General features: G+C 38.2%; 2 long non-coding RNA genes across 3 annotated transcripts; both read left to right on the top strand.

Moving 5' to 3' along the window:
* Positions 1–53,431: 53,431 nt before the first annotated feature.
* Positions 53,432–56,844, top strand: LOC110925789. 2 transcript variants are annotated; one of them, XR_002584735.2, is made up of 4 exons: positions 53,432–53,571; positions 55,053–55,138; positions 55,693–55,785; positions 56,620–56,844. It is a non-coding gene; the product is annotated as an uncharacterized LOC110925789 (long non-coding RNA). The 2 variants fall into 2 exon arrangements; XR_002584734.2 differs by having other exon boundaries at positions 55,679–55,785.
* Positions 56,845–63,584: 6,740 nt separating this feature from the next.
* LOC118489308 lies at positions 63,585–65,728 on the top strand. The gene is made up of 2 exons (XR_004887195.1): positions 63,585–63,842; positions 65,324–65,728. It is a non-coding gene; the product is annotated as an uncharacterized LOC118489308 (long non-coding RNA).
* The last annotated feature ends 6,361 nt before the right edge of the window (positions 65,729–72,089 follow it).

The following is a 72,089-nucleotide window of genomic DNA, read 5'->3' as shown; positions in this document are numbered from 1 at the left end:
ATCGGACGTTATAGCGATCGAGTTATTACCCTGATTGCGGCAGTGTTTCGAGGTGTGTGTGTGTTTGGGTAGTGGAAGAAGTATAACTCGATGTCAATTGAGAATTTGAGCGTCGTTTTTGTGCACAGAAGCAAGTCCCAAAGCCTGCTATTTATACACAAATTTGGCACTGCTTACGGACCGTAAGCCTGGTCCCTTACGGTCCGTAAGGGACACCGAAAATTCTTTTGCTTGCTCCTCACGGGACAAGCCTTGATTGGTCAGAAATTTGGTCCAATTATATTTAGACAACGTTTTAAGTAGATAATCGTCAACTAAGGTTTACCCCCCCCCCCCCTTGAGTTTTAGGGGTCCTGATCCTGATTCTGATTGCTCTGAAATTTTCAGGGGTTGTGCAGAATTTCTTGGGTGTCTTAATTAGGGTTTTCTAGTGGTCTATTATTCTTTTTATTTCTAGAACGATGATTTTAAATTTATGGACATTACAACTATTACCCCCTTAAAAGAAATTTCGTCCTCGAAATTTTTCAAATAAGAATATAACCTATTGCATAAGTAACAGAAACGAAACTTTCATAGCAGAGTTACTAACTTATATAACCAGAATCTCCTAACCACACATGTGTATCTGAAATTCATAACGAAAGTCATGACTATACTTGTCAGTTACCTTATATATGTGCCCTAATGGTCCTTCTATAACGTATCTTAATAAAATATCTTACGGTACGAAAAGTTTTCAGATACTTAGAGTGGATATTAGTACTGATATTTTCTACATAGATATGCTTAGTCATAGCTAAAATATATTCACATAAGGTAAAGCATAAATGACCGTAAACATAAACAAATGAACATATATCAAAGAGCAAGATTTACCATTACTTGACTAAAATTCTATTGCGAGAATAGATTAGGGTATAGAGAACGAATTGATTCTTCTGATTCCCATGTTGCTTCGTGTTCAGAGTGATTTTTCCAAAGGACTTTAACAAACGGAATTACTTTCCTACGCAAAACCCTTTCTTGTCGATCTAAGATGGCTTCTGGTTCCTCTTCGTAGGACAAATCTTCGTGAATTGTAAGTAACGGATAACTAATGACATGGAGTGGATGATAATTATATCCTCTTAAAGAGGTTACATGAAAAACATTATGAACGTGAGAGAGTTGAGGCGGTAAAGCCAGTCGATATGACACTTCTCCAATTCTTTCAAGGATTTCAAATGGACCGATGAAACGGGGACTAAGTTTCCCTTTAATTCCAAATCTACGAACGCCACGCCAAGGTGATACCTTTAAGAATACGTGATCACCAATTTTAAATTCGAGGGGTCGTCTATCTTGATCTGCATAGCTCTTTTGTCTACTCTGAGCTTCTTTCAGTTTTTCTCGGGCCATAGTGACTTTTTCATTTGTAATCTGAACTAATTCTGGCCCTTCAATAATCTTTTCTCCGACTTCATCCCAGCATAATGGTGCGCGACATTTCCGACCGTACAAAAGTTCAAAAGGTGCCATGCCAATACTTGCTTGCCAACTATTGTTGTAAGCGAACTCAACAAGACATAGATATTCATCCCAGTTTCCAGACCATTCAAGTGCGCATGCTCGGAGCATGTCTTCCAAGGTCTGAATCGTACGTTCTGACTGCCCATCTGTTTGTGGATGGAAAGCCGTACTAAACTTTAGTCGTGTCCCCCAGGCTGCTTGAAAACCTTTCCAAAATCGTAAGGTGAAACGTGGGTCTCTATCGGAAACAATGGAAGATGGTGTGCCATGAAGTCGAATAATTTCTTGAAGAAATATTTCGGATAACTTATTAACCGAAAATCCTTGCTGAATTGGTAGAAAATGTGCTGACTTTGATAATCTATCGACAACAACCCATACAACATCATTCTTCTTGAATGTCTTAGGTAAACCAGTAACAAAATCCATTGTGATCTCATCCCACTTCCATATGGGAATATCCAATGGCTGCAACAGACCGCTTGCTCGTTTGTGTTCAATTTTCACTTGTTGGCAAGTGAGGCATTTACTTACGTATCGAGCAACGTCTTCCTTCATGCCATTCCACCAGAAGTTCTGTCTTAAATCTCTATACATCTTGGTAGATCCTGGGTGAATCGAAAATGGTGAGCTGTGAGCTTCGGCTAACAATGACTCACGAAGGGTGGAGTCATCGGGTACACAAAGTCTTTTGCCGCACCAAATCACCCCCCTGATGGTCTATACTAAATTCAGATTGCTTACCTACCTCGAGATTTTGCACAATTGCCCAAAGTTCTCCATCTTGCTTTTGTGCATCTTTGATCCGGGATATGAGATTGGGTTCAATCTGCATTCTAGCTAGATATCCATCAGATTTACTAACCTGAAGCCAAATGTTCATCCTTTCGAGATCCCTCCTAATACGAGGTTGAATTTGTAGGCAAGATATAGTCCCGGAATTCTTTCGGCTTAATGCGTCAGCTACAACATTGGCTTTGCCTGGATGGTATTGAATATTTGCGTCATAATCTTTTAAAAGTTCTAACCACCTTCTTTGCCTCATATTTAGCTCCTTCTGCGTAAATATATACTTGAGGCTCTTGTGGTCGGTAAAGATGTCACAACTTTCACCATACAGATAATGTCGCCAAATCTTAAGTGCAAAGACGACTGCGGCTAGTTCTAAATCATGTGTAGGATAGTTAACTTCATAAGGCTTCAACTGACGGGAGGCAAAGCGATAACCTTCCCATGTTGGATTAGCACACAACCTAATCCTTTCTTTGAGGCATCACTGTAGACTTGGTAACCTCCTGATCCAGAATGGAGAGCGAGTATCGGAGAGGATACGAGTCGTTTCTTTAATTCTTCAAAGCTTTTCTCTTGTTCCTCATTCCATGAATACTTCACCCCTTTCCTTAGGAGTTTTGTGAGTGGTAAAGCAATTACCGAGAATCTTTCAACAAATCTTCGGAAATAGCCAGCAAGACCCAAGAAACTTCGTATTTCGGTAACAGAAGTGGGTCTTGGCCATTTTGTAATAGCTTCAACCTTTGTTGGGTCTACCATAATTCCTTCTGGTGATATGACATGACCTAGAAATGACACTTGGCTAAGCCAAAAGTCACATTTGGAAAACTTCGCGTACAACTTTTCATGCCGCAAGGTTCCAAGTACTACATGTAGATGTGCTTCGTGCTCTTCGCGACTCTTAGAATATACCAGAATGTCATCGATAAAGACAATAACGAATTTGTCTAGGAATTGGTGAAATACGCGATTCATCAAATCCATGAAGACTGCGGGTGCATTAGTTAGCCCAAAGGGCATAACCAAAAATTCGTAATGACCATATCGAGTACGAAAAGCGGTCTTGGGAACATCATCATTCTTGACCTTTAGCTGATGGTACCCAGACCTCAGGCCGATTTTTGAGAAGAACTGAGCCCCCTGAAGTTGATCAAAGAGGTCATCAATGCGAGGCAGAGGATACTGATTACGAATAGTAATCTTGTTCAACTCTCGGTAGTCAATACATAAACGCATACTACCGTCTTTCTTCTTCACAAATAAGACCGGAGCACCCCAAGGTGAAACACTGGGTCTTATGAATCCTAGATCTAACAATTCTTGCAATTGTTCCTTCAATTCCTTCAGTTCCATCGGGGCCATACGGTATGGAGCTTTAGAAATAGGTTCGGCACCAGGGATTAAGTCGATGGTGAATTCTAACTGACGGTCGGGTGGTAATCCCGGGAGTTCATCCGGAAATACATCAGGATATTCACGAACAACGGAGTGGCTATCGATACTCTTAATACTAGTAGAAGTATCCTTAATCGATGCTAGGAATCCAGCACAGCCGTTTGATATGGATTTTCGAGCCTTAAGCGCAGAGATGATTTTAAGAGATTTATGAGCTTGAGTTCCCTGATATATAATATCAGGATGATGAAGATCACCGAAAATAACACGGCGAGAATGACAATCTATAGTTACGTGGTGTCGAGATAACCAATCTATTCCTAGAATAACATCAAAGTCACACATATGTATAGGAAATAGGTCTGCCTTACACACAATAGATTCAATACAGATCGGACAATCTTTATATACGTAAGTGATTACGGATGAAGTTCCTATGGGAGTGGAAATGGTTAAAGTATGATCTAAGAGAGTTGGTCTTATCGGAAGATACTTAGTAAACGAGTGGGATACTAAAGAATGGGTCGCTCCTGTATCGAATAACACATAGATACTACGTTCACTAATCTGAAGGGTTCCAGATACAGTACCTGGAACATTAGCAGCGTCAGTAGAAGAAAGTGCGAAAACTCTTCCTCCAACATTGGGTTGATTATTCTTCTTAGTATCTTTCTTAGGACATTCCTTGATCATGTGTCCAGTTTGGCTGCATCTAAAGCATGCTCCTATACTTCGGTGACATACGCCCTGATGTCTCTTACCACAAGTATTACATAGAGGATATGTAATCTGATTCGGGTTTACTTGTTGATTTAGTGGTTGAGCTCTAATAGGTTCTGCATACAACTGAATCTGGTTTTGAGCAGGCCTCGGGTTTTGAAGTCTAGGTTGCCATGGACATGCTTGATTTCCAGAGTTTTGATTTCCTTGCATTTTACGATCTTGATGCTGTGGTGTAGTGGATGATTGGCCGATTTCTTGCTTGAATTGGCCTTCCCTATTTCTCTTCTTATTATCCCCAGTTCGAGATAGGAATTCTTTCCTTTCGAATTCAAAAGTTTTGATTGCATCAGCAACTTCGGTGATGTCCTTAAATTTCATATACATGATCGATTTCCGAATTCGATCATTAACTGCCCACTTGCATTTTTCTGCCTGGACTTCTGCTGATCCTGCAACATCTCCTACAATACTAGCCAACCTTGAAAATCGAGTAATGAACTCAGAGGCTGGTTCATCACTCCCCTGTCGAATTATTGCATACTCCCTGATATAAGCTTCTTTATCAGCGGTCGAAAAATACTTATCGTAAAAGATATTACGAAAGTCGACCCATGAAAGATTAGCGTCAAAATCATCCCCTCCTTTGACTTGCTTATATCCTTCCCACCAAGTTTGTGCGTCATCTTCAAATTTGTAGGTAGCCAGTCTAACTTTGTATTGCTCCGGAACTCCAAGAACTCCGAAGATCTTTTCAACATGAGCTATCCAGTTTCTTGCTTCGACTGGATTAGTAGCGTGGCTAAAGGATTTCGGCTTTTGTTTTTGGAATTTACTAATCCATATGTCTATACTATAAGTAATATTGTTAGTGGTATTCTCAAGAGTTTCACCACCAGAGGTTGGATTAGTGTTAGTGCGTTCTGGATGACGAGTTTGTTGAATAACGGCCTCAGCTGTTTGGGCAACAAGGTTTGGAAGCAACCCAGCAACAGCCTGGTTGATAGCATTAATTATGTTTGGATCAACTGGAGTCTCATTCGAAGAAGTGTTGTTACGTTCATGGTTAGTACGAGTATTCCTACGTGGCGGACGACGAGGAGGCATCTATAAGAATAGACATAGGAGTTAAACCAAATAAGAGATCAAATTGAATCCTATCATAGATATCTACCCATTCCTCACAGGTCTTAATTACTATCTTCAAGTTTTCTACAGGAAAGAGCCTTTGCTCTGATACCATAGCTGTAACACCCCAACCCGGAAGGGCTGACGTGTCACAATAACGGTAACATAAACAAAAGTCATAATTCCATTTCTTTATTTGATAAGGATACAACCACACGACTATTAAAATTAAGATTAATATACAAGCGGAGACATTCATCTTAATTAACTAACATCTTCAGATTTATTCCTAGGCTTTATTCTTCTCTCTTTTCCCCTCCCAAAGTAACCTGTGGACCTGTATATACAAAAAAGTTTACGGAATGAGCCGAATGCTCAGTACGGACTTTTAGGCTCAAATAACAAATAATGCTTTATATGAAATCTTATCCGGATGGAACTTTATGCGAAAATGATACGATGCAAGAACAAAATTTCATCATCATATCTTACGGATGTACCCATGAGCAAACTTAAAGCGTGACAATACACAGGTAGCTACTCCTGCATAATTATCACATGAGATGGCGAATTGGCATACCCGTTATCCACCTCCTTATACTTAAATCCTAGGATCGATCCATACGCCTCCTAATAGCCTTATGTACCACACTTGTACTTAAGAGACGCCGTGAACTGATCTCTCCGTCACGGATGGAGCACATGATGTTGATGCCACAACAACATGCTCGTGAGACACTCCACGAGAAGCGATACTCAGGGTATCAGAGTACAAATGGTCTTATTCACATAACTTATAAAACTTATTTTCATAACAAAACGGAACATATATTGGAACATGCGATAATGAGTATAACATAATAATATCGCATGACATGAAAGCTAAATCAAATGATTAGGATAGGAATCGAACGGACTGTCAAATGAATCGATAATCAAAGACGTGAGGAGTTTTTTAACAGATATAGTAATTTAGTGGTTTTATAACAATTTGAATATGAAGCAATAAAGAGTGGGGTAAGGATCCGTACCTTAATAACTCCAAAGTGAAGCTACCTTGTGCTAATATTTTAGATTTATATGGGCAGAGTTTAGACTACTGATTAATCTTTTAACCTAATTTAAATAACATGCACACAAACTAGGTTAGTAACTTAATACAGCATTTATGTCAATTCACGAGATCAAACCCTCACAACTATTATCAAGTGCAATACTTAACAATTCAATCGGATTCACAACGAATAACAGAGCATAGTCCGAATTCGAACAGCACTCAAATATTCAAGTTGAAATCACGACGAATAATCAAAGTAGAAGCTCAATTTGAGCAGCACTCAGACAATCGTTGGATAGTTATAATCGATCGGACGTTATAGCGATCGAGTTATTACCTTGATTGCGGCAGCGTTTCGAGGTGTGTGTGTGTTTGGGTAGTGGAAGAAGTATAACTCGACGTCAATTGAGAATTTAAGCGTCGTTTTTGTGCACAGAAGCAAGTCCCAAAGCCTGCTATTTATACACAAATTTGGCACTGCTTACGGACCGTAAGCCTGGTCCCTTACGGTCCGTAAGGGACACCGAAAATTCTTTTGCTTGCTCCTCACGGGACAAGCCTTGATTAGTCAGAAATTTGGTCCAATTATATTTAGACAACGTTTTAAGTAGATAATCGTCAACTAAGGTTTACCCCCCCTTGAGTTTTAGGGGTCCTGATCCTGATTCTGATTGCTCTGAAATTTTCAGGGGTTGTGCAGAATTTCTTGGGTGTCTTAATTAGGGTTTTCTAGTGGTCTATTATTCTTTTTATTTCTAGAACAATGATTTTAAATTTATGGGCATTACAGGTTTAGTATCCCAGATGATGAAAATCTTTTTACTAAGGCTCCTCATTTTGTGTCTAATTATTTGAATTAGAACATGAGTATCTCAGTAGTTTAAAATCTGTTAGCAATCAATTTTTAGTCTGTAACAAGACAAACTTGAGATTGATATGACCTTGTTGTTGCGATGAAGAGGCACCATGGAGAAAATGAGAGACATGGGAGGAAACAAGAGAAATGAAAACAGAATAACAATGCATAAAATTGCGATAATTTGTTTGTTACCTAAGGCAAACAAATGAGACGGTGACTAATCAAAGTAAATGGGTTAATATAATGTATCGCGAAGACATGCTCGCCTATAAGTGGACACTCACCCCAAGAGTTCCCAGGTAAGAGTGACTGGTCCGATACTGCGGATTTGTATGAACACTCTAGCCTTAGACAGAAGACCCAGGGTACAGGCACCCACCCTTCCAGTTTGCACGTGTTCACATTATTTAGTCCAAACTTTGACGAGATTCTGAAAACTTTGAAGGTTCAAAACCTAGTAATCAATCATCCTAGAGCAGATGATTAGTTTTCAAAGAGGCTTCAAAATTTGTGCTCTTATTGTGGTTGTCACCTAAGGATAAGTGACGGTATTGTTTTAAAATCTAAACACAAGATAACTTGTGTTAGGGCCCTAGGAGGTTATAGTCTAGGTCAAAGCAATACTAATAACCTAATTCCCTATAACCATTGGCTATGATACCAACTTTTCTGTCACACCCCGACCACGTAAAACAACAAAACGTGGCAGAAACGTCGGGGAGTGTTGTAACAGAATCATTGTTTCACAACCATGGAATAAATAATTTTGTTTTATTGAATAAATGAACTCATTGTTTTAATACAATCAAATAAGTACAACTATTAGCTTTCAAGTTTTAAAATCGCTAAGGCACGAGTCCATCCTAAGTGTAGCATATATCATCAATCATCACAGAGCAGTATCTGAAACATGTGTAAAAATAGGTACGTCAGCATAAAAATGCCTGTGAGATACATAGGTTTTATTGATTTAGGATTCATGACTTATAAGTTTAAAGAAAAGGTTTTAATAAAAGTAGTCATGATCCTTGAAAAAGGTTTTCTTTTATAAATCATACTAAATTTTATAAGAAATCAGATGATACAAAATAATAATACATTGGTAATTAAATAATTAAGTAAAATGAGTTTGTATAAAATATATTGTTTGAAAAACAACATTTTGATAAAAAGATTTATAGTATATACAAAAATATACTTTGGTTTTAAGAAAGTTGAATAAGTAATATATTAAAATATATTTCAGTTCCAAAATCGTTAACCCAAGTGTACTAAATAACGCCACGGTATGTAATGTGATGAAAACACTTATATATAAGAAGTACCAGCGGCGTATCTACCATGTTTTCATCATATTACACCCGTCCCGTTATCTAAACACTAACCAAAACCCAATTGTAAAAGAATAGTATATTAAATAGACTTTAATTGTTAAAAATAATAATTTTCAGTAGTATATTAAAAGTATACTTTGGATTTATAAATAACATATTAAACTATGTTTTGTTTGAAAATAACATATTAAAACTATGCTTTGGATTATGAAACTAACATATCAAACTATGTTTTAATGATTAACAAAATATATGTTGGTTTTGTACAATATCCCATATGAGAGCATATCAAACTATACTTTTGGGAGTATAACTTAACATACAAATATAATGTGATTTAAGAATTCATTCAGACCTAGTGCATCAAAATACACCTTTGAGACTATAGAAATACCACAAAGGCAATCCCTATTTGGATGGAGCAACAAATTGGTTTCAGACATTCGATGACAACAGGAATGGGGTGTCAAGTCCTATAGCGCTATATCATACTACCAACCGGTCTGGCGAACAAAAATAAGTACTATTCCAAAAATTTATTTTATAATCTTTAAGAAAAATTTAGAGTTTAAACCATAAGAAATCATTCAGTTTGTAAAAAGATAAGTACTAGTATGTATAATCAATTATACTTTTGAAAACAAGAACATAACAAATAGGTACACATGTTTCACCCCAAAACAGTTGAAAACAGTAAAAGAGGGGACTATTACTCACTTGAGAGTGCTTAAGAGTCTTGAACAACTACCAATCAAAGCTAGAGGAGCACGGAATCAAACGACACCTAATATTGATAACTACATAAATAAACCGCACCTAAATCGGGAGATCGGATAGTATGAGGTCTCGTGAACCAAACGAGCGTGGGAACTCATTTGATATGGTCTAACAAGGCCTACATACTAAAATGAAACCTATCCTAAGTGCTTTCGACCCATTATGATCCATTAAGGTAGCTTACGCTACTTTAATGCGTCGCGCGCGCAATGCGCGTTCGAGACGTCTAACTAGCCCTATGACAAGTATTATATGCCAAAACATGTTGAAATATGTTACATAATCAGTTATGTGACAAAAATTTAGGTTACATATGCTTAATTACCAATTATGTATGAAAAGGGCATTTTGGTAATTTACCTAAGGCATATAAACTACTTATCATACAACTACTTAAACTAGGTGACCATAAGGTATAACCTCGGAAGGTTATTCCCTATGCAACTATGGTCACTAAACATTTTTGGTCGGATCCTAATGATCGATTAAACGGGTGGTGTTCGAAAGTCTAAGCGGGTGTTTAGTCCGCTTGACTTACGACTCTACACAAGCACTAAACTAAAAGTGACGAGCTAAACATGTCGAAACATGTTTAGCAAAGTTAGAAAACAGGGTTGGTATCAAAACAAACGGTTTTGATACCTATAAGTAGCTTGGTTACAAAATACACGAGAATACGCATTTTGACCGAAGCTACGACTCGTCACTGAGCCTAGATAACGTGGTAATCAGTAGGTATAGTCACTAGGGACTATGACCATCGTGATTACGCTCACGTTATGAAGTTCAAACGAACTTCGCGTTGACCATAAACTGGTCAAAGCAGAAAGTCAAACGCAGTTTGACTTTAACGATAAAAACGAATGTAAAGAACGAAAGAATACTTACAAAAGGTCCCCGCAAGCTCTTGATCCGATTTACTTTCAGGTATGAAGTATAAACTTCAACTTAGAAGGCCAAAATCAGATCAAGTGTGAGTTTGCAAGTGAAAGGGGTGGGCTATTTATAGATTTCCTTGCACCGTTAAGATCGTTTATCGAAAACCGAGCTTCTATCTCATCCGTACAAGTGGGCACATGGTATTTGGATACCATGGGCACTTGAAAACCATCAAATATAGCCCATAGATTGATCAAAAACCATTTGCAAGTGTGTGGAACAGCTGGATCAAGCTGGAAAACATTTCTGCTGATCTGGGACATGCTTACGGACCGTAAGACTATGCCCATACGGTCCGTAAGGACCTTGCAGGTCTGATACTTTCCAGAAATTGCAAAATGGTCCCTGCACTTGAGAAACATGCATTTCGGCCCATTTTTGACACGTTTAAGCCTCGTTAACCCCATTTTAAGGCTCTAAAATGAAGTTAAAGTATAGGGAACTTGAAATGTGCTAAAAAATATCCCTGATGTCGGCTCGTTTGGTCGTACGGTTGCGTTGTTCGGTTAATTACGACGGGAGTCGTAACGGACGTAAAAACGATCCAAATTAAGCGACGAATGGATTTTTATCATGCCAATCACTAAAACATAATATTTTAATGATTACATAAATTTTTGGATGTCCGGATGTATTCAGAACGTAAGTTATGAGCGAAAATGCAAACTTATGCACTTTTTGACGCTTTTAGTCCCTGAATGACCAAAAGTTTATTTTTGCGCACCAAACACCTCAAAGCCTATTTCTAAGCTATGTAAAGGATATTTAGGGCATATTTAACTTATGATCAAGTTCCGGAATGTTCGTTACTATACGAATCGGTATAGTTTCGCAGTTTGACACAATTAGTCCCTGCGATCGAACAAACTTGATTTCAACACACCAAACCCTCCAAAACTTGTTTCTAAGTTATGTGGAGGTTTTTAAGGTATGTTAACCCTATTTCACTATTCCGGAGTGTTTGTTGCATTAAACTGGTTATATTTACGCATCAGTGCGCGTATAACCTTCCAGAAAGCGATTTAGAGCTTGAAATCGGACAAGAATTGATGTGTGCAAACGATACACATATTTTTACAAATCCCAAGTATGAAATACAATATTTCATTGGTTTGGCATTTGTTTGATGGTTGAAGTGACACAGGTGTCACAGTCTCCCCTACTTCAGGAAATTTCATCCCGAAATTTAATTTTAGAGGAAACTTGTAAAGACAACAGTGACGGTTTTGCTTTCAAATAAATCCATTGAACCCTAAGTAAAACTCTGGGCCATGTTAGGATTCTTAGCAAAATTGTCAACCCTCAAAGTGAAGTCCTTGTAGTAACAAAACATGGGGTTTCGAACTACGGATGAAAGAACGTTTCTCATGAAGACTTATCATAGGAAACTTGTGTGTGCATGAAATCAGAATTGGGGAGTGTAAGATAAAATGACATCGGTCAAGGTCCAAGAGTTCTCTCGTATCATTACTCTTGTCACTATAGGTCTTAACACATGACAAAACTTCTTGTGGTTTCTGTGCACTGAATTCCATAATTATGTAGGCCTCCATAATTACGTAATTCCTTGCACAGTCCGCAAAGTTCATTTCATAATGCGTAGGGGAAAATCAATTTAATAAACATGAAGCGACTTGACTAGACCACCAAAGGATCTTTTTAACTAGATCAACAAACGATCTTTTTAACTAGATCAACACATGATCTTCTTAACTAGACCGTCGTACGATCTCCTTAAACAGACCACTTTAAGGGATCCTTTCAATTATATCATCACATGATATTCCTAACCAGATTTTCAAATCAATCTGTTTAACTAGACCACTCAAGGGGGGTCCAATTATAGAATAGTACTTTATAACCCATGGGACTTAACTACAACGTTGAAGTCCATTAAGGATTTAAGATAGTACCTTTAGATATCCTACTATGAATCCCTTATATGAGATATGGAAGATTCTATGAGGATTTGGATGGATCACATTAAAACACAAAACATATAAGAAAACACATAAGCACATAATCACATATTTGATTAACTTGATTATTAATTTGTTATCTTTGGACACAAATATTTAAAGCATACCAGGAATCTAATTCGTGGATTTCCTTTGGCACTTTAAACATAAGAATCTAACTGTGGAGATAGAAAGATCTTTAATAGGAATTCGGATTTATCCTTATTGAATCGTAATATACACATTAAGGCATACGAATAATTCAATTAAGGGCTCCGATTTGATTGATAATCATCCATAAAGATCTAATTGTGAAGATAAGAAGATCCTATATGGATTTTGGAATTTGTGTAACGAGAGGTGTTTCGACACCTTGCACTAGGCGTGCTTAAGTCGATACACAAGGTAGAAAGTTCATGAGGTTGAGGCGCTAGATATGTCAGGCGACATATGAAGCAAAGTTTGAAGGTTGAGCAGCAACAGGATTTGTAACAGCTTTACTTTGGATTGCAAAGCGGCACATGTTAACCAAATGTCCCCATCGTCCAACGTGGGTACATTTGAAACAAGGTATTTGATTCGGATGATGACGGTGGCATTGATTGCTCTAAGGAGCGGTTCCCTTGTATGGCTTCATCCCTGAGACGAGTCACGGTGATAGCTAAATCAACGGCCTTCTGGTAGTAGGACGCCTAATTGATGGACAATTGCAGCACCTAGTTCGGACATTGTTGTTGCAATGAAGAGGCACCATAGAGAAAATGAGAGACATGGGAGGAAACAAGGGAAATGAAAACAGAATAACAATGCATAAAATTGCGATAATTTGTTTGTTACCTAAGGCAAACAAATGAGACGGTGACTAATCAAAGTAAATGGGTCAATATAATGTATCGCGAAGACATGCTCGCCTATAAGTGGACACTCACCCCAAGAGTTCCCAGGTAAGAATGACTGGTCCGATACTGCGGATTTGTATGAACACTCTAGCCTTAGACAGAAGACCCAGGGTACAGGCACCCACCCTTCCAGTTTGCACGTGTTCACATTAATTAGACCAAACTTTGACGAGATTCTGAAAACTTTGAAGGTTCAAAACCTAGTAATCAATCATCCTAGAGCAGATGATTAGTATTCAAAGCGGATTCAAAATTTGTGCTCTTATTGTGGTTGTCACCTAAGGATAAGTGACGGTATTGTTTTAAAATCTAAACACAAGATAACTTGTGTTAGGGTCCTAGGAAGGTTATAGTCTAGGTCAAAGCAATACTAATAACCTAATTCCCTATAACCATTGGCTCTGATACCAACTTTACTGTCACACCCAGACCATGTAAAACAACAAAACGTTGCGGAAACGTCAGGGAGTGTTGTAACAGAATCATTGTTTCACAACCATGGAATAAATAATTTTGTTTTATTGAATAAATGAACTCATTGTTTTAATACAATCAAATAAGTACAACTATTATCTTTCAAGTTTTAAAGTCGCTAAGGCACGAGTCCATCCTAAGTGTAGCATATATCATCAATCATCACAGAGCAGTACCTGAAACATGTGTAAAAATAGGTACGCCAGCATAAAAATTCCTGTGAGATACATAGGTTTTATTGATTTAGGATTCATGACTTATAAGTTTAAAGAAAAGGTTTTAATAAAAGTAGTCATGATCCTTGAAAAAGGTTTTCTTTTATAAATCATACTAAATTTTATAAGAAATCAGATGATACAAAATAATAATACATAGGTAATTAAATAATTAAGTAAAATGAGTTTGTATAAAATATATTGTTTGAAAAACAACATTTTGATAAAAAGATTTATAGTATATACAAAAATATATTTTGGTTTTAAGAAAGTTGAATAAGTAATATATTAAAATATATTTCAGTTCCAAAATCGTTAACCCAAGTGTACTAAATAACGCCACGGTATGTAATGTGATTAAAAAACACTTATATATAAGAAGTACCAGCGGCGTATCTACCATGTTTTCATCATATTACACCCGTCCCGTTATCTAAACACTAACCAAAACCCAATTGTAAAACGAATAGTATATTAAATATACTTTAGTTGTTAAAAATAATAATTTTCGGTAGTATATTAAAAGTGTACTTTGGAATTATAAATAACATATTAAACTATGTTTTGTTTGAAAATAAAATATTAAAACTATGCTTTGGATTATGAAAATAACATATCAAACTATGTTTTAATGATTAACAAAATATATGTTGGTTTTGTACAATATCCCATCTAAGAGCATATCTAACTATACTTTTGGGAGTATAACTTAATATACAAAACTAATGTGATTTAAGAATTCATTCAGACCTAGTGCATCAAAATACACCTTTGAGACTATAGAAATACCACAAAGGCAATCCCTATTTGGATGGAGCAACAAATTGGTTTCAGACATTCGATGACAACAGGAATGGGGTGTCAAGTCCTATAGCGCTATATCATACTACCAACCGGTCTGGCGAACAAAAATAAGTACTATTCCAAAAATTTATTTTATAATCTTTAAGAAAAATTTAGAGTTTAAACCATAAGAAATCATTCAGTTTGTAAAAAGATAAATACTAGTATGTATAATCAATTATACTTTTGAAAACAAGAACATAACAAATAGGTACACATGTTTCACCCCAAAACAGTTAAAAACAGTAAAAGAGGGGACTATATACTCACTTGAGAGTGCTTATGAGTCTTGAACAACTACCAATCAAAGCTAGAGGAGCACGGAATCAAACGGCACCTAATATTTATAACTACATAAATAAACCGGACCTAAATCGGGAGATCGGATAGTATGAGGTCTCGTGAACCAAACGAGCATGGGAACTCATATGATATGGTCTAACAAGGCCTACATACTAAAATGAAACCTATCCTAAGTGCTTTCGACCCATTATGATCCATTAAGGTAGCTTACGCTACTTTAACGCGTCGCGCGCGCAATGCGCGTTCGAGACGTCTAACTAGCCCTATGACAAGTATTATATGCCAAAACATGTTGAAATATGTTACATAATCAGTTATGTGACAAAAATTTAGGTTACATATGCTTAATTACCAATTATGTATGAAAAGGGCATTTTGGTAATTTACCTAAGGCATATAAACTACTTATCATACAACTACTTAAACTAGGTGACCATAAGGTATAACCTCGGAAGGTTATTCCCTATGCAACTATGGTCACTAAACATTTTGGTCGGATCCTAATGATTGATCAAACGGGTGGTGTTCGAAAGTCTAAGCGGGTGTTTAGTCCGCTTGACTTACGACTCTACACAAGCACTAAACTAAAAGTGACGAGCTAAACATGTCGAAACATGTTTAACAAAGTTAGAAAACAGGTTTGGTATCAAAACAAACGGTTTTGATACCTATAAGTAGCTTGGTTACAAAATACGCGAGAATACGCATTTTGACCGAAGCTACGACTCGTCACTGAGCCTAGATAACGTGGTAATCAGTAGGTATAGTCACTAGGGACTATGACCATCGTGATTACGCTCACGTTATGAAGTTCAAACGAACTTCGCGTTGATCATAAACTGGTCAAAGCAGAAAGTCAAACGCAGATTGACTTTAACGATAAAAACGAATGAAAAGAACGAAAGAATACTTACAAAAGGTCCCCGCAAGCTCTTGATCCGATTTACCTTCAGGTATGAAGTATAAACTTCAACTTAGAAGGCCAAAATCAGATCAAGTGTGAGTTTGCAAGTGAAAGGGGTAGGCTATTTATAGATTTCCTTGCACCGTTAAGACCGTTTATAGAAAACCGAGCTTCTATCTCATCCGTACAAGTGGACACATGGTATTTGGATACCGTGGGCACTTGAAAACCATCAAATATAGCCCATAGATTGATCAAAAACCATTTGCAAGTGTGTGGAACAGCTGGATCAAGCTGGAAAACATTTCTGCTGATCTGGGACATGCTTACAGACCGTAAGACTATGCCCATATAGTCCGTAAGGACCTTGCAGGTCTGATACTTTCCAGAAATTGCAAAATGGTCCCTGTACTTGAGAAACATGCATTTCGGCCCATTTTTGACACGTTTAAGCCCCGTTAACCCTATTTTAAGGCTCTAAAATGAAGTTAAAGTATAGGGAACTTGAAATGTGCTAAAAAATATCCCGGATGTCGGCTCGTTTGGTCATACGGTTGCGTTGTTCGGTTAATTACGACGGGAGTCGTAACGGACGCAAAAACGATCCAAATTAAGCGACGAATGGATTTTTATCATGCCAATCACTAAAACATGATATTTTAATGATTACATAAATTTTTGGAAGTCCGGATGTATTCAGAACGTAAGTTATGCGCGAAAATGCAAACTTATGCACTTTTTGACGCTTTTAGTCCCTGAATGACCAAAAGTTTATTTTTGCGCCCCAAACACCTCAAAGCCTATTTCTAAGCTATGTAAAGGATATTTAGGGCATATTTAACTTATGATAAAGTTCCAGAATGTTCGTTACTATACGAAATGGTATAGTTTTGCAGTTTGACACAATTAGTCCCTGCGATCGAACAAACTTGATTTCAACACACCAAACCCTCCAAAACTTGTTTCTAAGTTATGTGGAGGTTATTTAAGGTATGTTAAGTCTATTTCACTATTCCGAAGTGTTTGTTGCATTAAACTAGTTATATTTATGCATCAGTGCGCGTATAACCTTCCAGAAAGCGATTTAGAGCTTGAAATCGGACAAGAATTGATGTGTGCAAACGATACACATATTTTTACAAATCCCAAGTATGAAATACAATATTTCATTGGTTTGGAATTTGTTTGATGGTTGAAGTGACACAGGTGTCACAGCATGCTTACAAAACTACGCTCCCCCTCAACCTGATACTCCAAGGTTGGTTGCACAAGATGAAAGGATTGAATTGAGGAGAAGGACTCACTCAAAACGATCAAATGTAACAGTACAGAGTACTGCTCCATTTATAGGCAATCCAAACGACTGAGGCATCTCGGCTGACATCACCATGAAAGTGACATCTAACAGACTAACAAACTCTATCTACTGTTCTACAACTACTGACCATACAGACACTGATTACATTCTAAATACTGATGTGTAAACACTGACTCTTCATTCCACTGATGTAGTCAACCACTGTTGTTTGAGCAACAGTGCTTTCTTCAAAGGATGATCAGGCCTTGAATGGGCAGTGCTTTATCTCTTCAGCAGTGCTTGGATTCCGTCAGTAGTTTGAGCTTCAGCCTTTAAACTTCATCAGTGCTTTGGCTAAACAGTAGTTTACAGGATCAGCAGTTGTTGATAAGGGCAGTACTTGGAGCATATCAGATGTTGGATTCACAGTCAAGGGGAAAGCTTAATGTAAGCAGCTGCTTATGATTAATCCACTATAGTGATCCGGTTTTGGCTTTCATTATCTGTTCCTCTGGTAGGGTTCAATCCCAACAAATCTTGATAGCTAGGTTTGCCATGTGGATTGTTCATTATCATTTTAGACTTATATGCTATAACACAAAACTTGTATACTCGCCAATACTTTTGTATTGAACTACGCTTTTAAAACATGTTGCAGGTTTAACGATGATGTTGATAATTCATGGAATCTAATAGGAAGCATAGATACTCATTTTAATTTTTGTATACTTGTAATGTAATTCTTTCACCTCAAGTTGTTGTAATTGTATTTTCCTTTCCATGTTGTAATCGACTTCTTATAGTAATAAAATGAAATTCATTATTTAATACTTGTCTCAAATTCTAGTGTTATGTGTAATAAGCAATCTATCTTTGTCTCACTCCGATGTTTCTGCCATCGGTTGGGGTGTGACAACCAGGAGCTCTCATGTTGCACTTGCCACGATGGGAGACACTTGTAATGATCTCTAAAAGGGTCCTTAACACCTGTAATGATCATGTCAATCCTCTCCAAGTATAAATAGGTGCTCATTTTCACATTTCAACTTGCACCTCTTCTTGAATTCACTTATATCTCCTCCTTGGAAGTTCCTAAGCTTATAGGAGCTTCCCATTGAGTTATTTTCAGTCTCTTGGACCACTTGTAATGTGACATTTGTGCTTGTAAATCATTGTATAAACTTTAAACAGTTCAATTATCAATAAAAAAATATGATTTGATCCCAATATTTGTTTATTTATGTTTGACATTTTGCATGTTTTGATTTTTGTTCGATTTTAAATCCTATATCGCTTTCTAGAAAGTTATACGGAAACTGATGCGTAAACGTAATCAGTTTAACGTGACAAACACTCCGGAACATCAACATATGTTTAACATACCTTAAATAACTGTTACGTAACTTAGAAATAGGTTTTAAAGGGTTTGGTATGGCAAAATCAAGTTTATTCGGTCGCAGGGACTATCTGTGACAAACTGCGAAAGTCTGCCGATTCGTATAGAAACGTACACTCCGGAACATGATCATAAGTTAAACATACCCTAAATATCCTTTACATAGCTTATAAATAGGCTTTGGGGGGGGGGGTGTTCGGTATGCTAAAATAAACTTATTTGGTCAATCAAGGACTAAAAGCGCCAAAAAGTGCATAAGTTTGCATTTACGCGCATATCTTACGTTCTGAACATATCCGGACATCCAAAAATTTTTGTAATCATTAAAATATCATATTTTAGTGTTTGGAATGCTAAAATTTCATTCGTCGTGTAATTTGGATCGTTTTTCACGTCCGTTCGTGTTTCGTCGTAACTAACCGAATAACATGATCGTACGACCAAACAAACCGACATCCTAGATGTTTTCAAGCATATTTCATGTTCCCTATACTTTGGCATCAGTGTAGAGCCTTGAAATGGATTAACGGGACTTAAATGTGTCAAAAAAGGGCTTTATAACATGCAGGGACCAATTCTGTAATTTTTCAAACTGTTTCTGTTCTGGAGCTCGCTCGCGGGGCGCGTAGACTCACCTTGAGTCTTACGCGGGGTGTGTATTACACCCATTTCATTACTTTTAAGTCTTAGATAAGTATAAACAATTATTTTAGAAAATTCGGCATGACCCGTTCGTATGATAAACATATCCCTGTTTTTACAACTCAATATCAAGTGGACGTTGGACACTTTCAAAAGACTAAACAAAACCATTGCATAGATTTTTAAATAACTACCAACATCTAGAAATTTTTAAAAGATCCAACAAGTTAACTTCGAAAGTTTAGCTACTAAACCAAAACTAGTCACAACAAAAACACTTTTTGACCATAAACATTGATACTATAAGTAGCGGAAGCGCATATAGGCAAGCTTCATATGTGTGTTCGCTCCACGTCGCCGAGCCGTCTAAGTTGAGGATTTACCTACATTAAACAAAAAAACTTAAGAAATTAGTCTCGTTAACTATTTTACTTTTAATCTAAAAATTTCTGGTTTCATTCCTTTATATGTTTTCCTTCCACTTTTGCATTCACCTACCCGTTAAACGGGTCAAGCATATACTCTCATAAATGAGATAAGTCATACCATTCATAATCCGTTAACATCGGGTTATTTACTTACAAAATACCACATACATTCAACCCGTATAACGGATTGAATATCATCCATTCAACATTCGTACTTTCATTCATAACCACCCATACATAACAGGTCGAATAATTCTTTTTCACTTGACTTGTTCAATACGAACCGGTCAATTTACATAACTTATCATAACCTTTATATACATAACCCAATCCACAAAAGATTGGTTATCTACTTATTAATCACCGTAAACAAAAGTAACTAAGATTTCTATTTTGGGAACATTAGAATATCAAAGTAAAATTTGTATGCACAATAGAACATACCTCGATCTTGTGCGCCTTCCGTTTTCCTAGTGTTTGTACCTTCTTCCTTCACGCCTACATTAACACATCCGTTCACTCATTTAGTCCAACCAATTCATTCTATCGTTTTCCATATTACAAATATTTTCATCTCTTAAGCATTTCATCGAACACTTGGTAGGCATCGTATTTAAAGCATAAGGTACAAGCATATAAAGCATATCTCTACTAGTCCATTTTCACACAACATTCACAATCAATCTATTTTGCATAATTGTTTCATCCTACATCAGTTTATTTACCATTTATGAATCACAACAATATTATACATCTAAAATTTACATATATGATTTTACTCAATTATCCTACTTATACTTGTAAGATTAAATATATTTATTTTATATTTAATCTAGTAGCCATTATAATCATTTACATTATATGGATCAAAATATATAACAATCCTATTAAATAATTAGTTGGTAATTGTTGATGGGCCTAATTACCCTTATTAACTAATTAGGGTTTCCTCATGGGTGCATATATAAGGAGAGTAATGTGGAGGTTAAAGGGTTAGACAATTTCACAAACCCTAATAGCACATAACATCAATCTCGCCTCCCTCTCCATAACCGATTCCCTTGTCGGTTTCTTATCATCACCATCATTAGATTGCACCCTAAGGAGGAACCAGACCAAGATGACAATCATGTCAAAACTTATTGCTGTGTCTCCATCTGGATTCTCTGTTGGCCTGTACTGCTGCAATCAGGTATGTTTTCATGTTTTCCTTTATGTCTAAACAGAACTGAACCAACATGTGGTATCAGAGCATATGTTGATTAATCAGTTCTGTTTTTCGTATCCATTAATTCTGGGATTGAAATCTAGAAAACGGAATTTTGAAAGCCTAATTAAATTCATAGCCGGTTTCGAGTCACATAACCCGAGTCCACTGTTTCGCGGAAAATGAATGTTTTTTAATGACTCGGAATCATAATGGTAAATCTTAACTGTCCGAAATCTGTATAAAACTCTTAAAAATTCAGGTTTCGGGTTCCAGAATTATTATTTTATTTATTAGGGTTCTTCATGTTCATGTTCTTAGTGAAATTCTGTTGGTGCACAATGTCTAAAGCCTGCGTCTTTGTAATGCTAGTTTCATGTATAGGGTCCAGTTAGGTCTTTTTGTGTAATTACAGGGGGTTAAAATGTAATTTTATGAAGTTCCAGTTGTAGGTCCGCTTTTGTGGCATGTGTCCACAAAAGCGAACCAGCTTAGTTGTCTGGTCCGCTCTTGTGGACATGTCGTATGAGCGGACCGTGTAGCCTATATATACCCCCTGTGCTGATTTCATTTGTAACCTTGTCTGAGATCCCACGTCGAACTGCTGTCCGTACGGCAAGCGTTATTCAAGTGAAGAAAAGTATTTTAAGTGTGAATTCTCTGTTTCTACTCCATTCTTTTGCTATTTTCTTTGTATCATGCTGAAAATGTGTTTCCGCCACATTTTCAGTAAACACTAGCTCTGATTGACTCATTCGAGAGGTCAAAACTGATCCTACAATTGGTATCAGAGCCAGTTGTGAGTTAGTTTGCTAGATACAAAGCTTTTTACCTGGACTTTTGAAGATTTGGACTGTTTGAACGGTGGAAATGGACTGAAAATTTGACAACAGGTGTAAAATACACTAATAACAAACCCTTGAAAGAATCAGAACAAAATTCGGCCTAAAAGTGATCAAAAACCCCTCGTGAAGTAGGTCCGCGTATTCGTCAAGTTCGTGGTTCGCTTTTCTGGTCCGCTCCTAAGTGCAAAGATTGCTGGTTCGCTCCTAAGTTTCTTGTCTGGTTCGCTCGAAATGTCTGGTTTTCTTGGTGGTTCGCTCGTCCGGTTCGCTTGAACGACAGTTTTTCAGGTCCGCTCATTGGGTAGTTTTAAGGTTCGCTCGAAAGGTATCATTTCTGGTCCGCTCGAAGTGTTACATTCTGGTTCGCTCAAGAATACAAATTCTGGTCCGCTCTTAGTGTCATTACTGGTTCGCTCCACAGTTCATTTGTGGGTTCGCTCATTGTTACTTGATTTGGTCCGCTCATAGGATCACTGTGGTTCGCTTATTCAGACTGTGTGGAAATTTCTTCGTCGTGACTGAAAATGGAGAGCCAAGATTTTTATAACATGTTTGCGGGTAGTGGTGGAGTTACTCAGAGTCCTGCTAGCATCATGCAGAATGTAAATCTGGAAAACGAGCTTGGAACGATGCAGAAGCCTCCTAAATTGATGAGTTTGGATGAATATTCAGGGTGGTCCGGGAAATTCAAAAACTGGGTGCAAGCCAACCATCTAGAATGCTGGATGATAATCGAACGCAAATATGTTCCTCCGATGGATGGATTGTATATGTTAAAAATTATTGCAAGTCTTACAGAAGCGGAGCAGATACAGTTTAAAGCAGAAAAGAAGATGGTTAGCATTCTGCAGCAAGCGATAAAGGAGGATATTCTAGTTCTGCTACAGCACGATGAAAGTGCACAGTAGATATGGCAAGCTTTGGAACAGAAATTCAAAGGCAGTGCGTCGATGATCAAGAGTAAGAAAGCACTGATAAAGAAAGAATTTGATATATTCACGGGAATTAAAGGTGAATCGACAAAGCAGCTTATCGAGAGGTATTGTCATCTGGTGGTAGAGATGAGAAGGTTGAATATCGAAAAGACGAATGAGGAGTGGATAGACAAGTTATGTGATGCGCTTCCCTATGAGGAATGGGGAACGTATTTGATGATGTTGAAAAATAGTTCAGATTTCGTGAACTATAGTTTGAGCGTGTTTATAGAGAAGATCGAGGCTCATGAGTTGGAATTGGTAAAGATCAAAAAGATGAACTCAGTGAATATGCCACAAGATGTGTCTTTGTATTATAAGAATAGTCCAGCAACATCGAATGTTCAGAGTCCGAAGATTCAAACCGGGTTTAGTGCAGACAACACATCTACTGCTGCTTCAAATGCCTATCAGTCAAATCAGTCGACTCCATTTGCCAAGTTCGAGCCAAATGTCAAAGTCTCAGAGTAGAATTCTCCTCAAAGTTCTACAGGTTCAAATCAACAGACGTTTGTGTCCGGTGTTCAATGCAATATAGCGGTCAACATCAAGAATGGGAATGAGATCACCGAGAATGCAGCCAAGCAGCACATTGCTTTACTGGCATCAGTTCTGGAAGCTTATGAAGGTTTGGTAGCTGGAAGGATCGGTAATCCCGATATGACTAAAGAGGATTATGATCAGATCGATCCGGAAGAACTTGAACTGATAGATATAAAGTGGTGCATGGCGAGTCTGGTATGAAGAGCTCAACGCTTTATGGAAATCACTGGTAGAAGTAGTTTGTCAGGCCCTAATCAGAAATTAGGGTTCCATAAGTCAAAGGTTACCCTTTTTAAGTGCAAAGAACGAGGTCACTTCAAGCGCGAATGTCCCAATCGTGAAGTGCAGAATCATCAGAATCCGTTTACAAACGATTATTACAGACAAGCTATATATCATCGACCAAATCAACAACCTGCTGTTCAGAGGCCTCAGATTGAGAACAAACCAGAGAAGGCACTTATCGTAAACCAAGATGATGAAAAAGTTGCGTCTGGGTTTAGTTGGGACAAGTATATTCTAGGAAGGGATGATCAAGCAATGATGGCTGAGGTAGTTGAGATTACCGAGACAGTTGCAGAGTCGAAGGTTATCGATGAGGTAGTTACTGAGAATGTTGGTGAAGTAGTTTCTGAGAGTGTTGTTGAGTCTGGTTCTGAAGTGGTTGAGGAAGTAGTTACTGAGATGGTAGATGAAGTTTCTGAAGTGGTGGTTGAAGAAGTTGTTGAGGTTGTTGATCAAGTGATTCCGGAGGTTGTTGAAAAGGTTTCTACAGATAGTTCTGCAAAAGCTGAGGAATCAGTGACTGAAGTTCTCAACTTTTAATCACGGCAGGAGGAATTTGTTTATACAATGAAATCTATTCTGCCTCCTAACGTTTTTGATTCTTTTGCAGATTATTTTGAAGAGCCAAGAACTGGTACGTGTCCGAGATTTGAAGCAGAAAAAGAAGAGGTCGAGGAGGTGATCGACGTTTCCAAAGAGATGAATGGAGAGGCTCTAAAGGAAATTGCAGACAAAGCGTTGATGAGCAAGTTGAAAGAGGTAGACACAAATTTCCAGGAGTCAGTTGATAAGATGTCAGTTCTAGGAGAGGAAATTGGAGTCCTAGAGGTCAAAGTTGTCAAATCGTCTGAGTCAGAGTAAAAACAAGTCGGTAAAGTTGTGTGTGAGGATAAAGATTGTTGTTGAAAATGTTTCAATTCCCGAAACACCATGTCAAAGTTGTTCACAACCTTGCATGGAGTGTCTTGAAAAAGACACTAAGTATCAGGAATTGAAACAACATACTGATTTGGTGAAGTTTGATCTAGAACAGGTAAAAGAGGCATATGACACGTTATCTAGGTCAATCAAAATGATTCAAAAAGAGAGTATTGAAAATGATAAAGCAGCAAAGTTGGCTCAATCCACATTATTTGATAAACAAAGAGAAGTTAATTTTCATCTTGACACGATCGCAACTTTAAGAAAAGAACTTGAGTTGGTTAAAATTGAGAATGACAGAATTGATCAAAAGTTGATGAGCTATGTGGCTTCATCGTATGTGTTAGAACAAATTGTATCTCAACAGCTACATACTTCACCTGTCTTTAATAGTGTTCCACCCCCAATGTGGAATCATTACACTCAGAAATATCCAGATGGGGTGGAAGCTGCGCTAAACCTTAAGTTGAAAACTATTGAAAGCGATTTACCTGATAACATTGATATCACTTTCACTGCATCTGACACTGATAACGAATCTCAGGTTATCAAAAACGTTATCGATCAGGTGTTGGATGATGAAAGTGAAAAATCTGAGAAAGCTAACTCGGTGGAGTCTGTCAGTGATTCTGAGGAGGATGGGAATTTCTTAGATCGTTATTTGTCGAAAATGGATAAAAGTGCGAATGATGATCCGATCATGGTGGTTTACACTATGGTTGGAACTGGCAAACTTTATTCCGACATTGAGTTTCCGCTTCAGAACGTCAAATTCGAGAATGTTGAGAAAGTTTTTAAGTTGGTTGAACTGAGTGTTAACGAAATCAAGAAAAATGATTTCTTTTCGAAACTGAAAAAATCAGTTGGTTCTTCACGTCCCACTAGTTCGGAAAAGATAGATGGGGTGGGTAAAAGCCAAAACAAGAAAAATCAGTTAAAGAAAAATGGTATTGGTTTTGAGAAAAAAATGGCTAAGCAGGTAGTCAAGCCGAAAGATAGGATTGATGATGTGTTTGTCGCTGGTCCTAGCACTGAAAATGAAAAAGAATATATCTTTAGTCAAAAAGCTGTTGACGATTTCAATGCAGCACAGAAGCTGAAAGTGGAAACTGTTACTACCACTTTTGTAGAGTATGATAAACGTGTGTGCTTTCGCTGCAATGAAATCGGACATATGGCTAAACAATGTCAGAAAGGTTTTAAGAAACCGGTTGTTGAAAAATCTGTTCAAAAACAAGGGGTTGAGAAACCAAAGGTTGAAAAACCTAAGGTTCAAAACAAGAGTATTTCAAAACAAATGGTTCACAAATCTCGACCAAAGTCACCGGTTGTTGAAAAGGGTAAACAAGAAATGATTTCCCCGATCCGTATTCTTAAAAGAGGTGAAACCTTGAAGTCGGAGGATAAGCCGAAGTCGATTTTCGAAATTGGCGAATCTTCTAAGTCTCACAAGACTTCAACGTTTTACCCCAAAGCAAAAGTTTTTGAAAATCAATCGTGGATCGTGAAATCGAAACCGCCAGTTGAAATCAAGAAAATGGAAAGTGTTTTAAAAAATGAGTCAAATCTTGTTAAAGATGATGTTGTTGAGTTTGAGTCTGAGCTTGATAAGTTTTTGTCAGAATTTCCCACATTGAACAACAAAGTAAAACAAGATGTGAAAGAAAAAGAGGCTTTAAATGTTACATTTAACTTTCCTAAAACAAATGAGAAGTGCAATGTAGTGTTCGGATCTGTGTCAGAAGTGAAGAAATCGTGGGCATCATTGTTTGAGTAATGTGTTTGTGTGTTGGTTGCAGGGGCTGCCCAAGTCCGTTCTTTCGAGGTGGATAATGGACAGTGGAGCATCACGCCACATGACTGGGTCATTAGCTCTCTTGTATGATGTCAAGGCTATAAACGGAAGCTACGTGGGGTTTGCTGGAAACCAAGGAGGCAGAATTGTCGGCCAGGGAAAGCTTACCAACGGCATGATATCTTTTGACAAAGTGAACTACATTGTAGAGTTGACAAACAACTTGTTGAGTATATCACAAATCTGTGATAAGGATTTTAGCGTTCATTTTGCAAAATCAGAGTGTTTGGTTTTAAAGCCAGGGTTTAAAGTCCCTGATGAGTTGGTGCTGTTGCGCGCTCTGAGGGTTAACGATCTTTACATTCTAGATATTAGCGCTGCAACGCCAACAACTCCTCAAAAACAATGTTTTGTCACTAAATCAAAAGCAACTGAAAAAGAATCGGTAATGTGGCACAGAAAAATGGGACATATTCATGTACGTAAAATGAATTTTCTTGTGCACAACGATTTAGTAGAAGGTGTGAATGTTAAGAATTTTCATCTGCCTGACGATTGTATTGCTTGTAAGAAGGGTAAACAGGTACGAAAGTCACATCCGCCAAAGATGCTCAACACTATCAGGTTACCTCTCGAGAGATTGCATATGGATCTCTTCGGGCCTGTCAACGTCAAAAGCATCAGTGGGGATTCTTACTGTTTGGTGGTGACAGATGATTATTCAAGGTTTTCGTGGGTTGCTTGTTTGGAGAAAAAGGATGAAACATTCGATACTTTGATGGTATTATTCAAGAAGATGGAAACGGTGTATAAGCTGCCAATCCGGAGAATTCGGAGCGACAACGAAACGGAGTTCAAGAATAATAAAATGTACGAGTTCTGCAACGAGAAGGGGATACTACATGAATTCAGTGCGCCGTACACACCACAACAGAACGGCGTAGCTGAACGAAAGAACACGACCCTGATCGAGACTGCACGTACAATGTTGGCCGATTCCAAGCTTCCGATTTACTTCTGGAGTGAAGCAGTTTCAGCGGCATGCTATACTTTAAACCGAGTTCTCACCATGAAGAAATATAAAAAGACGTGTTTTGAGCTGCTGCACCGTTACAAGCCAAATCTTGAGTTCCTAGAACCTTTTGGCTCTCCGTGTACTTTCATAGATATTGATGGTAAATTTGGAGCAAAAGCGAATGAAGGGTTCTTTGTAGGTTACGCCAGCCCGCTTAAAAGGGTGTTTGTACCATGTCTGGGGAAGGTGATTCAGGTCCATCATGTGGATTGTCAGAAGCACACGCCATCGCAACAACTTCCCGGACAAAGATTCCTGTTCGACTACGACAAGCTCTGGGAATCGTTTCATTTGTCGTCCGAGCCGAGTGATGAGGAACTTGCTCTTATGTACCTGTATCAGCAAAGTCAGTCGCAAGAGCCAGAATCTAGACCGCTAGATGTTCCTATACCCACCGTGGGTACTCACGATGATGAAGCAGGACCAAGTGGAACTATTCATGAACCACCAGATGAACCAGCTCCGTCGTTTGACGTTTCTGACGTCTCAGAGGAGGAACCCGCTCCTACCTTTGACGAGGAACCAAATGAGACATCAGAGGATGCTGTTGATCAAATCGTTGATCTCGACATTTCGAATCTGGAATCGGAAGTAGTGGTGCCTGACACGGTGATGCCACGGACGCTGTCTTACCACCCTTCAGAACAAATTTTTGGCGATCTACAAAGTGGTGTCAAGACGAGACATCAGATAGATCATGCTTTTACATGTTTTTATTCAGATATTGCTGATATGCAGAAAGAAGTCTCACTCAAATGTTTTATTTCGCAGATAGAGCCCAGGACCTACAAAGAAGCATTGACCGAAGACAGTTGGGTGAATGCTATGCAGGAGGAACTGCAACAGTTCGAGAAATTGGGCGTCTGGAGACTTGTTGATCTGCCAAAGAATCAGAAGTTAATAAAGACGAAATGGGTGTTTAAATGTAAACGTGTTTAACAAAGCACGAATAGTGGTCCAAGGCTTCAGCCAGCAGGAGGGAATAGACTATGATGAGGTTTACGCGCCGGTTGCAAGGCTTGAAGCAATTCACATCTTTCTAGCCTTTGCATCTTGGAAAGATTTCAAAGTCTATCAACTCGACGTTAAATCAGCATTCTTGTATGGCAAGATTCGAGAAGAAGTTTACGTGGGGCAACCACCGGGGTTTGCAGATCCACTGAACAGAGACAAGGTGTATCTACTGGATAAAGCATTATACGGTTTACACCAGGCCCCGAGAGCCTGGTACGAGACACTCTCGACCTACTTGCTGGACAATGGGTTCACAAGAGGAACAGTAGACAGCACCTTGTTCACAAAAGAAAAAGGAGGCCACTTGCTGATCGTGCAGACCTACGTTGATGACATCATTTTCGGTTCCACCAACGACGATTTGTGTAAAGAGTTTGAGAGAGTAATGAAGAAGAAGTTCGAAATGAGTTCGATGGGGGAGATGAAGTTCTTCCTCGGGCTGCAGGTAGAACAAATGCCTGATGGAATCTTCATTCACCAGTCAAAGTATGTAAAGGACGTGCTCGACAAGTTCGATATGACCGATTGCAGTTCTGCATCCACCCCCCTCGCACAGAACCATGGTATTTGTCCTGATGAACAAGGCGTGAAGATGGATGAAACGTTATACCGATCAATCATTGGCTCGTTGATGTATCTTACAGCCTCCCGTCCCGACATCATGTATCCGACATGTCTATGTGCACGATATCAGTCAAACCCAAAGCAGTCGCACCTGACGATCTTCAACCGCATCTTACGGTATTTGAAGGGTTGCCCAAGCATCGGCTTGTGGTACCCTCGCTCGGGTGACTTTACCTTATCCGGTTTCGCTGATTCAGATTTTGGTAGCTGTAAGCAGAACGCAAAGTCCACCACTGCTGGGTGCCAGTTCTTCGGAACTCGGCTCGTTACCTGGCAGTGCAAGAAGCAAACTGCAGTTGCGCTCTCCACGTGTGAGGCTGAGTACGTCTCAGCCTCTAGCTGTTGTTCGCAGATCCTCTGGATCCAACAACAGATGCGCGACTTTGGTCTGCAATTCTTGGATACTCCGATATTTGTGGACAATGAAGCGGCCATAAATGTTACTAAAAATCCGGTTCACCATTCGAAAACAAAACACATTGAAATCCGTCACCATTTTATTCGAGATTGTCATGAAAAGAAATTAATACGGATTGAACATGTGGGCACCGATGATCAGAAAGCTGATTTTTACACAAAACCGTTTGATAAAAAGAGATTTTATTATCTTTTAAGGTTAAGTGGGATGAAAAATCTGCAATCTGGGAGGGTAATCAAGTGTGAAGCCGAGCTGGGCGGCGATCTGACATGAACCGTATCGTGTTATCAATTTTTCTTTTGTACAGTTGTATTTTTTTTCCTGCTTTTCGTTAAAAACAAAAACACAAAAATATGTTTTAGTTTTAGGGGGAGATATTCGCAGAAAAATACAAAAACATGATAAAACCATAAAAAATCCAAAAACATTAAAATATGCAAAAAAGAGCTGTGTAGTATAGGGGAAATGATAGTACATCAGCTAGACGGGCACAGTACGCTAAAGAATTGTAATGTAAAAATGCAATTAAGCAGTCTCGCTAAAGATGTGCCGGTAGGTTCTTACAGAATTAGTAGATCAGTTTGGGATATAAACTAAATTTAACTTGCGTTTTCGTGGGGAACACCTCCAGGATATATAGGTAACCCCTGAAATCCTGTTTGAAAGGTCCCGTATTCTGAGATACTAGGTCTTTATGCTCGGTGATATCTGGGGTATTATCCCGGGACTTCTGCTGTATGGAAATACTGACCTAGTCCCCGGATAATACTTTTCGCAAAAAGCTTTGAAACATAAGCTTCACCCACAGCATGCTGATGAAACAATAAAATTGATAGTCGCTGCTGTTGAAATATAAAAGATCCTCTAAAGGGGACCCACCTTAAAGTCGAACCGTCATCTCTCTGCTGAACGGAAGTTCTGACCTGAGCTCTCACGGTTTCGCATCTACCCCCAACAGATATCAGCTGTGGTATATTCACCTGTAAGACTGAATACTGGGATCCGGATACGGGAGTATATACTGAGGTGGGAACACATGTTAACGTTTAAGTCTTTAAAACACTAATTACGTATCCCGAACAGATTGAAAGTTTTGCGAGAATTTAAATGGATCAATATATCGGCAATCTACGCGAACTGTTTAATACTTAAAATGTAATATCAGCTTAACGGTACTTGTGTTCTGTCGGTAGCTGATATGATCCCCTAACACGCTCACAAAAATATTGTGTGTATATATTTCAGTTTGTACAGATTAAAACCCAAAAAGATTTTCTTTTCTCATTTTATTTTCGACAACTGATACTGGGAATTGGAAGATCAAAGCCTATGTGCAGATCATGTCAGTGTCTGTTGAGGGTTGGGAAAGCTGTGATTGCAAATAAAGATCTGGTATGATGTTTGAAAGATAAAAGTTGCAAATGGTTGAAATGTCGAAAAGTTCATTAATTTGAACTGTTTTTGAAATGAAACGATAGGGTACTTCATAAATCTGATCATCCAAGGCCATTAATTTGGACTTGGCAGGTCAAACAGTTGACCAGGGTCATTGACTTGGACTTGGTCAGCTGGGTGTCAGCGTGTTAAATCGAAAAAGTTGAAAAAATAAATAAAAAATGAATTTTTGAAAAATTAAAGATAGGTTCGCTTTTATGGCAACATGAGGTTCGCTTTTCTGTCAAAGTAGCTTATTGGTCCGCTCGTATGGATGGTGTCAAATAAGCGGACCAGACCCCCATATAAAAGGAACAGGGGTCTGCTTTTCGTGTCATTATCTGGTCCGCTTATCCATCGTTTTCTCTGAGGTGTCTACGAGCGATCCACTTACTTTTCACGATTTCTCATCGATTTGCCCCTGTTTTCACTTGTTCTTGATAGATTTCCATTAATTATACCATGGGCAAGGTAAGTCTTCTTTCAATTTTATCTCTTTCGAGTTAAAATCATGTCAGTCGGTAGATTTGTATGAACGGTTCGTGTTTTTTTTGAGCTTTATATGTCATATTTATTTGAATTGAACACTGAATCTATGTCGTCTGATGTCATATAGTGTGATGATATGCTTTAATTGCTGTAATTTGAGTGTTTGATGTGTGTTGTCGGTAATGGGTGGATTCAGTTTCAGATCTAGGGTGCATTAGGCATGTTTTGTAGAAATCAAAGACAACCCTAGTCTCGGAATTAAGTGTAGATCTTGATTAGTGAATCAATTTTAGGGTTTGTGCAGTTCTGATAGGTTTTAGGTTAGGACCGCTTTTGCAGACATGTAATTCAGGTCCGCTCATGTGTCATCCATAGGTCCGCTCTTAGATACTTACATATGTAGATCCGCTTATAGGATCTCAGCAGGTCCGCGTTTAAGGCAATAAAAGGTGTGTTTCGCTTATGTGTACTAAGGGAGGTTCGCTTTTTGTGTCTTTTTCTTCTAGGTCCGCTTTTTAGTCATCTATAGGGTCCGCTTTTATGGTTGTATGGTTATTGGTTCGCCTTTGAGTACATGTTATGGTTCGCTTATGTGGTATAATGTTGGTTCGCTTATTAGACATTGATCAAAATGTGAAAATTTTTCTAAGTCTTTGTTTGTCTTGTTGTTGTGCAGGCATCAGTAAATGTTTTATTCGATCCAGTACATAACAGCTGCATTGATTTAGATGTGGACAAGAATCCGTTACTGTCAGAGTTCAGCAGCATTTTAGAGTTTATGGGTCGAATTCCAGTAAAGAAAGCGATGACCGACCAACGGCCATTGTACAGATCACATATTAGTCGTTTATGGGAGAATGCTACGTATGACGAGGCTAGCAAGGTGATATCTTTAGTAGTGGAAGTGGATGGAAAGTTAGAAACCATTCTGGTGACTGAAGCGTTAGTTCGTGAAGTGATGAATTTTCCAGATGAGACCAACTATCCCACAAGATTTCCTGAACGTATGGTGAAGGGTTGTATGCTACGATTGGGATACAGAGGTACTTTGAACACTGGGAACTACTTGAAGTCGAAATTTCAGAAATCATTCAAGTTTTTAATTCATTGTATTCTGATTACACTGAATCACAAGAAGGGCAGTTATGACCAGATGAGGGATTACCAGATGAACATGCTAACGGCGTTGGTGTTGAATAAGAAATACAATTTCTCACATATGGTATTTCACTATATGGCGGAGAACATCACGACGAACGTTAGAACTTGGAAGTATCCGCGTTTTGTACAAATGTTAATCGATCACGCATACCCTGGGATTGATAGAGATATTAAAGATGATCTTCTCGTTCAAGCTCACATGTCTAATAACACTTTGAAGCAATTGGTCAAATACCATCTGAATCATCCAGAGCCTAATTTAGTGATTGAAAACTTTGGATTACTCAGAGATGTGAATTATGTGGATCCTGATCCTGAAAATCACCAAAATTGGAGAAATCGGGAAGAAATGAAAGAAGCGTTGTATGCTGTTGAGTTGAAAATACTTCAGAATTTCAAAACAACCAAGAACGAGTGGTATGTGAAGGAGTCAGGACGCAGACGTAGATTTGCAACTCCTGTAGCTGAAGGTGAAGGTTCTTCTTCAAAGCCGAAGAAGAAACAAAAGAAGAAAGAGCAAACAATGTTAATTGATGAGTCTGATGAAGATGTTCCTGAGGTGAATGTTGAAAAGGAACAAGAGATGACTGGTGCTGAAAACATAGTAATTGATACAGATTTGTTTACGACAGAAGCATATTTTGTTGATAATGTTGTGCAAACAGTTACTTCTGATATTCAAAAGGAAAAAGAGAAGGTGTTAGATGATGTTGAAGGTGACGACATTGATAAAGACACTACTAGTTCTTTTAGTTCATCAGAAGATGAAATGATTGATGAGGTTGAACGCGAAAGGAGAATGAGAGAAGAGGTAGAAAAAGAAAAGTTGATCAAGAAGAGGAAGAGGCAAGAAGAGGAGGATGCTCCTTATGTTCCTTCTCCGGAGCATGTTTCAGAGTCACAATCTACTCCGAAAGGTCATAAGAAAGCTGCAAGTCGAAAAAGAGCAACACCGAAGCATAAAGTGTCGAAGAGACCTAAAAAGATCTTTCAGAAGACTCCTACACCTCCACGTGAACCTACACCTCCACGTGAACCAACACCTCCACATTCACCGATACATCAATCTCCATCCAGACAACCAACTCCACAACAATCATCACCACCCAGACTTCCCACACCACCAAGACAACCATCACCTATTCCTCAATCAACACCACCACCACAACAACCATATTACACTTCACAAGATATCTTCGGCACACCTCCACTCACCCAAGTACAACCTGGTTCTTCGAGTAAAGGTCTTCCGACACCGCAAGATAATCTACTAGACGTTGACTTCGACTTTGCAAATAATTCGCAAGTGTTGAAATTGGAGAAGAAAATAGAGAATGTGATAGCAGAGAACAAAAGGTTGGCAGCTGAGAACAAAAAGGCAACTGATAGAGAAAAAGTGCTTGTGAATCGTGTACAAGAGTTAGAAAAGAAGGTTGAAACAGATCAAACTGAAATTGATATTCTAAAAGTTCGCGTGTCTGAGCTTGAAGAAGAGAAGAATCGTCGTGATTGTCAGAACGAATATTTCAAGCTTAAAAACAAAGAGCTTGCAGCAGCTAAAGCAGTAAGTGACCATGAAGTATATATGCTGAATAGAGTGGTCAAAAGTTTGCTTGGAATGTCAGTTGATCAAAAGTTTGAAGAGTTGAAGCTAGAAGACCTTCGTGCAGAACGTCAAGCAGAATTAGAAAGGCAGATGAAAGATAAGGGTAAAGGGGTTGAAGGAATTTCAGCTATGCCTGAAATGTCTCTTGTACCTTCGATGGTGATCGATAATCCTGAGCCTATATCTGCAGTTCCTGGCTTATTCGAAGAAGAAACTCCAACGCATGAATTAATTGGTGGCGAAGATGAAGACGAAGATGAAGAGGATGATGAAGATGATGATGAGGATGAGTTTGTATATTCTGCAAGCAGTCACAGTTCTAAAGGTGATGATGATGATGACGCAGCAGGAGGTTCAGGTGTTAGAGTTTCCGAAGCTTCAAATGAAAAAGTCGTTGAAGATTTGATGAACGACACTGTGAATGAAGAAAGTGGTGAAGCTGAGGGAAAGGGGGAGTCGAGTAAGACGCAGATTGTTGAGCATCATGAGCCATTGTTCGTGCGTCTAGAGGTGTATAAGGAAATGCGTAAAGATGTAAACCCTGAAATTTCCTTTGATTTTGAAAAGGATTTAGAATCGTTTGATATTAATAAACAACAAGATTATAAGTATGACTATGTTAAAGATGCTGATATCTATGATCGGGTTGAAGTTGAAGAATGTTCTGATAGTGAAGATGTTCCTGAAGATACATCTAAATTTCCAACGTTGATGGAATTCTTCGCAGCTGAGAATAGAGAAGAGTTACGACAAAAGGTGACTGAAGCTGTGAATGACAATGTGTTTGAATGTTTGAGGAAAGATGCTGAAAAGGAAGGCCAGTCGAATGTAGAAAAAGAAGATCGTTCTAAATGGTTTAAAGACACTCATGAAAGAAAGTTCAAGAGGCCTTTGAAGTTTTTCCAACGTGATAGAACTATTTCTCTTGGCGACATCATAAGTTGGGGATTTCTGCCTCAAGTGAACGCTTATGCTATTCGTAGGGAATACGGCGTCCAATATTTCAAACGTTTATATGACATTATGTCATTACCGTGGTGGGATGTCGATGAATTATCTCAAGTAAGAAGCTTGGAATATCCAGTGAGGCAAAATGATAAGGCGATGTGGGGTTATATTAAGTACGAGACTCTAAAAGGTCTTCGAAAATGGAAGCCTCATCGTCCTAGACGTGTTCAAAGAATGGATCCAGTAACTGGTGTTATTGAAACAATTCTGAATGTAAAGCCTCCAAGAACCATGACGACGATTCCAATGCCTGAAATGGAGCAGGATTTTTATAAAGGTTTTATTGATTGGGTTTACAGCTGTATCACAACTGAAGCGATCATAACTTACAGAGCTGGTGGTGAACTTAGAAATATTCACGTTTATGATCCGATGTGGTTGGTAAATTGTTCAGCGAAAGACATTGAATGTTTATTCATCAACAAGATTCGCTATTCGTCAGTAGACAAAGAGCAAGCTCTTCAGTTTCAACGTGTAGTTTCACTGTGCTTTCAGAAAGGTATCAACTCCGAAAGCAAGTGGAAATCTTCGTGGTGGTCCTTAGACGAGAAGATGAAGAAGAAAGCGAAGCGTGAGCGTGAACGTGAGAATCAAAGGATGGAAGAAAATAGAGGAAAGTTTATGAAGCAACAAGAAAAGGAAGAGAAAGCGAGGAAGAAAAAGAATGAAAAGATCAGAGTTGCGCTGGGTAGAAAGTCAAAACCGAAGAAAGAGAAATTCAAAGCTATCTGAAGACCAACATTCAAGACAAGGACTGCGGCTTCATCCAAGGGGGAGTTTGTTGGTGCACAATGTCTAAAGCCTGCGTCTTTGTAATGCTAGTTTCATGTATAGGGTCCAGTTAGGTCTTTTTGTGTAATTACAGGGGGTTAAAATGTAATTTTATGAAGTTCAAGTTGTAGGTCCGCTTTTGTGGCATGTGTCCACAAAAGCGAACCAGCTTAGTTGTCGCTCTTGTGGACATGTCATATGAGCGGACCGTGTAGCCTATATATACCCCCTGTGCTGATTTCATTTGTAACCTTGTCTGAGATCCCACGTCGAACTGCTGTCCGTACGGCAAGCGTTATTCAAGTGAAGAAAAGTATTTTAAGTGTGAATTCTCTGTTTCTACTCCATTCTTTTGCTATTTTCTTTGTATCATGCTGAAAATGTGTTTCCGCCACATTTTCAGTAAGCACTAGCTCTGATTGACTCATTCGAGAGGTCAAAACTGATCCTACAAATTCGAATAAATTCCCTTATTTTGGAATGAATTAAGGATTAGAAGGTGTTTTTCCTGTATTTGATTAATTTTTATCCCTTAAGATGGCGGCGCAGTTTGTTGCTCGTCTACCTGCTATCCTTATGTAATTTGCCCTGATGATTGGAATGAAATTGCTTGGATAAATATAAAATATCTTTTAAAACAGGAAATAATATATACCAAATCCCTTAAAATTCGAATTTCAAACTTATCACACTAACAGCTGTTAACAGGAGTTTCGAGATCATTTGTTTAACGACTCGAGACCATAAGGTCTCTACTCGAGACCATAAGGACTCTACTCAAAATCATAAGTGTTCTCAAATCTTCACAACTCGAGACAACGATTTCGACTCGAGACCAGAGGGTCTCGACTCGAGACCACTGAGGTTTCGACCAAGGGCTTCAACCTTAATCACTCGAGACCATGGTTGCGACTCGAGATCTCATCAAGCACTCGAGATCTCATAAAACACAATAGTCGAGACCATGATTACGACTCGAGACACTGAGATTGCGACTCGAGACCATTAATGAGTCGAGACCTCATAATGTTATAAGCTGAGTCGAGACTTGACTCGAGATCTCACTCGAGACCTCATAAGTTGACTCGAGATCTCACTCGAGACCTCATAACTTGACTCGAGATCTCACTTGAAACCTCATTATTTTAGGCTGTTTAATGTGATCTAAGATTTAGCGAACTCACCGCGGACTCACCGCGGAGTTCGATCCGCGCTAACAGGTGGTTTGCTACTAAATAATTGGTTTTTGTAATTACTTAGTTAATTAATGAGGATCAAATAATGTTTTACAAAACCAAAATGGCTTAACTTGAATGAGCTTCTGATGTATCACTTCTAGCCAAAGCTGATTTGATGCATCTACTTATCGTTCAAGTATTACAAAAGCTATGTTAAGTGTGCATCATAAACATGAATGTCTTAATATCTGGCCAAAGCTATTTTAATTCCTTCATAGATGGCATACTTAACAATGCATAACTAAAGTGATTGTCTCAATTTCTGGCCAAAGCTGATTTGTTACAACCACTTTGCACACATGCTTAAATGATTACACTTCTGGCCAAAGCTGTTTTGTCTTCGTTTAAGTAGAACTTTAAGTAGTCTATTATTTTGATGTTAGTAATAGACATATCACAACCTCTTCACATAATGATCCTTATACTAATGATCCTCAATTAATTTTTGTGATCATTTTGTCTGCCTTATTCTTAGTACCCATAATTTTACTCACTATAATTTTCTTCTATAAATCTATATCTCATCCACTCTAATTCCTAAATCTAATATGTTTTGCTTAAAGTTTCTATAAGAATTAGCTCTTAAATGAAATCCTTGATTATCTCTTAAGACACGATAATCCTATTGCTCTCTTCTGATAAAGCACTACAGAAGAAAAGTAGAGCATGATGACTAGGATAAATTGAACATGATGTCTCTTATGATAATCAATAATAAGTGTTGTCACTAAAAGGTTATTCCAGATTAGGTCTTTCCTAAGACTAATCTATAATTGTGGAATAATCACTAGAACTCCTAAGATGCATGCATTCATTTAATATTATAAATTATAAAGCTAAGTGGTATATGTGAATACATAACAATGTACAATACCATGACCTATAAAGTTAAGGGCTTACACATGGAAATAAGTATATTTTTCCAGTTTCAAACATTTATTTCTATGTACATATGTTGCTTATCAACACACTCGTTATACTTTGGTATTTTTTAGTGTTATAGTTGATTTATAAGGCATCAAATTGTACAAGTGATGTCTGAATATGTCTGAATATTACATATTACACATATTTTCATCTCTTAAGCATTTCATCGAACACTTGGTAGGCATCGTATTTAAAGCATAAGGTACAAGCATATAAAGCATATCTCTACTAGTCCATTTTCACACAACATTCACAATCAATCTATTTTGCATAATTGTTTCATCCTACATCAGTTTATTTACCATTTATGAATCACAACAAGATTATGCATCTAAAATTTACATATATGATTTTACTCAATTATCCTACTTATACTAACTTCTTAACAAGTGGGTTTTTGCTACAATCATGCCAAACCATCAAAATCAAACATAAATTCTGCCCTATTTCACAATCTTAACCCCCAATTACACAAAGTTTTTTCATAAACTCATGATTTGAGTGAAACCCATTTCCTACAATTCATCAAAACTAAAAATTCAACTTACCACTTGTTTAGTAGACTTAGATGATTGCAAATTCAGATTCATGCATATGATTAGCTTCAATTTTCCTCTTCAATTTTGCAACTCTAAGGATTTTAGGGTTTCTTCTTTTTCTTCTCCTGCTTGGGCGACACACACACACGCCAGATGTGTGTGTTTGTTTTTCTTATTTTGTTTTTAGTTAATTTTCTTTCTCCTTGTACAAGTTTAGCCCCTCCATTTATATGTTTGCACAAGTTTTGGTCATGGTTTATTTCATAATAAAACTATTTGCATTTATCCTAATTAAGTTTGTATTTTCCATTCATTCTTATACAATATGCACATTAAAACATTTATGGGGCGTTACAGCGTGACAGACCCCCAAAACTGCAAAACCTGGTTTTTCTCAAACAACAGTTGAATCTGGGTTTTTGGACATGGTTTTCTCACACCATGGGCTAGTTTTTGAGGTCCCATGTATTCAAAACTATGGGTAACACTTGGATGGCCAAGATCAAAGCTCAAAACTCGAGGAACGATCTTAACGGTTCTTGAAAATCTATATAAACCTAACAATTTCATTTCTCAACTTGCTCATTTCCTTTCAAATCTGATCATTGAAGCTATCCCTATGGTTGAAGGCTTCAAATCTTCTAGTTTTCTTGTGACAATTGCGTTCTGTAATCATCGTAGAATGTAAAACAATGTCAGTTATCAATAAAATATTGTGTTTTGGTGTTATTATATGTGCAATTGTGTTTATTAATTTTACAATTTGATTCGATACCGATTTCAAGCTTTAAATCACTTTCTGGAAGGTTATACGCAAACTAGTGCATAAACGCAGTCAGTTTAACGCGACGTACACTCCGGAACTGTGACGTAAGCTAAACTTACCCTAAATATCCCTTACATAACTTAGAAATAAGTTTCGAAGGATTCGGTATGGCGAAAACATGTTCATTTAAACTAAAGGACTAATTACGACAAAACTGCGAAACAAACGTTGGTGACCGCCCGGATAATATTTAAATCCCACAAATATTTTGTCATGATTAAAATCTTATTTTAATCAGGTTCGTGTTGAAAAATAAATTGAAAAGCTTAAAAACGTTATTTTTCAAGTTTAAGCGCGTACCGCGTGTTTCTGCGCGACACAGTGCTTTTACTGCGAAACGCGGACAACGCAGCCAGTCTTGACAACTGAAATTTATTTCAGTAATATTTTGGCAAGTTTATTTTTATAGAATAATAAAAATAAATTGGAACGCCATAAATCGGGATTTGAACGCTAGATAAAATACCCGGTACATAATTAAACAATTTAACAGAACGGTACCTAACCGGATAACCGGACATTACCCGGGACACTAATTTTTTTTTTTGTCAATAACATTGTTTTACTATTTTTGGCTAGTCATGATCTCCGATAGCCCTAACACCCAACAAAAACTCAATAACTAGTATATACTATCACTTTACTTGCAATCTAGTTACCATTTACAATCTAGTTACAAATTTTGCAACAAGACCCGCCCCCCCCCCACTCCAACCGATTTTAGTCCCTTGTGGACCCACCATATCTACTTCACCATGCCTTCTATCTACTAACTTGATTTGATCTCCATATTTTTATTAAGTTGTTGCTTGTAAGTTTGGTGAAAATATAGGAATGATCTCTATAAGTATGGTCTTGTAAGAATATCATCTTCACACTCCACTCAACCCTCACATCACTCTCTCTCTTTCTCGGTTATACATAGCAGCCACCACCTCCACCATTTCAACATCATCCTCTTCAAATTTTAAACTTCACTCAAACTTATAAGGTGATCCAAGGAAGTTGAACTTGTGGGACTTTCAAAGGAGCCTTGTTCAAAGTCTTTCCATCATCTTTTCTCGCCATCTTTACACTAGATTACATCCCTAGCTATAAGCTAGTAGTAAGTCCCTTGTTACTCTCTTGTTAATCTTGTGTCATCTCGGTTTTTTTTTTTTATGATTAAAGGGTGTAGTATGTTTAAATCACTAAAGAGACTAGAACTAGTAGATGAACATAAAAGTTCATATGAAGTTTACATATATAACTTTACTTGAAGATGAAAACATGTTGGTTTAGGGTTGGTTAATACATATATGATGTTTGATCGTCGAACTCTTGATAAAACCTTTGTTCGGACACTTGTTAACGCGATTCAGTAACATTTAAACCACAAAATAACATGCTGAGTTACTTTTTCAGCCGTCTTCAACAGGCTGTAAACGAACTTTAATAAATCAAAAAACGGAATTTCTGAAGCCTAAACTGGGTATTTTCGAAAAACGAAGAAAATGGCACTGGAATCGTAATTTTTCGAGGCCGTTTACTATTTTAAAAGTCTGTTTTCATGACAGCAGCTAAGGCTGAGTTTTACTGCAGTAAAATGGGCGATACGTTTTCAGTCATAACATGATACCTGAGTAGAACCAGCCCCTGAAATTCATACCATAGATGGTCACTGATGTATTTGTGACCCTCCAACTTGAATTGCATTAAAAGGACTTACGATAAATTTTAGATGATTTATTCCGTAGACTGCAATCAGAATGTAACAAATCTGATTGCAGTCCGGTAAACGATTTTCTATAAATTACTGATAACAAACTGGACCCCGATATTTTTACACAATGATTTTTGCTTCGTTTAAGACATTCTGTGAAAATTTAGGAATTTTTGGAATAAGTTAACCATTTTATTTGAATGTCCGAAGACAGTCCAGTTTCATATATATTAAAACATAAATGACATAGGTAATATTTTGCATGTCAAAGTGTGGTTTTGATTATTAAAAATCATTCTTATTTAATTTAGGGCGGATAAAAAATTGAGGGATTGTGTTAACATTTATAAACGCACCCGAAGGTGAGTACATAGTTCTCCTATTTTACTATTTTCAATTGTTTTGGGGTGATTCATATGTATCAAAATGATTTCGATGTTTTAACGATGATTTCACAACGAGTAAGATGGGTTATATTAAACTAATAACGATTTCCATAATGTGAACGAGCTCGTTGGTTGTAATTACATAACGAATGACATTCATTAATTTCGGCCAAACCGACCAGTGTTAGGTTATGGTACCATAGGATCCGACAAATCCCGTTATCAGACCGGACCCATGGTTATGTGTGGGTTAGGTGGGTAACGACCGAATCTGATGATTGTTAACTTACCCTTTGGTGGTTTGTTAATGCGAGAACGAGTTGAACGATGAACGAGTCACAAAGGTTTGAATGTTATTAGCGAGACGACCAAAAGTAGTTTTCACAATTAAAACAAGAACGATTAGAACGATTTGGGTACGATTTGAACGATTTAAACAAATGGACGATGATCTATAACAAGTATGAGTTGAATGATGTCACATAACGATGTTTACGAAACTATATAACCCATACGAGTTTTATTACGAGAACAATTTATGTTTTGATGTACAAAAACAAATGTTTTGAGGTAAGATTCATGGCATCGAGGTTTATAAATTATAACTAACCTGTTTTGATTTGGTACTTCATTTTACAATACAAATATTTTACAAAAACAAGGTTTTCTAATGTTGATTAACGAAGTTGTACAAGTTATATTCGACATGCAAACGAGCCATGAATCTGACACTCACACAAAACCTATGTACTCGCCAGCATTTCTTTGCTGACTTTGTTTTTACATATGTTTCAGGTGAAGTTGCTTAATGTTGATTGCGAGTAGGATGCATGCTCACTTAGGACTGGACAAGGCCTTAGTGATTTAATAATAATGATAGACTATGTTTGATTTGCTTGTTAAACTTTAAGACAATGTTTAATATTCAATGAAACGAAACTCTTTGTATCCATGGTTTGAAACAATAATTCTGTTACAACACTCCCCGACGTTTCCGCCACGATTTGTTGTTTTACGTGGTCGGGGTGTGACATTTCTTTGTTCTTGATCAAGCTTTGAACCTCTTGCAAGCTTCTTTCATGCTTTTTATGCATTTCAAGCATGAAAGTCAAACAGTGTTTGACTTTCTGCTTTGACCAGTTTATGGTCAAGTCAAAGTTCGTTTGAACTTTGCAACGTGAGCGTAATCACGATGGTTATAGTCCCTTGTTACTATACCTACTGACTACCACGTTGATTAGGCGTAGTGACGAGTCAAAGTTTCGGTCAAAATACGTATTTATGCGTATTTTGCAACGAAGCTATTTTTGGGTATCAAAACACTTTGTTTTGAAATCAAACTTGTTTTCTAACTTAGTTAAACATGTTTTAACATTTTTAACTCGTCACTTTTAGTCTAGTTCTTATATAGGGTCATAAGATAAGCGGTCTAAACAGCTGCTTAGACTTTCAAACCCGACCCGTTTGGTCGATCATTAGGATCCGACCAAACACATTTTGTGACCATAGTTGTTGTTATGGGTGATTTTCTGCTCATATATCCTGGATAATATACTGACTGGGTTTCTTTTGTTTGTGACCAGGATACCGGATCAGGATATTGGTAACATCCTGATGTGAGTAACCAATTAACCCACGTGCAGGTTATTGAAATCAGTCTCTAACGGTCAAGTGGACCTCTTCTCCTTAAGACTCGGGCAAACCAGTTATATAAGAGACGTTGAACCCGGAAGACCAGGACTGTAACGTTCATATGGGGAATATCCGCTGGATCCCGGAATAATAGGATATTTAGTTAGTTTTCTTTTACTATAAATAGATTGATCGAATCAGATTAAGGCACACACTCTGACGCACACTTTTTCTCTCCTATTGCAAACAATCACTACACACAAACACTTGTACTCGAATTACATTGTAACACCTAGTCGATCTGCATCATATCTTGCACTGTATCCTGATATTTGAGTAATAGAAGAACAAGGCAGCTGCGATTGTCAGCTCCCGAGGTTTTGTGCCGGCGATCTAGATTGATCAAGGGCTTTCCTCGTACATCCTGTGTCACCTTTTACTTTTTAGCTCATTGTTTGATCATAAATACAGCTCTATATCTTGAGCCGTATCCTGAAACTGTTTTTGCAAATAACTTAACTAGCATATTTTCAACACATATTTCTAGCACACTACCTCACTTAACTAATTTGATCACTTAATTGCTTCGGTAATTTTTGACCAAAATAATTTGGCGCCCACCGTGGGGCAAGTGGTGCTCCTCCTACTAAAAGCTTTTGCAAAATCATTAGTTGGTTTTCTATTTTCAAAACTTTTTGCAACACTATTTTCAATGGCCTCGAAATCAAACATGAGCTCTTCCACCATGTCTGCTACCACCTCTGCAACAATTGGTTCGGCGCTTCCACCACCTCCTTTGAGATCGCAAGCCTCTTCTCAAGGAACTGAAATTCATGTGGCTCGGGATGTTATCCCCGCTCGCAATATCTAGGGATCTGGTCCTGTTTTAGCTTCTAATGAGGAAATTCTAGATTTGTTTGGTAGTGTATAGGAACAGATGAGGCAGCAGCAGGAAACTAATCAAATGCTGATGAGAGAGATACAACTCTTGAAATCCGGCTCGAGCAGGCCTGCTGAAGATAATGTCACTCCCTTGCAACCCAGGGCTTTGAACTTCAGTTCTGCAGTTTATACTAAGGATAACCGGGGAAATATTATACCTAGCCATTCCCAGAACCATGCCCCTGAGATACCCTCTTCAGTTAGAGTGTCAACTGTGAGAAGCTCAGGATATGCTTCGGGATATGGCCAGAATCCTAAGATTGGTAATGTATCTAATAATACTCTTGCTACTAATGGTGTTGGATCTTCACAGGATGCAGGTGTGACATCAGCATTTTCCAGGGAGCTTCAGAAATTGAAGGACGTGATATCGAGTTTACCTGAGGTGGTCCAGTCGATTCCGAAAGTATCCCAGGACAGTCACAGGATATCTCGGTTCGCGTATCCCATTTGTGATGCTGAAATCCCAAAACGATTTCAGACCCCCAACATGAAGCTCTATGACGGAACTACGGATCCTGAAGAGCATATTGCCCAGTATAGGGGAAAGGATGGAAATCAATCCTATCCTCCGGATCTCAAGGAAGCATGCCTGTGCAAGGGTTTTGGTTCTACCTTAACAGGATTAGCCTTAAAATGGCTCTTAAACATTCCTCCTCACTCAATTACTTCATTCGCTCATTTGGTTAATTTATTTAATAGTCAATTTTCTTGCAGCCGTAGTTTTGAGAAACTAACTAGTGATCTTTACAGGATAACTCAAGGACCTCAGGAATCCTTGAGGGATTATGTGAACAAATTTAGCCGAGAATCTCTGGATATCCCGTATCTTGATGTTGCAACAGCTGTGCAGGCTTTTAAGATGGGGTTGCAAAAAGATTCTCAATTTTACCAGGATCTTGTAATGAATCCCTGCAGGAATCTGGACGAAGCTCGCAACAGGGCTCTAAGATATATTCGGTTGGAGGATGATAAAAAGATGCAAGAGAGGATGAATTCGTCTACAACCTATGAGTCGACCAACAGGAAAGCAGAATCCTCGTATAAACCATATCGCTCTAATCCATATGGCAGAAATGACAACAAAAAAGTTAATGCTGTTGAAGACGAGGATCCTGAGGAGTATCCCGAGTTGTCTGAATATTGTTTTTCTGTTAATATACCTGAATTAATGTATGCTATGCAAGGTTTAGGAGACAAAGCGAGATGGCCCCGAAAGAATCAACAAAAAGCTGATTGGAAGGATAAGTCCAAATTTTGTGCCTTCCACGAAGATTTCGGACATGTTACTGAGGATTGCATTGCTCTAAGGAAAGAAATAAGCTATCTCTTGAGCAAGGGATATCTAAAGGATCTCTTAGGAAGAAAGAAGAATAAAGCTCAGGATCCTGAGAAGGATCCTGAACGAGTGGCATCACCCCCTGCGGATGCAAAAATAATTAACTTTATTTCAAGAGGATCCGACATTTGCGGGACTTCATATTCCGCAGCCAAAAGACATGCAAAGGAAGCCAAGGCAGAAAGAGGTGATAAGCCGACCAGGATGACAACCCTTACAACTGATAAAGTGATCACTTTCGATAGTGATGACAGGGATACGGTCCAGGATCCTCACCATGATGCTCTGGTAATAACGTTATATGTTGCTAACCATTTTGTGCGCAGGATATTAGTAGATAACGGCAGCTCCGTTAATGTAATTCAGTTGGAGACATTGAAGAGGATGAATGTATCCCCGATGGATATTACTTCGAAATCCACTGTGCTTGTCGGTTTCAGTGGAGAGGCTAGAAACACTGTGGGGGAGATAAAATTGCCTGTATATGTTGAAGGGTCAACTCAATGCAACGCTTTTGTGTCATGGACTCCCTATCCTGCTATAATATTATATTAGGTAGACCTTGGATCCATGATATGAAAGCTGTGTCGTCGACCTTTCATCAATGCATCAAGATACCTACCCCTTGGGGAGTAGTAAAGGTGGAAAGTTATCAACATGAAGCAAAAGAGTGTTATTCTTCTTCAATGAAGTCCTTGACAAAGCCTAGTGCAGCATAGCAATTAAAGATGCGAGCCCAAGATATTGTGGAGGCTTCCAAGCAGGATGTAAAGAAAGTTATGCTGGATCAGGATAATCCAGATATCTCGGTGCTCGTAGGAACCAATATCCCTTAGGATATTGAAAATCAATTAATTAACTTTTTAAAATGCAGGATGTCAACATTCGAGTGGAAACACGAGGATATGACAGGTATTTCCAGGGATATTATAACTTACAAGCTCGGAATTGATAGGTCTTTCAAGCCTATCCAACATAAATGAAGCAAGTTTGCTCCAAAAAGGAACGCTATCATTCAGGAGGAAGTTGAAAGATTGTTAAAAAGCAAGATGATTAGGGAAGTGAAGTTCCATAAATGGCTGGCAAATGTAGTTGTGGTGCAAAAGAAAAATGGGAAATGGAGAGTCTGTGTGGATTACACAGATTTGAACAAAGCTTGTCCAAAAGACTCATTTCCTCTACCTCATATTGATTCAATGGTGGATGCTACTGCTGGCCACGAGATGCTAACCTTCATGGATGCCTCCTCAAGATTCCAACAGATCCAGATGGAACCCTCAGATCAGGAGGATACTGCCTTCATGACACGAACAGGTATTTATTGTTATACTGCTATGCCTTTTGGTTTGAAAAATGCAGGTGCAACATACCAGAGTTGGTAAACATGATGTTTAAAGACAAACTGGGGGACACTATGGAGGTGTACATCGATGATATGGTAGTAAAGTCCAAAAAGGCTGAGGATCACCTCCAGGATATTAAGGGAGCATTTGATATCCTGGACCAGTACAACATGAAATTGAATCCTGCTAAATGCCATTTTGGAGTGGGGGCAGGAAAGTTTCTAGGATACATGGTGACGAAAGGGGGATAGAGGCAAGCCCGGAGCAGATTAAAGCTATCTTGGATATCAAGTCACCTTCAAATATGAAGGATGTTCAACGATTAACAGGGCGAGTAGCAGCATTAAACAGATTTATCTCAAGATCCTTGGAAAAATGCAAGGAATTTTATGATATCCTGAAGAAGAAAAAGAAATTCGAATGGGGAGAGAAGCATGAGACAGCCTTGCAGGGTTTGAAGTAGTATCTCTCAACTGCACCTCTATTGATGAAGCTTGAGGATGGTGAACCACTATCCCTGTATCTTGTAGTATCAGGAAATGCAGTAAGTGTTGTCCTTGTAAAGGATCATGAAGGTCAGTAGTATCCTGTTTATTATGTTAGTAAAAGTTTATTAGATGCTGAAACTAGGTATTCCCATTTAGAGAAATTAATATTAGCCCTAGTTATGGCGTCAACAGAACTTAGACATTATTTTGAAATACATGGGATTCATGTTAAAACTAACTATACTGTTAAAAATGTGCTTAGGAAACCCGAGATGTCAGGTAGAATGGCTAAATGGTTAGTGAAATTAAGTGCCTATTGTTTTGGTCAAAAATCACACGAGGATAATGCAACCAAACTCTAAGTTACGGGGAATGATGCTTGAAATGAAGAACTATGATAAGGATCACTATGATATAAATTGCACGAACAACACAAGGATTTATACGAGGAAAAAGCCCTTGATCAATGAATGATCTCCGGCATAAAAAACCTCGGGTGATGGAAACTACCGATCACCAAGCTCAAATAAATCAATTAACGTTTACAACTTCGGATAGTGACGAGCTAAGTACAAGGATCACTATGCTTAAACGTGTAAAAGTGTGAGAAATGCTAAGTGTTTGCTGAGAGCTTTGTGACTGCAACTGTACGAAAGTGTGTGTAAGAAAAAATGGCTAAGTGCTCTAATTTTAGCTCGTCACCCCTTTAAATATGAAAGCTAAACTAAGCTAACTAACTGCCCGACTTTCATGCCATTCTCCCACGTTCTCCACAACGTCCATTTTCGTTCAAATGAGTGCGAAATACTCGGGGAATATTCCATAGTAACGTTGCCAAGACCAAGTCAAGCTCAATACTCCTACAAAATAATACGAAATACAAACAACCAATCGTTAGTATGAGGATCCTTAAGGTGATCCATGATCCTGATCCTGAAGCTCTTCTGAGGATCACTATCTGTCACAGAAGTAAGGATCACTTGTCAGGATAATAAGTAAGGATCACTAATTGTTAGAAAATCCTCCCCTAACAATTGCCCCCAAAATATAATGAGTGTAATGTAAAAGTTGCGAATTATGTTTTCTTGATCTTATCTGCAACAAACTTAACGGATTTATAGCCGTTAATTTCTAACTAGCCGTTGCATCGTGACGTCACAGAAGTGACATTCCTGCAAAATCATGATTATAAATAGAGATAGAGATACGATCGAATGCATTTAAATTCAAAGCTACTCCCTTTATAACCGTATTCAGAAGATCAACCAGGTATTCTCCCCTTCATCTTCTCTCTTTGCTTGCTCTGTTTTTCTTTCTTTTTACTATTCCGTTCAAAATGCTGCTTTGAAGTTCCCCTGCTAAGGATCATCAGAAGAACAGCCCGCTAAAAAGCCAAGGAATCATTGAAGATTCCATAAAGGAACGATGCTGCTTCACCGATCCACAGATTGACAGGATACGCTACTGTTTCCCGGCGAACACGGTTTTCAAATCCTTTAACCCCAATGCTCTCAGCGATCACATCTCTGATAACTGGGTTGCGTTCCCTGTTACCCCATTCACCATAGGTTACACATATCCTTTCCCAGCTGTTTTGGTCAAAAATCACACAAGGATAATGTAACCAAACTTTATGTAAACGGGGTATGATGCTTGGTTAATTATGAAAGTAAAGGATCACTTCTGTGATAAAGATGCAAAGACACAATGATTTATACGAGGAAAAAGCCCTTGATCAATATATGATCTCCGGCATAAAAAACCTCGGGTGATGGCAACTACCGATCACCAAACTTCAATATAAGAACAAAATGATTACAACTTCGGATGATAATGAGCTGAGTACAAGGATCACTATTGTTTCGTGTGTCTAGGTGTGTGAGAGTTGCGTTGTATGTCGTGTCCCCTCTTCCAAATGATGGAGAGTGGTATTTATACAAGTGTAGGTGACCTATTTTAGGTAAAAGGACTAATTATCAGCTCATTACCCCTTTAGAAATAAAAGACAATCTAGCCTAAATTGCCGCCCATAAATCAAGCCATATTTCCATATCCTGTGCAACGTCTATCTCCGATTAAGCTCTTGCCATAATTGTGAAGACGCGTCCCTTGATCATGATGCTTAGAGCGTATCCTGCTAGATATTCCTGCAAAAATAACATTGCATTAAGCGAAGATGATCGTTAGTATGAGGATCCTATAATGTCCCATGATCCTGATCCTGAAGTCCTGCTGAGGATCACTGTCTGCCAAAGAAACAAGGATCACTGGTTAGGATCACGTGTAAGGATCACCTATAATAAAAATCCAGCCCTAACACCAGCTTTCACCCAATCCTTCTTTTCCCTGACCGGCATATCCTACATCCAAGCTATGCCGATGATCTGGAGGGTCTTATATACCCTTGAAAGGATCATCGAGCAGGAGGGGATAGATTTAGGCATGGCTGAGTTAGGAGAACTGTATGACCTGACCACCTTTGGTGTTCCCATCGCTATCTTTTCAAACGAAAACCTGGGGAGGAGCATCCAATCTTCAAGGCCACCAAGAATGACACCAACTGGAAGCGGGGCTTCTTCTTTGTGAGGAGAGATTCTATCCTAGATGGGAAGGATCTACCCAAGACGTGGGCTACCCATGGTAGGATAAAGGATCCTGGGGAGGATCACCAGAGAACCTTTCTTTTGATATAAGGATCACTGACTTTTTATTGTTCTTTTGTTGTACAGCTATCTCCGTTGCACATCTCAGACTGACTCCGGCTGCTAAAGAGAGACTCTTGGCTTTCAAGAGACTGGACCCTGAAACAAGAACTTTCAAGTCTACCACCCAAGATTCTCAGGAAGTATCCTCTGGTTCTGTCACGATGTCAAGTAAGTATCCTTGTTTAAAGATTTAATGAGATAATGAAATTCAAGTAAAATTTAGATACTTATCTTGTTTTGGTTGTGTAGGTGCCGGAAAGTCCACCAAGTCAGCTTCGAAGTTCAGCATCACCGATCTCACCAATGTCAAATCCTCGAGGAAGAAGACTCCTGCCAGCCCAACTGCTTCAATCCCCAAGGCAACCCTCAGGGGGAAGGGAGGCAATAAGAGAAAGGCCTCCGAAGCTGAGGATTTGCAAGGCCTTCCCTTGATCCGCCAACAGTTCCTGGACTATTTTATTGAGGTAAGGATCACTGTCCCTGCTTACATATCCTGCTTGTTTGAGGATCATTTGGCTATGATATTATTCCTTGTCTTCTTTGCAGAAATTTGCTGAAATAGAGACCTATGTTGGCCACGTTGAGGATCAGGATAGCAAGATCGCTGATCTTCAACAAGTTGCTGTGCTGAAAGACCTCAAGATAGCCGATCTTCAGAAGGATCTCCAGGCCACCAAGAATGAAGCTGCCAAGATGCTGATCAACTTTGACTATGAGAAGCACGAGATCACCCAGGATGCTAAGGTCTCTGCCGCCATAGCAATGTACAAGATCCAGCTACAAATGGCCATGGAAGCTCAGGATCCTGCTTTTGACAAGAGCACCTGGGATGTGGAGGGATGGAAAGCAAGGCTAGCTGAACGGGAGGACGATGAAGAGGCTGAGGAGATCTTGACGCTTGAGGCTGGAGGAAGTGGCAATGATCAGGGTGGTGAGGCAAGTGGAGCTGGTGGTGAGGATGCAGCGAAGGTCTAGGCTGCAGGATTGGGCAATGATGGAAATTTCGAGACTTAGCCGGAGCCCAATTTTTTTTGTTTAGTGGTTGTTTGTTTTGAACAATTTGATGGTTTGTACTGAACAATAGTTTTTAGGATTAAGGATCTAGGATCCTTCAGACAATAGGTAGGATTGCATATGGTGGAGGGATCCTCTGTTTGGGGGATGAAACCATTGTGATCCTGCCGTTTTTACTTTCCTGCACAACTTTAAACCTATTATGATGGATGTTAGGGGAGGATTTTCTAACAATTAGTGATCCTTACTTATTATCCTGACAAGTGATCCTTACTTCTGTGACAGATAGTGATCCTCAGAAGAGCTTCAGGATCAGGATCATGGATCACCTTAAGGATCCTCATACTAACGATTGGCTGTTTGTATTTCGTATTATTTTGCAGGAGTATTGAGCTTGACTTGGTCTTGGCAACGTTACTATGGAATATTCCCCAGGTATTTCGCACTCATTTGAACGAAAATGGACATTGTGGAGAACGTGGGAGAATGGCATGAAAGTCGGGCAATTAGTTAGCTTAGTTTAGCTTTCATATTTAAAGGGGTGACGAGCTAAAATTAGAACACTTAGCCATTTTTGCTTACACACACTTTCGTACAGTTGCAGTCACAAAGCTCTCAGCAAACACTTAGCATTTCTCACACTTTTACACGTTTAAGCATAATGATCCTTGTACTTAGCTCGTCACTATCCGAAGTTGTAAACTTTAATTGATTTATTTGAGCTTGGTGATCGGTAGTTTCCATCACCCGGGGTTTTTTATGCCGGAGATCATTCATTGATCAAGGGCTTTTTCCTCGTATAAATCCTTGTGGGTATCCCTGAATCAGATATCATACCAAGATCCTCCGTGCTTGTGGGATTTAGTGGCGAAACTAAGAACACCCTGGGGGACATCAAACTCCCAATTTATGTCGAAGGATTACACAATTATCAAAAATTTTGTGTTAATGACTGTTTATCTTGTTGTAATGTTATCCTTGGCAGGCCCTGGATACACGATATGAAGGCAGTCCCATCTACCTACCATCAATGTGTGAAGCTCCTTAGCCCTTGGAGAATAGTCAAGATCGATAGTGATCAGCAGGAGGCTAAGGATTGTTATACTTCATCAATGAAACCAGCCTCGAAATCAAGGGATCAATAGCAATCAAAGTATCCTCCAAGGGATGTCTTGGAGGCAAGAGAGCAGGATGTGGTAGAAATCCTCATGGATCCTGATGATCCTGAATCCAAAATCTATATCGGGTCAGGGATCCTTGGCAAGATGAAAGAAGACCTTGTATCCTTCCTCAAAAGAAGGAAGACTACCTTTGCATGGAAACATGAGGATATGACAGGTATATCTAATGATATTATCACTCATAAACTTGGCATTGACAGGTCATTCAAACCAATCCATCAAAAAAGGAGGAAGTTTGCACCAGAAAGAAACGCCATTATCCAGGAAGAGGTAGAAAAATTGCTCCGAGCAGGTATGATTAGAGAGGTGAAGTATCCAAGATGGCTGGCCAATGTGGTTGTCGTTCAAAAGAAAAATGGAAAGTGGAGGGTATGTGTCGATTTCACCGATTTAAATAAGGCATGTCCCAAGGATCCTTTCCCATTACCCCACAATGACTCCATGGTGGATGCAACAGCGGGTCATGAACTGTTGACTTTTATGGATGCTTCATCTGGATTCCAACAAATTCAGATGGAACCATCTGACCAAGAGGATACGGCTTTTATGACCCCAACCGGTATATATTGTTATATTGCTATGCCGTTTGGATTAAGGAATGCAGGTGCAACATATCAAAGGCTGGTGAATATGATGTTCAAGGATCAGATTGGACAAACTATGGAGGTTTACATAGATGATATGGTGGTAAAGTCCATAAAAGCTGAGGATCACCTAAGAGACTTGGAGGAAGCATTTGATATCCTTGACAGATATAACATGAAACTTAATCCTTCAAAATGTCACTTTGGTGTTAAAGCAGGTAAATTCTTAGGATATATGGTGACCAAGAGAGGCATTGAAGCTAGCCTGGAACAAATCAAAGCCTTGGTGAACATCAAATCTCCTGCCAATGCTAAAGATGTGCAAAGGCTAATGTAACACCCCAAAAACGGGTTTAGTAGATAAACCGCGTTAACGTCGAAGAGCGGGTAGAATACTTTTAGTGGTAAAAGTTAACCCGGTAAATATTAGGATTTAATTAAATAAACTGGATGTTAAAAAAAAGAGAATAAATACTTTGGGAAAAACAAAGTATATAGAAGTCCCGAGTTAACGGGACTTAAAGTAAAAAGAAAGGGGTTCTGGTCGATGTTTACACATAGCAAGAAAGGGGTTCCTTCTTTTGAACCCTAAACTCACTATTTGATCAAAATCAGAGGGAAAACAAGCTAGGAATTTGGGGCTTTTACTAAATTCGTGATCACCAAGACAAGGGGGTTGTAAGGTATGTCGAAAATTATGATATGGTGATATTTTGGAATTTTGATAATCATGCATGAATGAAATTCGTGTATGAAATTTAATGTTTTAGAGAAATTGGTGTGAGTATATGTCTAGGAACAAACCCTAGATGCAAACTTGTAAAATTGTGCCATAAACTAGTGATAGTCAATTAATCAAGTACGAGCTAAGTGGGTTTTTGACTAAATAGTAAAAATGATGATATGCATGTGCTTAGAATCATCATAATTGATGATGATTTGTAAAAGATTTATGAAATTGATGATGTTATACGAATAAATAGTGAGTAACTACTTCAATTTCACCTAAATAACCCTTGGTAGTGAAAGACTTGGGGTTTTGACTTTATGGGTATTATGAAATCCGAAAATTTGATGTTATACATGGCTTACATCACAAAGTTGTGTTGAATGCTTGAATCTATATTAGTTGATGTCAATTGATGATAGCAATTACTAGGGTGCTTAGAATTGTTGAAAATCCGAGTGAAAACTACAAGTTTTAAAGGGTTAAGGACCATCTTGACATGTTAAAGAATCATGTGTTAAATGGTTGCACATTAAGTGTTTGGTAAACTGCCTACATGAAACTTGAATTGATTCAAGTTTGTGTAAAATAGTTTGAAATTCGTCACTTTTGACAGCCATAGATAGTCATCTTGTAAAGGCCGTATCTCATTCGTTATTAGGAGTTAGACAACGAACCTTATATGTTCAGAAAGCTATTAAAACATACTACGTTTTATGTTTGAATATGTTTGTTAAATTCTGATGTTAAACGGGTCAAAACAGTGTCCGAAGTCGGCTGAACTGTTTTGACAGCAACCTGATTGGAAGCATTTTGACTTCTGAGCTTATTTTGCGAAACTCATAATAAATTCTAGGAAGCTCGGATTGAGCTGATTGTTTTTGCGCTGGAAAGATATTTTAGTATTCTACATTTCATCTTTGATCACGAAAGGCTAAATAAAACCGTAAAGTGGTCAAAAGAGTCGATTCAGTAGCTACATTGTAAAGTTGCTGCACATTGTATTGATAAACTTAATCTAAGAAAATTGTATGCAAGAAAAGGATAAATTGTGAGAAATGTGATAATGATGGCATTCTAATAAATTAGCTTGAGGCAATGTGTCTATTGTGGAAATATAATTTGATTGTAAGACTTGGTAAGAGGTATGTCGTAGTAGCTTTTATTCCATACTTGAATGGTGTGGTGTGTACCATGTAATTGTTTCAAACAAATTTTATGAAATTGGGTGTATTAAAGGCATCTAAAATACATACAAATGATTTATGCAAGTAATATGTACTTGTATGCCAAACATGTTCTAAGTTAGTGCACAGGTACAAACACAAGGACAGTTTAAACCATTGTCTTGATAAATGAGTATGTGTGAATCCATGAGATGTTGTGGTCATTTTATATAATGACAAATCTAACAAATCTTGTGGGTATTGTGTTAAGTTTGATCCCGTCAAGCTAAGTGGGAGCTGGCAAGGAATGGATCAAACGGATCAAGTGCGCAAGGAAAGCTCGAACGGACGCAAACCGTAAGTAAAACTTACACCCACTTGTAGTATATGTGTTTATTTCATAACGATGAATACAATAAAGGATTTGGTTTGAATCATGGGTTCCGACCCAAAACGAAATGAGTCGAAACCAACAAAATGTTTTAAACCATGATTAATGGTGAAAAAGGCAAAATGGTAAATTAGTCACGAATTGGTTAAGAATTAGTGAGTTTTTCTTAAAGTTACCTTATAGCGTAACTAGTAATGGAAAATGGGTAAAAATGGAAATTTAGTCAAGTATCTACTAAAGTAAAATCAGTTTCAAAGGACACCCATAGCGTGAGCCGAATGAGTTTTAAAAAAAATAAATAAATAAAATATATATATATATATATAAATGAAATTGACTTTAGAAAGAAAGGAATCTAGTGAGAAAATCCGAAATGGGTCGGATATGTGATTGGTAATTAAAAACCCATGTTTTGTTACATATGAAAATGTTGGGTTATATAGGTCGAGCGGGTCAAATGGTGGGAATAACACCATTTGACAATATCAACTAATTTGGTTGTCAAGTCATGTGTTTTCAGGGGCGAATAGTAATTTGGGTAATTGCGTCGCCATAAGAATATCGATAATGAAAGCAAGGAGTCGAAACGGGTCATTAGGTTGACTCGAGCCAGGTACGTATAAATAAGATTGTGGTTAAACATATATTTTTTTTTTGAGTCAAATTAGTAGCAAATGCCCTTCGTCGTAAATGAGGGGCTAAAGTCGACTAAAATGCCCTTGATGGGTAAATCGGGCAAACGACCTTTAAAGGTTGTTGGAAATAAGTGATTTGATAGATTAAATTCTTAGAATAAGTATAAAAGGGATGATATGGGATCTTAGTGCATAAATACCCTTAACGGGTCAAAATAGAAATAATAGCAAAACGGGTTAAAAATGTGTAGTAACCCGTAAATTGAACCTTGTACAATAGGAAATAACCATAATAAAATGTTTACAAAAGAAACAAAGGCCACAAACGAGTTTGTTAGAGGAAACCGTGAACGGGTCAAAAGTGTCGTAATTGGACTTCAAGCCGAGAGCTTGAAGTCTAAAATTTTGTGAAGTGAGACGTTAGATTTTAACTCCATTCGATGGAGAATTAAATTACGAGTGCGTAGGAGAAAGAATCGCGTAAAACGGACAAGCGGATTGAAAGATACGAAAGTTTTGTGTCAAATAGTGGCAAAAATGGAAAGGTTGGATGCAGGTGCCACCGTAACTTACGGTGCCACCGTAAGTTACGGTGGAGCTGAATTGGTTACGGTGCTAGCCTACTGATGTACGGTAGGAAAATGTTAACACAGGGGCCACCGTAACTTACGGTGTCACCGTAAGTTACGGTGGAGGCCAGAAATGAGTTATTGTGTTGGGATCAAGATATAAATGTTGGATTTTTCCTAATTTCCTCGTTGTATTAGTTATTTAATTATCAAAACTAACCTTTAAGTTGGTTTTGATCACAGGTGAATGTCGAGAGTCCCGGATGAAGATCAAGCAGCGAACAAGAACCGAACACACGTTAAACAAAGCTTCCGCAACGTTGTTTTGTCGTTAATCTAAACGGCGAATTAAATCACATTATGTATATCACTTAAATTGTAAAAGTTTTTAACAACCCGTATTTCTGATGTATATGTAATTATTAATTACATGATTATTTCGCTAAATATACGTTAAACCTTGATTTATAAGAACGGGTGTTACAAGTTGGTAATCAGAGCGCAAGGTGAAAAGAATAAAGTGTTCGGTTCAAGGCTTGATCGCAAATCCGGTAGGTACGTGTATGTTAATAGTTTAGTATGCTAAAGTCTTGTAAACATCACATAGGGCTATCGTGTGGTACACGTTACCCCAATTAAAATGATTGATATAGTTGACGAAAATACGCGCGTTGACGCGTATAGTAGAAAAAGCCTTGTATTATAATACGGGCGATTATTGAAGTTGACGTTACTAACTTTTGTGAATGTTTTAATTGAAGGACACTCGCGTTTGAAGACGACGAGAGTCAAACAAATTGTGGATATGATGATGGAACGGTCCGAAGTATGACAAGAGGAGCATGCTCACCGAGGACTAAATCGCGTAACGACCGCGAACAAGGTTAATGGCAAGGAACGCCCGTCGGGGCAAACATTACCAGGTGCACATTTTAAATAATCGCACAAATGGTAATATGCAACAAATACGTAGAAATTGAAAGTTGCATATGTAGATTAAAAAAAAAACCCGAATAGAAAATGTATTCCGGATATTGTTTCCAAGAGAAACAAATAGAGGCGTTACTTACATAGGGCGTGATGTGAAAACTATAAAAAGGTCATGTATGTCATGTGTTAATCGCTTACTCTGGCCAAGTAAGTAGTGGCATATGGTACCATGAACTCCTTATGGCGGACACGTTTACATCCGATGTAGTAATGGCAGGGTGAATGGGACTAATTAAAAAGTACCCAAATGAATCAGATAAGAAAAATATTTGATAATAATGTAAACGCACAACCGAGTGACGGAAGCGTATTACATTAGGATAATGAGCCCAAGTGAACGGACAAAGAAACATGTAAAATGATTTAGACAAGTATTGGGAGGGAGTGTACTTACACTCGAACCCGGAAAACGCAAGCATGTAAGATGATTTAGACAAGAATTGGGAGGGAGTGTACTTACACTCGAACCTGGAAAACGCAAGCATGTAAAATGATTTAGACAAGAATTGGGAGGGAGTGTACTTACGTGCAATTTATATCATAGCGATCCTTATCATAGTTCTTCATTTCAAGCATCATTCCCCATAACTTGGAGTTTGGTTGCATTATCCTAGTGTAATTTTTGACCAAAACAGTTTGGCGCCCACCGTGGGGCAATTGGTGCTTCATTTATAAGAAGTTTTCTGTTGGTGATCATTCCGGTTCATTGCATACGAATACATGGCTTCATCAGTGAAGAATACCTCTACGGCAATGTCTGCGGTCACTTCGTCTCAGGGCATTCCACCTTTGCCTCCACCACCTGCTGGATCTTAGAAAATTGCTGAGAAGAAACCGACTCCTATTTTCTCTAAACCTCCAACTTCTTCTGCTTCTTCTACTCCCACTACTAGTGACATGTTTACCTTGATTTTGCAGATGAGAGATCACATACAGCAACAGGACAAGACCAATGACAGGATCCTCAAAGAAATCGGAGATCTCAAGAAACAAAAGAAAGCGGCAAAGGATCATTCCCCACTGTTACCCAGATCTTTGAATTTTGATACTCCGGTGATTACCTCTCAGCCTTCGGTGATTCCAGACGTTCAGTATGTGGGTGGACCAAAAGGAGTGCACTACGGATCAACAGTAATGACTCAGGCATCAGGTTCATATTTCCAGCCAGCAGGATCCTATCCTCAGCATATGGGATCTTTCATGAGTTCAGGAGCCTACTCAGGAGCGCAGCAGGTTCAAGGATCCTCCTTTGTTCCAGGATCGTCCCAGGTTCAAGGATCCTCCTTTGTTCCAGGATCATCCCATGTTCAAGGATCCTCCTTTGTTCCAGGATCATCCCAGGTTCAAGGATCCTCCTTTGTTCCAAGATCATCCCAGTTTCAGGGATCCTTCCAGATGCAAGGATCCTTGAGGAGTTTGCAAACAGGAAGTTCAGATGTCCATCAGGGAGATTTTATTCCAATGCAGAACATTGCTTCCACTGGTCCCTCCATCATCCCAGAGTCCCAGCAATATGGATTCACATCCAGTGTTCCTAACTTGAACCCAATGGGAGGTAACACTTTTAACAATTCTCTTACCACTAACCATGGATTCATGCAGGATGCAGGTATCAACCATGCTATGGCCAGAGAGTTGCAAAAACTGAAGGATATGATATCAAGTGTTCCAGGAGTGGTCAAACCTATCCCGGAGATTGCAGATGGAAGACATAAGATATCTCGTTTTGCACCACCAATCTGTGATGTTGAGATACCCAAAAGGTTCCATGTTCCAACCATGAAGCTGTATGATGGTTCGACGGATCCTGAGGAACACATAGCACAATACAGGGAGAGGATGGAGATCAATCCAATTCCAGAAAGGTTAAAGGAAGCATGCCTATGCAAGGGATTTGGATCCACTCTTACTGGATCAGCTCTCAAGTGGCTGCTAAGTCTCCCCCCTTACTTTATTACCTCATTTGCTAATCTAGTTAACTTATTCAATAATCAGTTTTCTTGTAGTAGAAAATTTGAACGATTAACTAGTGATTTATATAGGATAACTCAGGGTCATAATGAATCATTAAGGGATTACATAACCAAATTTAGTATAGAATCCTTAGACATTCCCAACTTGGATATAGCCACGGCTGTTGAGGCCTTCAAAATGGGATTGCTTAGGGATTCATTGTTCTATGATGATCTTGTTATGACACCATGCAGGAACCTAGATGAGGTAAGAACCCAGGCACTCAGGTTCATCCGGCTAGAGGATGACAAGAGGATCCAGGAGAGATTAGCAGGATCCTCAAAACAAGAAAAGCAAGGATCCTCGTTCAAGAACAACAAATTCAAATCCTATAACAGTTCTGACAACCAAAACGTGCATGCTGTTGATCAAGAAGATGATGATGAGGATTATCCTCCAATTTCTGAATATTGTTTTTCCGTTGATAACAATGAACTAATCCTTGCAATGCAGAATCTAGGAGATAAAGCCAGATGGCCTAGAAAAAATGACAGACCGGCCGCAACCAAAGACAAATCAAAGTGGTGTGCATACCATGAGGATTTTGAGCATTTAACGGAGGAATGCATCACATTGAGAAAGGAAATTGGATATCTATTGAGCAAGGGACATTTAAAAGAATTGCTGGGTAGAAAAAAGTCAAGGACTCAGGATCCTGAAAGGATCCCTGAGAAAGCTCCAGCCCCTCCGGCAGATGCACAAGTGATAAACTTTATTTCTGGAGGATCAGACATCTGTGGTACATCCTTCTCAGCAGCTAAAAGGCATGCAAAGGAAGCTAAAATGGATAATGGAGAAAGACCTGTTCGAACATCAAGTGTCTCTGAGGGAAAAGTCATAACCTTTGATGAGGATGATCGTGTTGACATCCAGGATCCTCATCACGATGGTTTAGTTATTACTCTTTTTATTTCTAACCATTTTGTCCGCAGGATCCTTATTGACGGAGGAAGCTCAGTGAACATTATCCAGCTAGATGTTCTCTCGAACCCGGAAAACGCAAACAAGAAAAATGATTTAGACAAGTATTGGGAGGGGGTGTACTTACACTCGAACCCGGAAAATGCAGATATGTCCCTGAATGAGTCGTTTTTGTAAAACGTCAAACTTAAAGACAAAGTCGGAATATAAACGCGAAACGAAGTCATAATGCATACCGTAAGGGTTGCAATAATAACGACTTCGGTAAAACACCCGATTGGTGGGTAAGGGTTTAAACGCATGCGTAGACTGAGAAACAGGAACGCGAAATAGAAAGTCAAAAGACTCGGGAAATGAGTCATGACTAAAAGATGACGAGAATTTTCGCAAACATAAATTTTGGTAATTATGTTCAACCATTTCAAAGTTGGACAGGTCAAATAAAGAATGAAGTTTGACATTCTTAAGTGATGAAAATTCACCCAAAATGAGTCAAACGAGTCAATTAAGGAATAACGCTTAATATAATAGGAAAACGCAAACCGGTGAAACCGGAAAGCTAAAAACAATAAGATAGAAGGACCCGAGTAATGGGTTGTAAAGGAGTATAAGTATGAACCGTGTAATGGTAAGCATAAGACAAACCGACATGTAAATGACGCTAGAAGTCGTAAAGCCGGAAGGATAGTCCGAAAGTAAACAAATGAAACCTTAGATACGGTCAAGGTCAACTAAAGTTCAAAAGTAAAATTTAATGATTCCAAACATAACAAAGGATGCTTTGAAGCTATATATATATATATATATATATATATATATATATATATATATATATAGGGGAGCGCTAAAATGAAAACCACCTCCAGTTGTAAGAACCATGAGAACCACTTTCTAGCCACTAGATCAACAAGATGGATGAATAAGATTAAAAGTAACTAAAATTAATATTAAATACATTTTGTCTTATTATGTCTTTAATTATTTTAATCCAAAAGGGTAGTTTAGTAAAATTACTCTTTTTTGTCTTTTTGTCTTTATTATTTTTTATTACTTTTTTGTTTTATTATATTACTTTTTATTTTTAAAAAAAAATTATTAAAAGCATTTTCAAATTCAAATTTTATTAACAAAACAATTTTTTTTGCGCGCCGGTTTTTGCACGCCGTTTTTCCCCCGGCTTTTTCACGTATCGTTTTCTAACGTGTCGTTTTTGTACGCCGTTTTTTACGCTCGGCTTTTTCAAGGGTCGTTTTTTAACGCGTCGTTTTTACGTCCCGTTTTAACGCGGCGTTTTTTACGTCCCGTTTTTTCGCGGCGTTTTTATGCCCCGTATTAACGCCCCTTGTTTAAGCGCCGTTTTATCAGACGATTGTTTTACGTTTTACAATTTACGTAGAAAAAGTTTTACGTTTTACGTTAAATAGTTTTTACATAAACGTTTACGTTTTACGTTAAACTTTTTAAAATTTTTACGTTTTACGTTAAACTTTTTACGTTTTATGTTAAAATTTTTACGTTTTACGTTAAACTTTTTACGTTTTACGTTAAATATTTTACGTTTTACGATTTTACATTTTACGTTTTATGTTAAACTATTTACTTTTTACGTTTTACGTTTTACCTTTTTACGTTTTACGTTAAACTTTTTACGTTAAAAAGTTTAGGTTTTACATTAAAAACTTTACGTTTTATGTTAAAAAGTTTACGATTTACGGTAAAAAGTTCACGGTTTTAATTTTTTTTTACAAAACCTTTTTTACCCAAAACGAACGCACCCATAAATCGCAACTCGTTAGGTGTCTCAGATAGATTGTTATCATCATCGACTGGGGAAAAAAAATAAAAAACCAACAAACAAAAATCAAAACAAATGAGTGGATTCTTGAAAAAAACAGGATTTGACTCAGATTTTCCGATAATCAGAGACAGCAAAGTGAGGTTACACGTTATTATATAAAGACGTGACAAAATATCTTTATTCACTTAATCATATTTGTTACCATTTACCTTAGCATTTTTGTCTTATAATATTATACTATTATATTATTAGCAAGGAACAGATTATTATTGATTTTTATTTATTTTATGACATTAAAAAATGTGTAAGAAAAGAAATATAACATTGAGCAGATAAATATTAATAAATCTTCTTATATTACTACTCGATCTTTAATTGTTTTTACTATAAACTAGTAGACGATTTTGAAAGTGGGATTGACATGAAACCTATAAAATGTTAAACCGATGAATTAAAAAAAAAAAAATAATAATAATAATAATAATAATAATAATAATAATAATAATAATAATAATAATAATTGATGATTGTAGTTTTTAGAAAAAATTACTATCAATCTTGGTATTTCAAGATTAGTATATTTGACCTCTGAAAAGGTCAAAACAGCATAACAAAAGTTTATTAAAAAATAAAAATAAACTAGTAGATTTTTATTTTTTTTTGTAAACTAGTAGATGAGAGAGGAGAGAGGAGAGAGGTATTTAAAGTAAAGTGACTTTAATGAAGAGAGATGAACGATTTGACATTTGGGGTAAATGACTAAAATACCCTTTAGGTTGTCATAATCTTATTGGTTGAGAGTGGTTCTCATGGTTCTTACAACTAAAGGTGGTTTTCATTTTAGCGCTCCCCTATATATATATATATATATATATATATATATATATATATATATATATATATATATATATATATATATATATATATATATATATAGACAATTGAATAAAGACTAGAATAAAAGATGATCTACGGGATCATCATAACCTACGGGATATTAATTAGAGCAAGGGTCTATGGGGCCAAATTGACCCACGGGTCATAAATTGAAGCAAAAGGATCATAAGGGCCTCGCCTCAAAGAGGTGAAAGCCTAAGGAAAATAGCCTACGAGGTTAAGTCAAGGAATCTACGGGTAATTGGTAATAAATTAAGATAAGGGACTAAGAACGGTTTCGGGGACGAAACCTCTTTAAGGGGGGTAGACTTGTAACACCCCAAAAACGGGTTTAGTAGATAAACCGCGTTAACGTCGAAGAGCGGGTAGAATACTTTTAGTGGTAAAAGTTAACCCGGTAAATATTAGGATTTAATTAAATAAACTGGATGTTAAAAAAAGAGAATAAATACTTTGGGAAAAACAAAGTATATAGAAGTCCTGAGTTAACGGGACTTAAAGTAAAATGGGTTATAACTTCCCGAACCCATTTAGTAACTAGGAATAGTTAACCTAGTTAATTATATGTTGTAGACAATAAAGGAACTTGACTAATTAACCTTTCTTTTATAAACTTTGGAAAATAAAGGGGCTATAATGGACAAAACTGAAAATGAAATTAATAAAAAGAAAATTTGACTCAAAACACACACAAGGTGTGTGTTCTGGTCGATGTTTACACATAGCAAGAAAGGGGTTCCTTCTTTTGAACCCTAAACTCACTATTTGATCAAAATCAGAGGGAAAACAAGCTAGGAATTTGGGGCTTTTACTAAATTCGTGATCACCAAGACAAGGGGGTTGTAAGGTATGTCGAAAATTATGATATGGTGATATTTTGGAATTTTGATAATCATGCATGAATGAAATTCGTGTATGAAATTTAATGTTTTAGAGAAATTGGTGTGAGTATATGTCTAGGAACAAACCCTAGATGCAAACTTGTAAAATTGTGCCATAAACTAGTGATAGTCAATTAATCAAGTATGAGCTAAGTGGGTTTTTGACTAAATAGTAAAAATGATGATATGCATGTGCTTAGAATCATTATAATTGATGATGATTTGTAAAAGATTTATGAAATTGATGATGTTATACGAATAAATAGTGAGTAACTACTTCAATTTCACCTAAATAACCCTTGGTAGTGAAAGACTTGGGGTTTTGACTTTATGGGTATTATGAAATCCGAAAATTTGATGTTATACATGGCTTACATCACAAAGTTGTGTTGAATGCTTGAATCTATATTAGTTGATGTCAATTGATGATAGCAATTACTAGGGTGGTTAGAATTGGTGAAAATCCGAGTGAAAACTATAAGTTTTAAAGGGTTAAGGACCATCTTGACATGTTAAAGAATCATGTGTTAAATGGTTGCACATTAAGTGTTTGATAAAATGCCTACATGAAACTTGAATTGATTCAAGTTTGTGTAAAATAGTTTGAAATTCGTCACTTTTGACAGCCTTAGATAGTCATCTTGTAAAGGCCGTATCTCATTTGTTATTAGGAGTTAGACAACGAACCTTATATGTTCAGAAAGCTATTAAAACATACTACGTTTTATGTTTGAATATGTTTGTTAAATTCTGAGGTTAAATGGGTCAAAACAGTGTCCGAAGTCGGCTGAACTGTTTTGACAGCAACCTGATTGGAAGCATTTTGACTTCTGAGCTTATTTTGCGAAAATCATAATAAATTCTAGGAAGCTCGGATTGAGCTGATTCTTTTTGCGCTGGAAAGATATTTTAGTATTCTACATTTCATCTTTGATCACGAAAGGCTAAATAAAACCGTAAAGTGGTCAAAAGAGTCGATTCAGTAGCTACATTGTAAAGTTGCTGCACATTGTATTGATAAACTTAACCTAAGAAAATTGTATGCAAGAAAAGGATAAATTGTGAGAAATGTGATAATGATGGCATTCTAATAAATTAGCTTGAGGCAATGTGTCTATTGTGGAAATATAATTTGATTGTAAGACTTGGTAAGAGGTATGTCGTAGTAACTTTTATTCCATACTTGAATGGTGTGGTGTGTACCATGTAATTGTTTCAAACAAATTTTATGAAATTGGGTGTATTAAGGGCATCTAAAATATATACAAATTATTTATGCAAGTAATATGTACTTGTATGCCAAACATGTTCTAAGTTAGTGCACAGGTACAAACACAAGGACAGTTTAAACTATTGTCTTGATAAATGAGTATGTGTGAATCCATGAGATGTTGTGGTCATTTTATATAATGACAAATCTAACAAATCTTGTGGGTATTGTGTTAAGTTTGATCCCGTCAAGCTAAGTGGGAGCTGGCAAGGAATGGATCAAACGGATCAAGTGCGCAAGGAAAGCTCGAACGGACGCAAACCGTAAGTAAAACTTACACCCACTTGTAGTATATGTGTTTATTTCATAACGATGAATACAATAAAGGATTTGGTTTGAATCATGGGTTCTGACCCAAAACGAAATGAGTCGGAACCAACAAAAATGTTTTAAACCATGATTAATGGTGAAAAAGGCAAAATGGTAAATAAGTCACGAATTGGTTAAGAATTAGTGAGTTTTTCTTAAAGTTACCTTATAGTGTAACTAGTAATGGAAAATGGGTAAAAATGGAAATTTAGTCAAGTATCGACTAAAGTAAAATCAGTTTCAAAGGACACCCATAGCGTGAGCCGAATGAGTGGACTGAGAAGTGCAAAGAATTCTATGATATCCTAAGGAAGAACAAGAAATTTGAGTGGACTGAGAAGCATGAGAGTGCTTTACGAGCTCTCAAAGAATACCTATCCTCAGCTCCAGCCTTGATGAAACCAGAAAAAGGAGATGTGTTATCCTTATATCTTGCTGTATCCTCAAAAGCAGTAAGTGCAGTCCTTGTTAAGGATCATGAAGGTACACAACATCCTGTCTATTATTTAAGTAAGAGTTTACTTGATGCTGAATCCAGGTATTCACACCTTGAAAAGCTTATTCTTGCATTAATCATGGCATCTACTAAGTTGAGACATTATTTTGAAACTCATGTTATTGTCGTTAAAACTAATTTTCCAATTAAGAATGTCCTCAGGAAACCAGAGATGTCTGGAAGGATGGCTAAGTGGGCAGTGAAGCTTAGTGCCTATAAGATATGAGCCTAGAACAGCCATCAAATCCCAAGCATTGGCCGACTTTGTGGCTGATTTCAGTAGTGATTTACAAAAGGAAGCCGAGTTAGAAGTCCAGCAGCTGGAAGAGACGAAGGATCCTTGGATACTCCATACTGATGGATCCTCAAATGTCAAAGGCACAGGGCTTGGTATACTACTAAAATAGCCACAGGGGGACATAATACCCCACTCCATAGCTTGTGAGTTCCAAACCACTAACAATGAGGCTGAATATGAAGCCTTGATTGCTGGTTTGCAAATTGCTAAGCATATGGGAATCAGGTATCTTGAGGTACATGTAGATTCATTGTTAATTACAAATCACTTTAATGGATCCTATGCTGTTAAAGGTGAAAAGCTAACCAAGTATTTGGAGATAGTCAAAGGATTGGCACTCTCTTTTGTTTCCTTTAGTTTGACACAGGTACCAAGGGAAGAAAATACAGAAGCTGATGCACTGGCTAATTTAGGATCATCTTTGAAGATCCCGGAGGATATAAGCATTCCCATTATCCATATCCTGGCTCCTGCCATTGAGGATAATGTGGCGATGGAAATAGGAGAGGATTCTGCGATTATCCCTAGTGAGGATACTCAATCTCATTCAGGATCAGGATCAGGATCATGGATCTCACCAATCATGAGATACTTACAACACGGAGAGATTCCTATGGGAGAAAACCCTAGAGCTTTCAAAATTAAGGTATCTCAATTCACAATCTTAAATAATATGTTGTATAAGCGATCTCTTGCAGGACCATATTTAAGATGCATCGAGGATCCTGAAGTCCAAGAAGTTTTAAAAGACTTCCATGAAGGAGATTGTGGAAACCACACTGGGGGCAGGGCATTGTTCTCAAGGATCTTAAGGACAGGATACTATTGGCCAACTATGAAAAGGGATGCTATGGAGTATGCTAAGAAGTGTGATCCTTGTCAGAGACACAGCAATATCCTTTATCAGCCGGCTGAATTTCTACATCATATATCCTCCTCTTGGCCATTTATGAGATGGGGGATGGATATAGTTGGTAAGCTCCCTAAGGCACCCGGTGGAAAAGTGTTCATGCTTGCTATGACTGATTACTTCTCCAAGTGGATAGAGGCTGAAGCTTTTGCCCAAGTCAGAGAGAAGGAAGTTATATCCTTTATTAAGAGAAATATTATAACTAGATTTGGTATTCCTTCTGAAATTATATGTGATAATGGTTCCCAATTTATTGGGGGCAGAACCACTAACTTTTGTGACAGCTGGGGGATTAAGATGATAACATCAACACCAGTCCACCCACAAGCTAATGGTCAAGCAGAATCATCCAACAAGATTATCATCAACAATTTGAAGAAGAAACTTGGATCCAAGAAAGGGAAATGGGCAGAAGAATTACCCTATGTGCTTTGGGCTGATAGGACAACCCCCAAGAATGCTACTAGTCAAACACCATTCTCTTTGGTATTTGGGGCAGAATCTGTGATCCCAACAGAAATGGTTGTTCCAACTGCTAGAACAAGTACCCGTGATCCTGAGGAAAATGATGAGAACCTGGCTCAAGACTAGGATACTATTGAGGAAATCAGGGATTTGGCTAGGATAAGGATGGCTAGTTATCAACAAAAAATGGCTGGTGCTTACAACAAAAATGTCAAGATAAGGAAGTCTCAAATTGGAGATATGGTATTGAGGAAAGCATTCCAGAATACCACCAATCCTGCTGATGGAAAGTTGGCACCAAAATGGGAAGGCCCTTATTTGATTGAAGCTAAAGCACGAAAAGGGGCATATAGATTGCTGACCATGGAAGGTGATTTGTTACCAAGGGCTTGGAATGCTGTCCATTTGAAGAAGTATTTTATGTGAGCAGGATCCTCCGGAAGCATATGATCCTTACATTAGGGGTATCCTTGAAGGATCCTTAAAGCTTCAATTATCCTTACTCTGGTAATGTCCTAATCTTGAACTATTTCCTTTATTTATTTTCTCATACAAGGATAAGGATCATGTGTCCTTTATCCTTCTCTCACAAGACTTTGAGTTTTGAAAGTTCAGGTATCGTTAGCATAATGTTGATTATCTACAGAAGCAATTTAGATCTTTGGGTTTAACCCCAGTTATTTGGGCTTGACCCCAGTTTCGCCTGTAGCGCATGATGATCCTGGTATAGTTCAAGGCATTGGGACCAGTACTCGCTTTAGGGGCTGATAATTCCATTGTACTGGCTATACCTAGGATCCTACGTATAATGGTAGACGTACCATACATCCGTTCCTAAGGTTTCTAACGTCTTCACGTTAGCTAAGGTTTTGGCATTATCATGTCACTAAGTTTGGATAGTCGCCAGTTAGGGCCATACTCTAGTTTACATACGATCCTTGGGCTTGTCCCCAGTTATCCTTGGGCTTGTCCCCAGTTATCCTTGGGCTTGTCCTCAGTTGCTAACTCTTATCCTATATTGGCTTAGTCCCAAGTTATGATCTATTTCAGGTCCTTGAAGTTTAACAACTAAGGATCCTTGATCCTTATCTCTCCCTAAGGTTTATCTTATAGTTATCCTGATTATGACTAGGATCCTAACTTGGATCCTCAGGCATGATCCTTAACTATTTCAATTCTATTCGTTGATTATTTGAATCCCCCTTATACTTTGACAACTAAACTCATGATCCTTAGAACATATATTACTTTTTTGGATTTTTCAACTATAGGATATTTGATCATGGATCATATCCTAAATGTTTTCAATCTGACTTATTCAAAATTGCTTATTTAATAAGTGTACATCAAGACAATTAAAAATTAAAGGAACTTAAAGGATAACAACACAGGATAAGCGACAAAAAGTTAAAGTTTTATTTATTAACAAAAAGACTAACCCTTCAAAGGTTGTCAAAATTACCTACCCCAAGCATCTACCAGCAATACGTGGCCCGTCCGCTGGGGTAGGTAAAGGGTGTCCATTGTTTTGGTAAAAAATCACACTAGGATAATGCAACCAAACTCCAAGTTACGGGGAATGATGCTTGAAATGAAGAACTATGATAAGGATCACTATGATATAAATTGCACGAACAACACAAGGATTTATACGAGGAAAAAGCCCTTGATCAATGAATGATCTCCGGCATAAAAAACCTCGGGTGATGGAAACTACCAATCACCAAGCTCAAATAAATCAATTAAAGTTTACAACTTCGGATAGTGACGAGCTAAGTACAAGGATCACTATGCTTAAACGTGTAAAAGTGTGAGAAATGCTAAGTGTTTGCTGAGAGCTTTGTGACTGCAACTGTACGAAAGTGTGTGTAAGCAAAAATGGCTAAGTGTTCTAATTTTAGCTCATCACCCCTTTAAATATGAAAGCTAAACTAAGCTAACTAACTGCCCGACTTTAATGCCATTCTCCCACGTTCTCCACAACGTCCATTTTCGTTCAAATGAGTGCGAAATACCCGGGGAATATTCCATAGTAACGTTGCCAAGACCAAGTCAAGCTCAATACTCCTGCAAAATAATACGAAATACAAATAGCCAATCGTTAGTATGAGGATCCTTAAGGTGATCCATGATCCTGATCCTGAAGCTCTTCTGAGGATCACTATCTGTCACAGAAGTAAGGATCACTTGTCAGGATAATAAGTAAGGATCACTAATTGTTAGAAAATCCACCCCTAACAATTGCCCCCAAAATATAAGGAGTGTAATGTAAAAGTTGCGAATTATGTTTTCTTGATCTTATCTGCAACAAACTTAACGGATTTATAGCCGTTAATTTCTAACTAGCCGTTGCATCGTGACGTCACAGAAGTGACATTCCTGCAAAATCATGATTATAAATAGAGATAGAGATATGATCGAATGCATTTAAATTCAAAGCTACTCCCTTTATAACCGTATTCAGAAGATCAACCAGGTATTCTCCCCTTCATCTTCTCTCTTTGCTTGCTCTGTTTTTCTTTCTTTTTACTATTCCGTTCAAAATGCTGCTTCGGAGTTCCCCTGCTAAGGATCATCAGAAGAACAGCCAGCTAAAAAGCCAAGGAATCATTGAAGATTCCGTAAAGGAACGATGCTGCTTCACCGATCCATAGATTGACAGGATACGCTACTGTTTCCCGGCGAACACGGTTTTCAAATCCTTTAACCCCAATGCTCTCAGCGATCACATCTCTGATAACTGGGTTGCGTTCCCTGTTACCCCATTCACCATAGGTTACACGTATCCTTTCCCAGCTTTCACCCAATCCTTCTTTTCCCTGACCGGCATATCCTACATCCAAGCTATGCCGATGATCTGGAGGGTCTTATATACCCTTGAAAGGATCATCGAGCAGGAGGGGATAGATTTAGGCATGGCTGAGTTAGGAGAACTGTATGACCTGACCACCTTTGGTTCCCATCGCTATCTTTTCAAACGAAAACCTGGGGAGGAGCATCCAATCTTCAAGGCCACCAAGAATGACACCAACTGGAAGCGGCGCTTCTTCTTTGTGAGGAGAGATTCTATCCCAGATGGGAAGGATCTACCCAAGACGTGGGCTACCCATGGTAGGATGAAGGATCCTGGGGAGGATCACCAGAGAACCTTTCTTTTGATATAAGGATCACTGACTTTTTATTGTTCTTTTGTTGTACAGCTATCTCCGTTGCACATCTCAGACTGACTCTGGCTGCTAAAGAGAGACTCTTGGCTTTCAAGAGACTGGACCATGAAACAAGAACTTTCAAGTCTACCACCCAAGATTCTCAGGAAGTATTCTCTGGTTCTGTCACGATGTCAAGTAAGTATCCTTGTTTAAAGATTTAATGAGATAATGAAATTCAAGTAAAATTTAGATACTTATCTTGTTTTGGTTGTGTAGGTGCCGGAAAGTCCACCAAGTCAGCTTCGAAGTTCAGCATCACCGATCTCACCAATGTCAAATCCTCGAGGAAGAAGACTCCTGCCAGCCCAACTGCTTCAATCCCCAAGGCAACCCTCAGGGGGAAGGGAGGCAAGAAGAGAAAGGCCTCCGAAGCTGAGGATTTGCAAGGCCTTCCCTTGATCCGCCAACAGTTCCTGGACTATTTTAATGAGGTAAGGATCACTGTCCCTGCTTACATATCCTGCTTGTTTGAGGATCATTTGGCTCTGATATTATTCCTTGTCTTCTTTGTAGAAATTTGCTGAAATAGAGACCTATGTTGGCCACGTTGAGGATCAGGATAGCAAGATCGCTGATCTTCAACAAGTTGCTGTGCTGAAAGACCTCAAGATAGCCGATCTTCAGAAAGATCTCCGGGCCACCAAGAATGAAGCTGCCAAGATGCTGATCAACTTTGACTATGAGAAGCACGAGATCACCCAGGATGCTAAGGTCTCCGCCGCCATAGCAATGTACAAGATCCAGCTGCAAATGGCCATGGAAGCTCAGGATCCTGCTTTTGACAAGAGCACCTGGGATGTGGAGGGCTGGAAAGCAAGGCTAGCTGAACTGGAGGACGATGAAGAGGCTGAGGAGATCTTGACGCTTGAGGCAGTGGCAAGGATCAGGGTGGTGAGGCAAGTGGAGCTGGTGGTGAGAATGCAGCAAAGGTCTAGGCTGCAGGATTGGGCAAGGATGGAAATTTCGAGACTTAGCCGGAGCCCAATTTTTTTGTTTAGTGGTTGTTTGTTTTGAACAATTTGATGGTTTGTCTTGAACAATAGTTTTTAGGATTAAGGATCTAGGATCCTTCAGACAATAGGTAGGATTGCATATGGTGGAGGGATCCTCTGTTTGGGGGATGAAACCATTGTGATCCTGCCGTTTTTACTTTCCTGCACAACTTTAAACCTATTATGATGGACACCCTTTACCTACCCCAGTGGACGGGCCACGTATTGCTGGTAGATGCTTGGGGTAGGTAATTTTGACAACCT

Source organism: Helianthus annuus, chromosome 17 (assembly GCF_002127325.2).
Source record: "Helianthus annuus cultivar XRQ/B chromosome 17, HanXRQr2.0-SUNRISE, whole genome shotgun sequence".
Taxonomy (NCBI): Eukaryota; Viridiplantae; Streptophyta; class Magnoliopsida; order Asterales; family Asteraceae; genus Helianthus; species Helianthus annuus.
Note: the sequence above shows the minus strand (reverse complement) of the source record. Positions and strands in the feature narration are given on the sequence as shown.